Source organism: Notamacropus eugenii, chromosome 4, assembly GCF_028372415.1.
Source record: "Notamacropus eugenii isolate mMacEug1 chromosome 4, mMacEug1.pri_v2, whole genome shotgun sequence".
Taxonomy (NCBI): Eukaryota; Metazoa; Chordata; class Mammalia; order Diprotodontia; family Macropodidae; genus Notamacropus; species Notamacropus eugenii.
This window is the reverse complement of record NC_092875.1, coordinates 455,305,152-455,377,240: the sequence shown is the minus strand read 5'-3', so window position 1 is coordinate 455,377,240 and position 72,089 is coordinate 455,305,152. Positions and strand designations below refer to the sequence as shown.

At 34.1% G+C, this 72,089-nt stretch overlaps 1 long non-coding RNA gene and 1 pseudogene across 1 annotated transcript; one reads left to right on the top strand and one right to left on the bottom strand.

Annotated features, from left to right (window-relative positions):
- Positions 1–12,131: 12,131 nt before the first annotated feature.
- On the bottom strand, positions 12,132–60,837 carry LOC140498656 (uncharacterized). The gene is made up of 3 exons (XR_011965168.1): positions 60,752–60,837; positions 46,889–46,960; positions 12,132–12,262 (listed from the first exon to the last, which is right to left on the bottom strand). It is a non-coding gene; the product is annotated as an uncharacterized lncRNA (long non-coding RNA).
- Positions 48,502–53,510, top strand: LOC140498782 (cathepsin Z pseudogene; annotated as a pseudogene).
- Positions 60,838–72,089: the final 11,252 nt, after the last annotated feature.

Sequence of the window (72,089 nt, the reverse complement as noted above, 5' to 3'; positions counted from 1 at the left end):
CTTACAAAAGCACTTGCCTTAATGAAGTTCTTTTCTACTATTTAAGCTTAAACATTTTGCACCAAAATATCCTAAACAAAATTCTTATTCATTATCCGCATAAAACCAGTACCTAATAGTTGAATCTTAGATATGAAGATTAGCTAACTTTCCTAGTACTGAAATTCAGTAGTTGAGGAAGTATTAAAATGTCAGTAATAATACTAGTGCAATAAAAATCCAAGAGCTCTTCTAATCTAGAATACTTTATTCGAAAGACAGAAAATTGAACTTTTACAGGAAAGTTTTCAAATCAGAGATTCCAATAACATCCTTTAATTTTCTTATATTCAGTACTGGTCCCATCAAAGAGCACAGGGGTAACCAGCTGCACAACGTGCTTAAGAAAGTCATGCTGGGGCTGAAATCTAATGTTTCATAATTGACAGTAGTTTTGTCAATGAAATTAGTTGCAAGATTAAAGCAGGCGTAATTGACAGAAAGATATCTGAACTTTGTAATCATTACATGTAATATAGTATTTGATTATTTGGCGTCTCTGATGAAATATCAGCATGTTAAGAAAACAGAAAAAAGTTTTACTTTTTTCCTGAAAAAGCACTGAAAATTATACTATCCCCCCCAAAGAAATGATTCAATGTTATCTAGAGTCTTTTTGTATATAGAATCATGCATTTGATACTTTCACTTTTTTCCTTTTTTTCCTGAAATTTATTAATTTATTTGTTTTCAGTTTTCAACAATCACTTCCATAAGTTCAAAATTTTCTCCCCCTTTTCTCTCAAAGATAACACAATCTTATATAGGTTCTACATGTGCATTCCTATTAAACATATTTTCACATTACTCATGTTGCATACAAGAATTAAAATGAAAGGGAGAAACCATAAGGAAATCAGGAAAAACAAAACATAACAGGAGAAAATAGTCTCCTTTCTGAGTTATTACTCCACAGTTCTTTCTCTGGATGAGGATGATATTTTGTATCATGAGGACTTTGGAAAGTTTTTAGGTTTTTGCATTGCTGAAAAGGTCTAAGTCTATCAAAAACAGCTCTCACATACTGTGGCTGTTACTGTGTATATAATAATCTCTTGGTTCTGCTAACTTCACTCTGCATCACTTCTTATAACTTTCCAGGTTTTTCTGAAGTCCATCTGTTCATCACTTCTTATAGCATATGGGTATTTCATTACATTCATATACCACAGTTTGTTCAGCTATTCCCCAATTGATGGGCATCCCCTCAATTTTCACTCATTGACCACAACAAAAAGAGCTGCTAAAATATTTTTGTACAAGTTTCTTTTTTTTCCCAATTTTTATGATTTCTCTGGGATACAGTCCTAGAAGCAGTGTTGCTAAGTCAAAGGGTATGCATGTTTTATAGCTCTTTGGGCCTGGATTCAATTTGCTCTTCAGAATGGTTGGATCAGCTCACAACTCCACCAACAATGAATTGGTATTCTAACTCTTCCACATCTTCTCAAATATGTGTCATTTTCCTATTTTGTCATGTTAGCCAATCCAACATTTGTGATGTGGTACCTCAGCATTGTTGTGATTTGAGTTTTTCTAATCAATAGTGATTTAGAGAACTTTTTTAAAATATATTTAACTTTTAACATTCATTTTCACAAAATTTTGGGTTCCAAATTTTCTGCCCTTTTGTCCCCTCCCCCCACCCCAAAACACCGAACATTCTAATTGCCCCTATCACCAATCTGCCTTCTCTTCTGTCATCCCTCCCTTCCCTTGTCCCCATCTTCTCTTTTGTCCTATAGGGCCAGATAACTTTCTATACCCCATTACCTGTATTTCTTACTTCCTAGTAGCAAGAACAGAACTCGACAGTTGTTCCTAAAACTTTGAGTTACAACTTCTCTTCATCCCTCCCTCCCCACCCATTGCCTTTGGGAAGTCAAGCAATTCAATATAGGTCATATCTGTGTAATTTTGCAGATGACTTCCATGATAGTCGTGTTGTGTAACACTAACTATATTTCCCTCCATCTTATCCTGCCCCCCATTGCTTCTATTCTGTCTTTTGATCCTGTTCCTCCTCAAGAGTGTTGACTTCATATTGCTCCCTCTTCCCATTGCCCTCCCTTCCATCATCCCCCCCACCCTGCTTATCCCCTTCTCCCCCACTTTCCTGTTTGTAAGATAGGTTTTCATACCAAAATGAGTGTGCACTTTATTCCTTCCTTTAGTGGAATATGATGAGAGTAAACTTCATGTTTTTCTCTTACCTCCCCTCTTTTTCCCTCCACTAAATAAATCTCCTTAGCCAATGTGAACTGGGTAAATATTTTTAAAGGTTGGATTCCAAACATATAATGACATCAGAAATTATTTTTCTTCTACAAAGTTATGAAAATGGGTTATATTTTCTTTTGTGTAGAGAGCAGACAAGTTGTCCACAAAACTAAAATGTTTGGTTCTTAAACCTTAAACATTTCTTAGGAAAGCCTGATATTTAAACTATATTTGTTCATTCATTCAGTAGTCATTTTCGAAGCACTATAGGTAAAGCACATAATGGCAAAACTTTATTGTCATTTGGCTAATAGGGCAATGTCCTATTTTCATAGCATAATAGGGCATAACTGTTGCCATAAAGTTTTCTGATGCACTACATTAAATATTTAAAAGCTTTTCATTACACATTGTTTATATTTGAAGTATGAGTGCTGCATGAGAGGAAATCATTTTTTCTGGAAATCAAAGCACACTTTTTCATGACTTAACTTCATGAAAACCTATTCTTGTTGATAAGATTATAATCAGATTTCTCTCAGGCTGCTGTCTTGAAACGTATTTTTTTCAAGCACCATAGTCATATTCTTACAATTTAAAAATGATAAGTTTGTAACAAATGCTCAGAAATTATCATGGATATATCCCTTCTTTCTTTCTTTGTGCTCTTCCAATCTTCTTCCTCCGTGAATGAAACTTTTGCATTTGTAACACAGGAATTGGACACTGATGGCTTTTTATTTACGGCATGCTCACATTTGTTCTTCCTGATGTATTATATAAAACTCAGTCAAATATCCTTGCCTAAACTCAATTCTAGATAGAAGTTTAGTGTACCTACTTTCACCAACAAGTTATTGGAGGGCTGGTACTATGTGAGGATGAAGTATCTTCTACTTGGCTAAGGAGCTGGAAGGACTGATAACTCATTAAGCCGCTGAGCCAGAACTGAATGGGTTTACAAAAATTGTAATCTGCTCTTTCGTTGTCCCTTTTCCCCTTTCTTTTCTTTTCTGATAATGAAAAAAACATATGTAGGTTGGGAAAGCATGGTTACTTTGTTTCATTGTAGCGACTATGTGTCTGTGAAAAACAATTTTCTCCGTTTCTTTAGTGTTTATTCTTTCATGATCTTATTGAATGAGTATTCCAAAAAGTGAGTGGTCAAGTGACAGAAATATTCATTGGTGTAAAATATCCAACAGCAAACAAGAGATCGTAAGAAAGTACACCTGAGTAGTATTGAGGAATGACAGAAGAACATGTAGAAGAATTTATGCGTGTGTTCATTCTTTGTTGCCAAAGAAGACCAGGCTGTCAGAGAAATAATGGCATGACTTGCACTTGACTTTGTTTTGAGTGAGGAAGGGCTGTTCAGGTCACCAGCCTCACTTCTCCTCCAGAGCCATCTGAATCCAGTGACCAGATATTCATCAGGATGACTGAAGATGACCCAGGATGAGGCAATTGGGGTTAAGTGACTTGCCCAAGGTCACACAACTAGTGAGTGTTAAGTGTCTGAGGTGAGATTTGAACTCAGGTCCTCCTGACTCCTGCACTGGTGCTCTATCCACTGCACTATCTAGTTGCCCCATATAGAACAATAGTCTTCCAAGAACAGAAAAGTAGAGAGCTGGGGTATCTATAGGGGTGGATCATAACCCCTTCTGATGAAGAATATAGCTTCCAGCAACCCTTCAGTGCTCAGACCTTGGCCTAGAACTCTCCTGAGATGGAAATTTTTGTCTATCTCACAAATGAGACAATGGATTTCTAATTTTGAGATATTTCTCCATTGTGAGTGTTCTCTACATGGGTTTTTCAGTACCTAACCTCATAGGAAGAAAGCCAAGGCCTTATAAAACCTCCCAGTGCCCTAGGCTCTCCTCATATCTGAAGTTTTCTCTCACCTCCACTTCTTGAAATACCTAGTTTCCTTCAAGACTCAATTCACATGTCCCCTTCTGCAGGAAGTCTTCCTTGTCCCATCTGTCCTTCTCCCCCCACATATACCTTTCCATACAAGATTCCCTTGTATTTAATTTGTACACAATTCTGTATGTATAGCCTCCCCCACTAGAATATAAGCTTACGGAGTGCAGGGACAGTTTTGATTTTATCTTTTCATTCACCATGTTTGGTATGCTGCTTGGAATAAAAATTACAGAGTTATGGAGTTCAAGCTGAAAGAGGATTTGTAAGACACTGAATCAAGCCTTCTATTTTCACAGATGAAACATCTGAGGTAAAGAGAAAGGTGAAATATTCCGTCCAGGGTCATACAGATTATAAAAATCTAAAGTGGAATTTGTAACCACATCTTTATAACTATGAGTCCCATAAATTATTTTTGAATAAACGAGATCTAAACGTCTCTTCCATAAGTTGTTTTTTTGATTCTGTAAAAATGGGTCAAAATGATAATGTTTTCTTTTCTCTGGCTAGTGCATTTATTACATCTCTTCCCAAGAATTTTAAATCTCTGTAAGAGAAAATGAATTAAGGTAGGGGTTAGACTATGTGACTGATGAGATCCCTTCCAACTAAGATTCTGTGATTCTCAAATATCCTTTAACTCAAGCAGCTTAAGCCTATATTCTCTCTGTGTGAATGAATATATCATTTTGTATCTGATTAATTTGATCAAATACAAAGTTAACTTATTAAACAATTACTGTGTTCAAGACAAATTTGCTTGGTGCTTGAGATACCCCTTCCCCTTTCCTGAATTCACCCACCTTATTTCATTTAAAAAACAACATTCACTGAGAGTTCCCTCTTCACCCCTCCTCATTTGACATCCTTTTAACATAATCCTGCACTAGTCACTCCTTCACTCCAAAATCTGAAGATGAAGCAGCCTTTAACTTCTTTAAAGTCCAATCCCTCTATTTACCCTTGATCTCATTTTCTCAAATATTGATTACAGATCCCCCCCTCCATTATCATCACTATTTACTCTCTAAAATTCAGTCCCCCCCAACTATCTACTGTTCCTCCCTCTTGCCTACAAACACCACCACCAAGTCTCCTCTATTCTTAAAATTATTAGATCATAATATGTCAAGCAGCTGCCATACTATATTTCTCCTCTCTTCAGCTAAATTTCTTGACAAAGCCATTGGCAATCAGTGTTTCCCCTTTCTCTACTCTGATTCTCTTTCAAACCCTCTGGAGCCTAGCTTCTGACTATATCATTTGACTAAAACTACTCTCTTCAAAGACACTATTGAACTTTTGCTTGCCAAATCAAATGACCTCTTCTTGATTCTCATTCCTCTTGACATTTCAGCCGCATTTGACATCAATGACCACTTTCTCCAGTATAGTATCTTTTCTAGGTTTACGTCATTCAGCTCTCTCTCTCTCTCTCTCTCTCTCTCTCTCTCTCTCTCTCTCTCTCTCTCTCTCTCTCTCTCTCTCCTTCTCTCTTTCTCTCTCTCTCAGTTTTCTTCCAACATATATGATTTTTCCTTACTCTTGCTTGCCAGATCTTCATTCATGCCATGTTTCATTCACTCCATATTCACAAACTGTAGTTGTTCTATAAGACTCTTTTTCTGGGATATTTTTTACTTGTTTTCTGTACACACTTGGTTAGTTCATCAGATCCCATAGCTTCAATTAAGGGCAATTAGGTGACACAGGGAATAGAGTGCCAGTCTTGGAGTCAGGAAGACATAGCTTCCTGAGTTCAAATCTGGCCTCAGGTATTTACTACTGATATGAACCTGGACAAGTCACTTAAACCAATTTGACTCAGTTTCGTCATTTGTAACGACATGGAGAAGAAAACGGGAAACAGATCCAGCATATTTGCCAAGAAAACCCCAGACAGGGTCCCAAAGAGTTGCATGTGACTGAAAAACAACTCGAACAACAACAACATAATTTTAATTATCATCTCAGATATGATACAATTCTAAGATATGTACAATTGGGTTTAATTTTCTTCCTGAGGTTCAATCTAACATCTGCAGTAGCATAGGAATCTTGAACTAGATGTCCCAGGTACATCTTAATTTCTTATGTCCAAATTCAAATCTATTACATTTTCCCCATAGTCCACTTCTCTTACAAACTTCCCAGTTATTACTAAGGTCACGACCATTCTTCCAGGTACTCAGTTCCATTAGCAGATAATCATCTTTTGAGCATATAATCCTCTTTTTCTCATTCCACATATCTAGTCCCTCGCACACATACTCAACAGATTCCAATAGTTCCCTCTTAGTTCCAGGATCTAATATGAACTCCTGTGATTGGTTTTTAATCTCTTCACAAATTGATCCCTTCCTGCCTTTCGAGAATTCTTAGACATTATTCTCCTCCACACATAAGATACATTCCAACCATCTGGGAACACATACCATTACTTATACAGAGAATTCCATCATTTGTCTCTGTTCCTTTGCATTTCCTATCTCCCTTGAATGAAATGTTCTCTTCCTCTCTTCTCTTACAGGTGTGAGAATGGGGGGAGGAGGTTAGGAATCAAATGGGAGAGAGTGTTCAACATCTGATGGAAATTGAATCTAGGATGGAGAAGAATCACCCAAAACGCCTGTCTCCAGAAGGAAGTACTGGAATATGGGCAGGGGAAGACTTAGGGAAAAAGAAGTCAACTCCCTTTACTACTTATTCCTGTTGGACTGTCAGACATTTTTGCACATGGAAAGGAATTCATCTTCTTTTCTATATTTATGCATGTGTGCACATGTACTTTCAAATCTGATAAAAACAAATATGGTACAAATCCTAAATACATGATATTTATTGCGTGGTGTGCAGACTGAAGAGTTCATAAGACAGTCAGAGGGGTGAGAATATTAGGATAAAGGTGTGTGAGGAACAGGAGTACCAGAAAGAGGGCCTGTAATAAGCTTTATCCCCTTCCCTGTTTTATGAAAGGCAGGATATATTAAGATTCGATACTGGAAGGAAAAGATCTCAGAATCTTGCAAGAACATGAGGAAAGAAATGAATTAAATCTTTTGATTTATATCTGTCAGATGAAACTATATCATTTAAACATTGCTGAAGCTCAATTCTGATTTTATTTTTAAAGAATTATTTGAAGGCAGCATTGCAAAAGAAGACTGATTGCAATCTTGTTAGAAAAAAAAGGTTACCTTCCACAAAAAGTGAAACCCCTGGAAAAATCTGCTTTTATGTCCAAGAAAATTTGATTTTATCTCCCATAAAATTCATAATTAAAATATGAAAATGATAATATATGCTTAACTAAAGGCATAATTCAATATCAGAAAACTATACTTCAATGTTTCTACCATCATTTTATGTTATTAAAAACATATATATGAAATATAAATGCTTTAATTCTAAAATATATCAGTATATGCATGCATTTTTTTTCTTATTCCCTCAGCAATATTTAACATGAATTTTACTCCTCTCCTCCCCCCAAAAAAGCATTGTAGACTGGGAGCCTACCTTGTCATGGGCCAAAAATGAAGTAGAAGCTGCCTTACAGGAGTATACAATTTAGTCCATCCATTCCTTCCCAGCATGTATAATATTCATCCATAGGCTCTAGTAAATCTGCTACAAAAGTTTCATCTGACCTGGAGAAGACCTTTCTCTAGACCTCTTGGAATTGAATAAATATAAGGGAAATATGAAGCTGCTGTCCTTCATTTACTTGTATTATACAACTATGCAGCCCTTTTTCTGGTCATAAATCAGTGAGAGGTGGAGTATATTGCTGAAGAGTGGAAAGTTGAGGAAGATTATCACAAAATTGCTGTTTCCATATATTTTGGTATACATGAATTTTCCTTCCCTTTGCCTTGCATTTCAAAGTATCTGATATTTTAACATGCATGAGAAATGTAAAACATTGTCATTTACTGAGAGACTCTGGGGAAGACAGGTCTTTTTTCAAAGAAAAATATCATTGTTGACATTAGAAATATAATTAGGACCCTGAGAAGATATTTTACACACTGAGATTAATTTTCTTTGCTGAAGACATGTATCTAGGTTGTATGTACACACATACATACACATATATGTATATGTTCATAACCATTATGTTAAAAGGGTAATCTTATTCAGATTAGTAAGTTCTAACACTTTTTTCCTATCTGTATTAAAGTCTGTTATTGCCTATCTTATAAATTCATGACAATCAGTTTTATGAAGTATTGAGCAAAAGGCCCTCAAAATATTAACCTATTCATTTTACCTATATATAGCATGCTTTACACTAGAGTCTAGAATCTGATGTGGAAGGGAACATTTAAATAAGAAATGCAAACCATGGCCAAACTTTTGTAGCTTTTTGTATATATGAACTTATCACACATTCTTAGAAAAGAGTTTTTCTAAAGTCCAATCAAATCATAAAGAGTAGCCTTCTGTCTTAGCCAGTCAGTCAAATTAGCATTTGTTAAGCATTTCTTATGTTCCAGTACTGTCGTAAGCAAAAGGGAGAGCAAAGAAAGGCAGAAGATAGTCCCTGCTCTCGAGTTCACAGACTATGGCCCAAAGCCAGACATATGTCAATCTCTCTCCTTTCATTTTTATTTCTTTTTTGCCCCATCAACTGATTGCAATGTTCAAAAAAAATTACAAGATGTAAATACAAAAGAAAAAACATATAATTGCAAGTATAGAGATATAATATACACTTTATATACATATATATGATATATACATCATATAATGTATACATACATACAAGTATTATCCAAATACAGTGTCTCCTTCGGAGAATTAGTGTAATGTAATGGATAAAGGGTTGGACTAGGAGTCATCAAGACCTGGACTTAGTTCCTACCTCTGACACATACTGGCTACGTGACTATGAAGAAGTTATTTAACCTTTAAGAGTTCTGGGCAATTGATGCTATTATAGCAGACTTGCAGATGTGCATCAGAAGTGGGATCTTTCACGCAGCACATAATGTAGTTCCCTATGCATATGAAAGTGTAGATCTAAACCAAAACTTTACCATATACACCAGTATTTTGAAATTGGCACATGTTGAAAAACACTGAGTTAATAACTATATTAAAGGAATAGTAATAAATTCTAAAAAATGAAGTTTGTTTATTCTGTCATCAAATTTATTTTATTTGTAGCATTTTGTATTTACCCAGAAGCTTTTATTGAAAAAAAAAATTATTTCCAGTCAAAGCAAAACTTTGAAGTTGGAGGCAACTTATGATGCAAAGCCCTTAGACAAGAACACTTCTTATATTTCCTGCCAGTTGTTGAAGTATTCAGGTAACTTAGAAGTATATTTTATTCTTCAGGAGAAATAAACCTTAAATCTTACACATAATTATCAGCAGTTTTGCTACTAAACTGAAGAAAAAGGAAATAAAGGGCTATTTCACAAATCCAGAGCGCACACACATTCCCTGATCTCTGAAAATCCTGGAATATTTTCTGTTCTCTTCTGCATCTAACCATCCCAGAAATAAAGTATCAGTAAAAATTAATGACTGTAATGGCTCTCCAAAAGCAGGATTTGTTGAACTCTTTTCCCTCAAAAGGTCAACAAAATTTATGAGATGAAAAGTTGTTTCTAAAAACATACATTTTATAAATAAGGCCTCCTGAGAATGTTTGTAATAGTTTTGTACCTTCTGTCTCATTCTCCATCTTTAAATTAATTAAGCACACTCTAGCAATAACAGATCCATCATCAGCTTGTTAAAATTTATCACCGTTTTGGATAGAGCTTTCTATTTTCATATTTTTAATTAACTTTGATGCCACTATCTGATTTAGAAGGGTTTATTCTATACAATCTCATCTGAGACTCTAATTCATGGCAAGCCCTCCCACACAGACAGGTTGTCTCCTTTACAGGATTATAAAAACATTTAAAAAATAGGAACAAGGAAAGGTCATTTACCTTATTACTCTTCATTTTTTATAGTGTTTTCCAAGCACAGGAATGGACTGCTCTTTAAATAACACCAGCTAATGGCCCCTAAAACCTTTGCCTTTTAGGAGACTTTAAGACCACTGCCTGGTATTCCATGAAAATGAACTTTGGCCTTTCTGGACTGAACCCAGAAGACATTTGTAGCCCTTGACTTCTCAACATTTTCGTAGTGTGACTCTTACCCTCTTCTTAGATTTAGCAGTGGAATTCCTGACCTAATGAAATTAGTTTCCTTCTTTTGTATAAGTCTTTCCCTGTAGCATCTATACTTCAAAATGACAAGTATAGTTTTGAAATATGACTTCACCTTAGGACCAAAATAATGAAAAGAATAGTAATACGAATAAACCTACGAACACTTTTTTCAATCTCTTCTGCCCTTTTATCTACCAGACTTTGTGATTGTCAGTTACCCTTTGGGTGGGCAAAGCTAATGGGACTCAAGGTCAACAATATCTCAGATGGGTTTCTTTTGACTCTGGTCCTGTTGGTCTCCACTGTCTCCACTATACTTGTACTTAAAAGGTCCAAGAAGGGATCTGTAAGTGTATTTCCCACTGTGGAGAAAAAATTCTTCTATTTAGGTTGAATTTCAATGACTTCCTTCAGAAGTGTACTTAAATAAACGTCCTCCATGCATTGCTGACTTTCCAAAGGTCAACACTGGTTCTTTATTTTCACTCAATCCCTTTAAGTGTTTTAATTTTCTGTTTTTACATTTTTTTCTTGATAGCATTTCTTTTATTTCTTCTATGCCATCATTTGAGACAAATGATAAACTCACAGTACTTTATCTCCAAAATTCATTTTTGCTTTTCAGATTACCTTTTAAATTCATTGACTATCCACTGTGCAATATATTTTAGATCTGGGCATTTAATATAGATGGCAATGTTAAGTCATAGTATTAAAAGATACTATGCTAATGGATTTGTTTTTGTTTTGTATGGCAAGATGCTATGCCTATATATATATATATATGTATATATATGTACACATACATATACATATATACACATGTACATATATGTATATACATGCATGTGTATATACATATGTACATATGCATACATGTGCATACATATGCACATATACATGTGTTCTTATGTATATACATGTGTGCATGTGTGTGGGCATGCATGTATGTGTTGTATGTATGCATATGTGTATATACACAATGTGTGCATTGTGTGTATGTGTATTATGTATATGTGTGTGTTCATTCTTCTATTCCTTTGGGGAGCTAAACTTCTCATCTCTGAACTTCCTGGTACCATGCACACTCATCTTTACTTAGACCATATAGCTGCGCCAAAGTGGATCTCCACAGATTGAACTCAGTAGGAGCTCAACTATTCACTTCTGAACTATTCATGAGTTTATGGGATTATGTATCATCATCTTCACCCAGGCCATTTTCCATTATGTTGTCTGATGTATCATTTTCCTTTCTGTAACTTGCTCTAACTATAACCTTCTCCTTTAGAGTAACCAGGATAAATAGATTTTATTATAAAACCTAAAAGAGAGTATGATGTTCCTAAATTGGCAATAATTCATGAGTGATAGGTAAGTGTTAAATTTTAAAATATCAAGATATTGTTTCTCACATTTGTAACCCCATAGTCCAGAACATTAGCTCTGGGCTCTCATGAATCAGCATCAATAGTGAAGGATTCCCAATAATTACTTCATGGCTCATAGAATTTGTCCACACCAAGGGAAAACATGGCAACATATGAATTTGGATTGTTTCTTCTCCTTTAACAGGGAATTCCCACCCCCCTCTCCAGGACTACCAATAAGCATTTTAACACAAAAATTTTAATAAGTTAGTTTATCTGTTACTAACTAGCTGTTAACTAAATTTAGCTGTTAACCAAGCCCAGTTACCAAATAGGTATATTCCATTTTCTGGAGAGTATCATTTTATTGCTCACCTACCTCCACATGAAGAAGTTCAATTATAATTCCCATAAAACTACCAGCATGACTCTATTAAATCTTGGCTTCTTGCCCTTCTAAAACCAGTTCGCTCTTAGCTGCCCTCCTCTTTTCAAAGGTCTGTCCTCTTTTATACCCTAGAACAGAGGTGTCAAATTTACAGCCCATTAGTCAATTGCAGTAATTAAAATTTAATTGGGAAATGTTTAACAACAAAAAATGAAAATACCATACAGCAGAGATAATGTTAATTTAAAGTATTAGAAGTCACTCTGTAGCCAATTTTTCACCACTTACTGTCCTAGAATAAATATTACTTTTATTTCAGCTCCTAACCATTACCGCTAGACCTCCAGATATTGTCATATGTCTATATGGGTTTCAATATGTTCAGCTTGATTCTATGAACTCATCCACAGTAACTCTGGAAACCCCTGCTATGATGGAGGCAGGTTTCCCTACTTCATGACGAATAGAATGACTTAGACATCTTTTTCCTATTTCTCCTCTTATTGCAATGTCTTTTTGACTACACAAAAATTGGCCATGGCTATAAGGGAGAAGACACTCAAAGCCCTTGGAGCCACTTGCGTGCTTTTGCTCTCAAGTCCACTGAATCATGGGGAAAATTGATTGCCCTTCTTTGGAGGCTACTTTCTATATGTGTTAATAGAAGGTCAAATATAAAGTGACCTCAGGGCAAACAGCTTATGATCAATGGCGTGGTCAAGTCCATTACAAATGTAATTGAAGTAATCTGAAGTGCAGTGAAGTGGGAAGATGGGGAATTGTTCTTCACAAATTATTCCATGGAAAGCAATGTTGAATTTTTTTCTATGAGAGACTGAAAAGATCTTATCAGAATGAAAAGTATTAATTGATGTTGACAAAGTATCAGCAGAGAAACCCCTTGATGCATTCATCCTGTCTCCCATCCTTGGAATGCTCTCCCTCTCCTCATTTCTCTCTTTCAGTTTCACTGATTTTTGTCAAGATTCAGAATAAATATGATCTTATTCAAGAAAACTATTGCTAGACCTCACCCCAAAATTAACTCCAATCTATATTGCATATAACTCATATGAACATAATTATTGCAAATTGTCTCTAATAAACCCCTTTCAAAGTTATTTTAAATTTCAGGAATAAAACAAACATTTTCATAACATATTAAATTTTAAAAGACAGTTGTACATGAAACTGCAGATCTACTACATACAATGTGCTATTCCTTTCAAATAAGCAATACAATTATTGTCAGATTTTTTCTTTGTTTTGCTTCCCTCCCCCACCACCCTGGAGATAGCTACCTTTAGAGACAATTAAGCAGATAAACAGATAAAGATAGATAGCTATATGTGCGTATGTATGTTTATGTGTATATATGTATATATAGATGTAAAAATCATCCTATATATACTTCTATTTATCAGTTCTTTCTCTTGATACAGATTGCATCTTTCTTCACATGTCCTTTATAGTTAACTTGTGTATTTATAATAGCTCTACCGAATTTTAATAAATCAAGTATTATTATTGGAGTACTTTCTCCTTGCTTGGCCTTGGACCAGGTATTTGCGATACAAGTGTGAAAAGTGAAAGAATCCCTAAGTGTAATGTGCTTATGTTCTGATGGGGGAAGATAAGCGAACAATTAGGCAAATATATGTGTGTATGAATGCATATATATGCATATATATATATATATGTGTGTGTGTGTGTGTGTGTGTGTGTGTGCCTGTATCCATATATGCATATATCTATGCAGCTAGCTGGCACAGGGGATAGAGTGCCAGGTTTAGAATCAGGAAGGCTTCTCTTCCTGAGTTGAAATCTGACCTCAAATACTTACTAGCTGTGTGCTGCTGGGCAAGTCATTTCAACATGTTTGTCTTCATCTCCTCATCTATAAGATGAACTAGAGGAGGAAATGGCAAACCACTCAAGTATCTGTGCTGAGAAAACGCTAAATGGAATCATGAAAATTCAGACAAGTGAAAAATGACTGAAGAACAAAGAAACAAATAAATATGAGTCTACACAGAATGCATGCATGTACATATATGTACACATATGTCTGTATACACATAGACACGCATACACATTATATGCATGTATTGCATATATATGTGTGGATATATTTATAAGTCTATCTTTACATAGATGCCTAGACAGATAGATAGAAATCCATGCAGCTAAGGACAAAGTATTTTGACAGGGAAGACGCTAGAATTCAGAGGTATTGGGAAAGGATGATGTCGAAGGTGGCACCTCAGCATCATCTTAAAGGAAAAAGGGTCTCAAGGAATTAAAGGCAAGCAGGAACTGCATTCCAGATATAGTGAAGAGCCAGAGAAAAGGCGTGGTATGGGTGATAGAATACTTTAAGAGGCAATGAGAAGACTGGTTTCAATGGGCCACGGCGTACAAAAGAGGAAATAAAGTCCAATAAGTCCACAAAGTAGATTGGGTCTGCATTGTATGGGTATTGAAAAGCTCCAAGAGAAGAATTCTTTTATTTTCTTCTAGAGTTAAGCAAAGACAACGGAGTTGGGTGAGTAGGAAATGATTTAGAGCAAGACATTTTGTACTTAGCTTTTGTTCTCTTCTGTATGTTATCTGTGCCTACAATACTCTGTGCTCAGTATGTGTGAAAAGAAAAGCTAAGCTACACAGAACAATATTTTGTTAGTATTTGCAAAGAGAGCACTGAGTCAGTAAAAGGACAAATATCTTCCAAAGCAAAGATGACCAGGATTCTTTGCATCATGGGGATACAAAAGTTATACAGCACAAATGTTATACAAGTATTGTGAGGTTTGTGCTATCAGAGAAAGTACGTTGTGTCCTTCAGTGAATCAGGACATCCCATTCTCCACCATGTTGGATTATTAAGGTACCACATGCAAAAAACGATAAAGCTTTACTACAAACAAACATGTAAGCGGTGATGACTGCCACTGGTGTGGAATATCCAAAAATGCAAGATAGTATAAGGGCTGAAAACTGAAAATCAGAACTGAAAAGTATATATAGCCAATTATACCATCTTTTATCTCAGAATCATTACCAGTAACCACTTTTACAGAGCAATTTTTCCAGATTAGAATGGCCAAAGCACAACTCCTGAGTAGATTGGATGGCAGTAGAAACAGTTTTATACTGTTCAATATTTTTAATAGATATACATGCATCAAAAGCAATACTGGAGACAGCACTTGGGGAATAAGATGGTGTGATTTAATCTTTTCTTTTATGTATTAAACCACTAGGAGATCCTGGCTTTTAAAATGATCAAAATACACTTTCTTTTAGTTCTATAAACTACTCTCTGTGTCTACTTCAACTTGGCAGAGATAATTACCACCAATGGCTTCTTATTTGGAAGGTTATTTTGTTCTGAGTTTAGATGTTAATTTTTCCTGCGATTTCTTTTGCTTCATGCTTTAATGAAAACTATGCATCACTGCATTAAATGAAGTCGGGCAGTGGGTAAAATAGAGCACTGCTATTAACCTCTCACATTAGTGTGGAGAGAGGCAGAGAGGAGTTTAATAACTCAGGAGTAAAATCCCTAGAGTAATTACCTAAGGCAGGTTTAACCCAGAATATTAATACAGTGTAATAAACAGACATCTATTTTAGAAAGGAATGAAATTGCATTCAATAATCAATTGCATGCATTTGATGGCATATTAAATGATTGATCTTTTCAAATAGGGTCTTCAGCTAGTTAGTGTTTGACTTACGTAAAATAGTATTGAGTTTCACTTTATTGATACATAAAGCTAATAAAATGTTCTCAGATCAACTTGGGCACAGTGGAACTTAAAGTAAAATTTTAGGCTGAGGGAAAACATGAAGTCATTCTCTTTAGAAGTTTATTTTCACCCTAGTTTGCATAAAAATGTGAAAAAGCTTTAAAATAAGATGAAAGTTACTGCATTTGTTGAATCGACCTGTGTTTGTTAGAATCTCATTTCAATTGTTTAATCTGTGATTCATTCAATGATAATAAAAAGGAAAAAAATTTATTAAGGTGTGTAATTAAAGTGTGTAATAAATTATGTAAAATTACATAATTTTTATGACTCCCCCAATATCTTTAAGCAATTAATCTTCTGGCAAAAGTTTGAAAAAATAACCAGATATTGATCGGATAAGACTAACATAAATTATGTCAGGTTCAACTGATATGTAAAGATTTTAAGTACCAAATGGAAAGCAATTGCCTGCTAGTGCTAAGTACAAGTCAAACCATTAAAATATTCACCACCACCAATGAGTTGGACAGTAGGCGATGAAATATTTTGCCATAGTACCCAATACTTCGAGTTTTCCAATGAATCTGTGTTCCCTTTAATAGTGATGTTCTATTAAACTGTGTATTAAATCATAGCCCATCTTTGACTTCCTAATCCCCATAATTTGCCTGTTATCACATAAATTCACTTAAGTTTTGACTTAGCATTGTTTAGGCCCTTCTCTATCTCTCTTTACAGTGTGAAGATAGGAATGAGCCATGTGGGATATATTTTGCTTCTGATATATGTCCTTTTTTGATTGATGTTTCCCCAATAATGTCCTTCACATGAATTTTGTTCATAATTTCAAGTTTTGTAATGTATTGTTGTGGGCTGTGAATACCATGTGCCTCTGTATGATCCTCTACTTGAATTGTTTAGAGTCTACAGTGTTCCATGACTTTCAGTCCTGCTATAACCACAAAACCATATTAGTTTTAAAAAATAGGTCCTTATTTCAATGAAAAGTTGGACACCCATTAAAAGAACTAAAGAATTTTTCAGTTCAAACCATTTAATCTACTCCTTTCCTCTGGGCCCAATTCATTGCCTCATTACAGTAATATAAGGCATATTATGTATTTTAGCTCAGATTAATATGGCATTTCTTCTATTATACACACACATACACACATATACGTATTACAAATATCAACTCTCTATATCTTTAAGTGAACTTGTACTATCATGATGTGGATACCATCTTAAATGATGCAAATTACAACCCATTCTCGTTATCCTGTGTGGCTCATGTTCAGAGCTACCTAAAAATCTTCTACCAGGGGTCTACCTAATATGTTCTTGACTTTACATAATTCTTGTTCTTATTTCTTTTTACACTACAACTCTGTACATGATATGTAACTAGTGAAAAAACAGAGTTTCAATGTACAATAATTCCTAACTGGAAATATCTATCACTATCCCATCCAATAGCTAATTCCCATGGGTTATGTAGGTTGTAAAGAATTTGGAAGTAAAAGGGACTTTTTTAGAGATTACCTTGTTCAATCATTTTCTTTTGCACATTTTCTTTTCTTTTCTAGTCATCTTCTAGATGAAAATAAGGTTCTCTGGCCTCTTTCTTCCTCCCTCAGTTGTTTGTTTTCAAATAAGACTAAAAGAAGAAACTAAAATGTAGGAGAAAGGCATTCTGGATCCTGGGGCAGGAATGTGGACCAGGCAAAGTTAGGGTAACTGGACACTTTGAGGAACATTGGCCCTAAAAAATTTAACTCTAAAAACTTTCTAATAAGGTTCTAAATTTTTCAACTCTCCACACAGACAATAGAAAATAAAATATTATCTTCTGTAATTTTATATATGTAATTACCAGAAACTACTTAGTTGGATGAAATATATACATGAATCAAAAGCAATAATGGGGAAAGCACTTGGGGAATAAGGAAATGTGATTTAATTTTTTCTTTTATGTATTAAAAGCAGTAGGAGAGATTGGCTTTTTAAAGGATCAAAATGGGATAGACATAGGCTTATGGGAGGGAAATATTTGGCACTGTAGAAAGATAGAATATGGCAAAGAAGCAGAATAAGGAACATTCCAGCAATATTAGTTGACACAATTAATTTTTGTGATTATCGCCTTACATAGACAGAGAAACTTTGATAGGTTCTATCATCTTCGGGTAAGAAATGTCAGCAGAAATATCCCTGTACAAAAAACTTCAGATACTAAAGATTAAGTACCATTTAAAAAAGTGATTTATACTCACCCAATTTGTTGGCTGCTATGATGGAGTAGATAGAGTGCAGTGTCTAAGTTGACATGTATGATCTGTGGTCAGTGAGATCCTCCAGATGTTCTTTGTAGATGATGTAAAATTGCTTGCATCAATCCCAGAATATTACAGAGCGTCCTAGAAGGGGTTTGTTACCCTCAAAAGAGTTACCCTGCCTGGCACATGTAACAAATAGGTAATTTTGAAGAAAGGGGTTGAAGAATATCATTAGGGATGTGTATGATAGTGAGAGAAAGTAAATTAGTTATGTGGTGAAGGTGAGGGATGGCAGTTGAGCAACTCAGCTACCCCTCTGACATCCTTCAGATGTCAAAAGAAAGGGACAATGGTCTTTAACATATTGGATGAGGTCTCATTGATGAAGATACATCTGGGCAATGTAGTCAGTGTTACAGATATGGGTGGGTTTCAATTCTCATTACTGAAGAGGGAAAACTCAGAAATATTTTTCTGAGAACCTGTATCATAAAATTGCAGTGCATAATAATGGTTTGCTGTTTTAAGTATCCAGTTTAGCACAATCAATACCAGCACCATTTGATGATATAAAACAAGACAGATAATTATCAGGAAATAAAATCATTCATTCAGAAAGGGAAGCATTAATGCTTAGAATTCTAAAATAGGACAGTCCAAATCAATTAAATTATTCAATTAAGTTTAAAATGGATTTATGAGTATTTAAGAGAAAAAACCAAAATATGACCTTTAAAAGGTAAGTTGTGCTTTTATATTTAAAAAAAATAGACAAAAATGTAGAGTGCCTAAGGCATGAATACTTATTTTGCTGGATTCCTGATTTCAGTGACACATGCACTAATCCAGTTTTTGACCCCTTTACAGATAAAAAGATGGAAATAGCTTAAAAAGATCAAATAACCTAAATTTAAATTAAAATTGTAAGTAGAAATTTAAAATGACACTATCATTCTCTATATAAAGGATTTTGTAAATGGAAAAAAGGCATATATCATTTAAGCATACATGCATTAGTGTTTTCATCTCACTTGGCAAGGAATAATATGAAAAGAATTCTTATTACACAGAGACAGTGCTAGAGTATTAAAAATTCACTGTGATTCAAAGCAAAATCTCAAGATTATTCTCCATTTTCATAATTTCATGTCATGTTTTAGCAGTTTCAATATGAGTGAGCAGTGGGATGAGTTGCTTGAAAAAGGGAATAGCTACCAGGAATAGAGAGATGAAAATCCCACTGTACTCTTCTCTTATTGGGAGAATCGGGACAGACATAACAGTTTAAGAATATCAATAAATGAAAGAGCACATGGAAAAAGGTAATCATACTATATGACCATTCATATGAAAAGGGGTTGAAGGAACTGGACATGTTTTACCTGTAAAAGTAAAAGTTGGGTGAGGAGAGGTGGTTTGGGGAAGGCATGATAGCTGTTTTTAAGAATTTAAAGGTCTATAACTTGGAGAATATTTTTTTTTCTTTTTTTCACCTCAGAAGGCACAAATAGGACAAATGTCAGAAGCTATTAAGAGTCTAGCTATTAAAAGTGAGACAGAAATAAGAGAGTTGTCTAAAAGTAAAATCAACTTTCTTGAAAAGTGGTCAGTTCCCTTTTCTCGAAATTCTCAAGCTTAAGCTAGATGACCACTTGTTAGGTATAGTAAAGACTTCATTTTTCTGTGAGTCAGATGAGATAGCTGTTGAGGTCACTTCCTCTTCTTGAATTGGGTGATTCTATGTTCTCTACTAAAAATTTGGACTGCCTTTTCAACTGAGCAGAATGGATAGCATACCTAGAACTTAATAACATTAAGAAGTTCATGTAGCCAAAATCAGACTAAATTAGAGGTGCTGTGACAGAATTTAAGAGGACCTGGCTTCCAAATTCACCCCTAAGCAGTGGATTATGAGAATTATAACCTTATACATTTCATTTCTTTACTATTGATACTCATCAAATTTAATGTCCATCTTAAGCTTACTGGGAATAAAACATATGAGTATGTTTAGTGAAGAGATATAGGTAGATGCTATGACAGGAGAAACTAGGTGTCTACCAGGAAGAGGTGGGGTGGGGGAATTATCGTAAAGGACATAATAGAAAGCAAATGGAATATGTGGAATTAGGAGAGTGACAGAAGATAAACCTAATTCAAAATTTTATTTTTTGTGGACTTTCAAGTGCCTTGTCAAATTGAATCTGACCAATCTTCTTAGCCTAAATTCATGGATAAAAATATAGATAGAAAAGTTTAGCTTTGACAGCAGTGGTGATGTCTATTAATAAAACTTTTTATAAACGAAAAAGTGAAGTCATGAATCACTGAAAACAAAATCCCAAAACTTCATCATATATGTGTTTATGAATGTGTGTATATGATACAGATATTAGAAATGCTATAAACCTTGTGCAGATTGTACGGTTATGATAGGGAGAGAGAAGGGTGATAAGAGTATATACATACTCCTCTTTACAGGGCCTAGTCTCTAGGGAAACTGGCATTTTTTCCAAAAACCCTTCAGTGTCCCACAACTGCACACTATTTTACCATTTGTAGTGTTTGACATACCCCATGCTTCCACTTTTTCCTGTTAAAGGGCATGTTCATTTTTGGTCTTTCTGGCAATCCTCTCTACCTCCACCCCCTATCTGCCTTCCTTAGCTCTCTCAAAGGATGATGCTTTGTCTACTAGAGATGTGGGATGGTGTTGTTTATCTCATATTGGGCATCTTGCAATGTCTTGCTCAACACAGAAACTTGCCTTCTTCTATAACGTCATGAAGATGGCAGGCAAAATGTGACTCCCTAACTTTCCATTTTTAGAAAGAAAATTCCCATCTCTGATGTGTGACAATGATGTCTAAATTAGTATTTCTTATTTCCTGGGGATTGGGTCCTGGAGCACTAATTAATGGAGAGACAAAGTTATTTGTTACTTTTGCTAAGTTACAACATCTACACATTCTGGGCTCTTGTGTATTATAATTGTGGAGGGAAAAGAAAAATTTAAGAAAGTGGGGATAAGATCTGCCTCATCCCATCGCTGCTTTTGGAAAGACTTTTGAGCCTGCTTCCACTCCCTTGGCTAGATTCTGAGAAATTTCTCTAAGAATCCCAAACCCCACTCCTACACACAGACCCCTATAGCTATATAGATTTAGGTGTGTGTGTGTGTGTGTGTGTGTGTGTGTGTATGTGTGTATGTGTGTATTTGTCCTACATTGCCAAAGAACACCATGTCAGCAGAGAAATAATGACATGATTTGCACTTGATTTTATTTAGAGTGAGAGAGAGATGTTCAGGTCACCAGTCTCACTTCTCCTCTAGAACTAGCTGAATCTAGATGAATCTATTCATCATGATGATTGGAGATGACCCAGGATGAGGCAATTGGGGTTAAGTGACTTGCTCACACAAGTTAGCGAGTGTCAAGTGTCTGAGGTAAGATTTGAACTCAGGTCCTCCGGACTCCTGCACTGGTGCTCTATCCATTGCACCACCTAGCTGCCCTTCATCTAGACATAGGATTTCATGGATCAAGAACCATAAGTTCTTGACAAAATAAAAGGGTCATTAAGTTTGATCATGACTTGCATTTCTGACTTTATGCTCCTGAACCAGTTTCTATATTCCAAAATATGTCTTCTATAAAGATGTAGTAAACAGTCTTACATAACACAGAGCTGTTCATTATTGCAAGTATTCAAATGTGTCAATGATTTAGATCAGGGAAGTACTAGTGGTCAGATTAGTTCTCTGAAACAGGTGCTTATGCATTGTGTGATTAGTTATACGTGGGTGTGTACCCACAAGAAGGAAAGCAAAATGAAACTGAGTGTGTTTCTTCTTCCATTTTCACTAAACACCTAGTAACGGAGGTATAATAGGGCAATCTTAACATCCAATGGAACTTGAAAGGAATCTTTGTTTGCACTGACAACAGGTACAGTAGATGCATAGGTAGTGGGAGCAGGATGAAAAAATGCAATTATTCAAGTGATAGCTACTGAAGAATGGTGCCAATGTTCTCTCTTCTATAATATAGATTCCAGGGCAAGCCAACTGCTCTTATCAATCATGGAGTGGACCAGAGTAAGTTGGTGTATGGAAGGTGTGAAGGAAGAATGCCCAAAATAATGTAGGTGCATAGATAGCATAGATAGATAGATAGATAGATAGATAGATAGATAGATAGATAGATAGATAGATAGATAGATAGATAGACAGACAGACAGACAGACAGACAGACAGACAGATAGATAGATAGATAGATAGATAGACAGACAGATAGATAGATAGATAGATAGATGATAGACAGATAGATATAGAACATTAAATTTCTAAAATTTTTCTGATTAGTGTGATCAAATATGAATATTTCGCTAAACAAAGAAAAATAGAAAAAGATTACATATGTATCATAAATCACTACAACATATGTTTGTGTTTTTCTGCCTTTCAAGGGGGGATATTTCAAATTTAACAAGTAATACCCCTCACTTTCTTCCTTTTCTATGTTCCTTTTCTGTCCCCTACTGTTTTGTTCGTAATTCATTGGCACTCCCTTCTTTTTTACTTTTTTACGTAGTATCACTATAACTCTTCCCTCCCTCTTATCTGCATCCCCTGCAAGAAAGAAAAAGAAAAAGTACATGCTTGTAATAAACAAATATAGTTCTCACACACAAACCCACACATTTTCCATGTTTGAAAATGCATGGCTTGAACTGAGCATTTGATTCATCACCACTCTGCCAATAGATGGGACTGAAGAGGTATCATCAGACTTGCTTGGTCAATGTATTGATTCTAGATCTTAACTCACTTCTTTTTTTTTTTTTTGCTTATTATAATCTTAGTATAAATGGTTCTTCTGATTCTTCTGACTTCACTATGAATCAATTCAAATAAGGTAACCTAAGTTTTTTCTTAATCTATTCTATTAATCATTTCTGCAGCAATTAATGCAGTAATGAATTTTCATTAATTTTCATTCACATTTATTCAATCAATGTAGTTTCATTATATTAATATAGCAACATTGTTTGGCCATTCCTCCATTAATGGGTATTTGTTTCATTTGTAGCTCTTAACTACAACAAAAAGTGTCACTAAGGATATTTTTGTATTCTTTCTCTCTTTCTTTCTTTTTTTTTTTTTTGGAAGGGGATTTAAGCTTAGCAAAAATAATTCAGTGATGTTTGGAATATAGTTCCAATTGTTTTCCCAAAATAATTGTTCCACTTCAGAACAACACTGTCACTAAATTGGCATGCCTGTCATCTCACATGTCCTTTAAATACTATTACTCTACTTTTAAAAAAAAAATGCTCATCTGATAAATGTGAGGTAGAATTGTAGAGTTCTTTAAATTTACATTTCTGTTATGATTGGGAATTTTTAACATCTTTTTTTAAAAATATGGATATTAATAATTTGTCTTTTTTCCCCCAGAATGACCTGTCCATATTCTTTGACTTTTTCTAATGTGGTAATGACTCTTATTCTTATGTACTTGAATAAATTCCCAAGGGAGTTTGAATATCAGACCTCTAACAGAGATATTCACTACATGTACTTTTCAGGTACTTTCTTCTAACGTTAATTGATTTGATTTTGTTCATGAAAAAGATATTTAGTTTTATGTAATCAAAAAATGTCTAATTAATGTCTTGTCATCCTACTCATCTAATTTGTTTATGTTGTGACCATTCATATTTCAATCACAAATATATTTAGAATTTATTCTGATTTATGGTGAATTTTGATCTAAACCCAATTTCTCATTGATAAATTTCTAGATTTCTTAGTTATTTTTTATTGAATTGTGAGTTCTTACTTCATAGTTTAGAGTCTTGGATTTGCTGCACTCTTTATCACTATGTTCAATAATTATTCTGTTCCAATGGATTTTTCTTTAATGTCCATTCATTAGTGTATTAATTCACATATCTATCTGTTGATTTGTTTATTTGACTTTATTAGTACAAATAGTTTTGCTTTTTACTGTTTTGTGATCAAGTTTGTGACCTGATACTTCTAAGTGACCATGCTTTCCACTTTTCTTTCAGTATTTTCCTGTTGATTTTTTTTCCTTTTCTTCATGCACAGTAATATTGTTTTTATTCCTTCTAATTTTATAAGTAATCCTTTGCTATTTTGGTTGTTATGGTTTGGAATCTGTAAATTAACTTCCATAGTATTGACTTTTCAGCCTGGGACAAGTAATAGGCTTTTATTTCTAGAATCCTATTTTTCATTTCTGTAAATTAGGTTTCATGATCATATCAACATAATTTCTAAGTGTGTCTCCATAACTAGACTTCCAGATGTTTTTTTTTGTATTCGGTGGTTACTTAAATGGATATTTTACTCATTTACACAAATTGATCACATATTTGGCATCAAAAACATTCAGATTAGCAGAAATATTGCCTAAATGCATTAGCAAATACAGCACAATCCTATCTGAAATTCCCCTTTTCTATATGAAGCCTTTCCTGAACCCTCATTCATGCTGGTGCCTTCCCTCTGTTGTTTTTATTTTTTTTTCAACTAATTCTGTGTATGCCTTGCTTTTACATTTATGCTTCCTTATTATCTCCCCAGTAGATTATAAATCCTTTAAGAGTGAATTTCTTTGATTCCAGGTGCTTAGTGCAGTCCCTGGAAGATGGTAAATACTTAATTAATCCCATGTCCATTACACCTTTTTTATCCCCTAAATATAGGAAAAATGGATGAATAAATTGGACATTATATAAATTAAAAACCTCCAAACATATCCAATCATAAAGTCCAGATTCTGAAAATGAAAGTAGAAAGTCAGAAAGAAAACACTTTTGAGGAGGGACAGGGTGAAAAAGAGAGAGAATATAATAAATGGAGGGGGAATAGGATGGAGTGAAGTAGTTAGTGATAGTAACCGAAAAATACTGTTATATGAGATATTTCATATCATTTTTTCCCACTGTTGATGTCCTTCCTTCTCACATAAATTTATTTTGTATTGTGGGACTTAACCCAAGAAGTACTTCATTGTCCACTGCTAAAACGAGCCGTAGTTAAATTTAGGAGCCATCTTGAAGCCTCCAAGAGCATTTGGAGGAGAGGGAAAAGATCCTCTCTGAATGACTTACAGAAAAGATGGATACAAAGAAAGAATAACTGGGAAAGGACAAAAAGTCAAAACAACTGCTATTACCATTCATATTGATAAACTCATACATCTATGAAAAATAAACTTAATTTGATGTATATACCCTCCATCAAATATTAAAATCATGTTAATAAATCAATATTTCATAACATCCTACAAATATTTTCATGAAAATTCTCTATGGAAAAATTACTGTGTGTATGAACAGATGACATTATTGAAGTTTGAGGGCAGCCAAAGAATCATATTTGCATGATTCTTATTTCCTCAAATAATCAGAAAAGTAAACAGCATCATTAATGATATTTAACTTAACCATCATTCATATGGACCACTCTTGATATACTTGGATATTAACTGGACTCAGACCCTGGACGAAAGAGATCTAGGTCAAGAATTAATTAATTGTTTCCCTCCAATTGGAGTGATATTGATGAACATCTACCAAAATCACTTATTCCTGAGGAATTGAAGGTATTGAGATCTCATTCTCTCAATAAATAGGTCATTTAGCCACAGAGAATCTGAAGCTTAATACCAAAAGTGCAAATAATAAACTAAACAATGGTAATCACCTTTACATGTATGCTCCACAGTTATTCTCGTTCATGTAAAAATAGAGACTGATGCTCAACCTTTGTCCATCTTTGAAACTGGTGACATTTTATTTCAATGATCATTGTTTCATTCACAGGTGGACTATACAAACTGAAGAGTATGATGCAAAATTATCTAATAAAAAAGCATGTTATTGATTTTGTTTACCAAAGATTATGTTGGTTCAATTATAAAGCTATTTTCTGCATAATAACATCCTTTAAAAACCACTGAACCAAAGACAGTGAAACATGGAATACTACCTTCCCTGTAATGAAGGAGAATTAATTACTTGAATGAAGCTAGTAAGTTCAATTTATTTTTAAATAAATGAAAGAATTAAAGATATTCACTTTCTATATGATGCCATAGGGGCTATGTTGGATATATAACACCTTAAGAACTCCAACTCCTTGGTGCAAAAGCTGAAATATATATACATGCACACTCACATATGCATATACACATACATACACACAAAAAAGTGTGTGTGTGTGTGTGTGTGTGTGTGTGTGTATGTCTGTGTGTAAACTGAAGGCTTAAACCCCTTTTGGATCACTCCTATTCATCACAAAACAATGACACTTTATATAAAGTTATTTATCAAACAACTTTTTCTTCTCCTTCAAGAGAATATCTACTCCACCTTTCATTGCTCATAGTTCTCCTCTCTTATTGTGGTGATCTGTTTGCATCAAGAATTATCAGGTGTTATATCTTGAGGCTGTCTATCTTATCTTTCCCCAGTATTCATATTGTACAATTATGCTTATTATTAATGCTCATATCAGTATACTGCATGTATCAGTATGCTGGATGAGCACTCTCAGGAAGCTAAAATTCTCTATCCTTTATTTGCTTGTTCCATTTCTGTTATCAGACATTAATGCTTTCATCAGTGGAAAAATTCTACTTTTGAAAGGAGACTCATTATAAATATACCCTCATGCTCTAGTCATCCCACTTAGTCGTTTCCATAAGACCAAAGTACAGGCAAAAATGATTATGTGTAGCCTTTCAAAAGCCATAAAAGATCATCTCAGTAACTAAGTAATTTTTCAATAACTGAACTGGAACCATCACAGACATTTAATGTAACCATTAAAAGTGCCTGGGAAAAGAAAGTACTAACCACAGTCATATATAACCAGAAACTAAGAGTTCCACTACTTCTTCAAGTACTGAATAGGAGAAATTTATTACAGGAAAAAAATGATCTGAACAGCTCATCAGGCAAATAGAAAAGGGAACATTTCAAAATTATATTGTGCATCATTTTCAGCTAGTAGGTCATTAATAAAATGAAAAGGTTTTTTTCTGCTTTAAGGTTTGGGAGACTGGTTGTATTAACAAAATTCTTTAGATTTCTTTAACTCAGAAATTCCTTTCACTGTATTATCTCATATCAAATGAAATATTAAAAATTATCAAACATTGAAATTGTATTACTGAAGTTCATTTCGTAAACATTTGTAAACCATATATTAATATATTCAATCATTATTTAAATTAGCTATTTCAAATGTCTCAAAGTAAAGCTGATGCTTTAAGGTATACTAACTTTGATCCTGAACTTTTATTACTAAATATGAGGTAAAATTTCCATTCCTAAATTGTCAAAATGAAGGATATGTTTTTTAAGGAAATTTTACAGCAATTTCTATTATAGAATTTTGGAGCTTTTCATTACACGCTAGGTAATCATTACAGTTGCAGTCCCTTTAAATATTATCCAGCTCTCATGAGAAGTGGAGATATCCCTCTGAAACTTCGCCCTGGAAACTGTTCTATGACTTTAAAATATTTTGAGCCCTCTTGTCATGGAGATCATAAAAAAATGCTTGTTCCGATACCTACATCACTGATATTATGTAATCTTTCATAGTGTTTCAAAGTATATCTTAAAATTTAGTACGAATTATAGATGCTAATACATGCAATATATGTGCAATGATTATTTTTGTTTTAAATGAGGCCTATGATTCCACTGGTATGGAGGACTACCCAATTTACAATCCTAGATAGTTGTATGATGGATTTAGAGGCTCTCTAACTTGTCCAAGGTGATATATTCAGTATGTATCACAAACAAAACTTGAACTCATATCTTTCTCAAATAAAGACTAGCTCTCTATCCACAATGTCATGTAGTCATATTTCCTGAATGAAAAATGTGAAGATAAGATAAACAATAATATAATCTGCTTTTAAGAACTCTTTAAAAATTATTTTCTTGAAATCAGTTCCAGAAAGTTGTTCTCCAAGATTTCTAAAGGTCTTGCCCTACTATATTCAAGTTTTATAAAAGGGAAAGAGTAATTTTTTTTAAAAATTAATGTTTCTCTCCTACGTATCCACCTTCACCCAACTCCCATCTATGGCTCCAAGAAGTTTCAACATGCACAGTAGCCACACTGTGGTAAACCTCTGCAGTCAGGCTAATCAAGGTTTACTATAGACTAGGGGTCTCAAATCCATTTCGGAGTTAGAGAGATTGTGATACTTTCCCCAGTGAAATGAGTAGTTGAGAACAATTTATTCCAATCACCCATGAAGGTGTTAAAAGCAGACGCTGTGGAACTGTAGATCTTGCTGTAGATCTTGGTCGGGAATTGAAGATATCAGTCATGCCCTGTAACCTGGGCTATTTCCAGTCATTTTGACTTTCGTCCTGTTAATGGACTTAAGTGATTCTGGAAGAGATTAAATCTCATAACTTTATCCTACTCAGCCTCACAAATTCAATTCATGCACAAGGCAAGGCATCATCCATGATATCATTGGTCCTCTTAGAAAACAAAGTACAAACAGCAACATTTTCCTCAAAACTTAAAAAAAAAAAAAAGAGTTGTGCACCTGGCAGATGATTAATGAAGGTTTGTTAAAATGAATGACACCAAGCAAAACATGACAAACCAAGAACCACATAGGATCTCAATGCAACTTTCCTATTCTAATTTAATCTTTATGTACAGCCTCTCAATCTCATGTTTAATGGTATCCTATGAATTGCAGAAAAGGAAGGGTGAGATAACTTGCTTATTAGAAAGAAGAGCAAACATGTTAGTTCTGGGACATATTGTATGAAGACGTGGTCCAAGGTGATGAAAATTTGTTATAATTTTCTTTGGACTGGAATCCAGTTAATTCTCCTCATTGGTAATGTGTATGGTTTAAAAAGAAACTAGTTTCTTTCAGTAGTTTTGGACACACAAATATTTTTATAAAATAATCTTTTGGTCTAGATTCCTAACTGCCAGTTGTTGTTTTTTCCTTCTCCTTCTTTAATTACCCTGCAAGATGCATGAAAAAGAATGCATTACAAATTGGATTTCTGTTACACTGAAGTCTAGTACTGTTGCTATGGGTGACGATTACCATAACATAATGTGTGTAGGAGTAACATGCATCATCAACAAGACAAAATTTAAATCTAATAGGAATTATAATTAGGAAATTTTTGCACGACAGAAATTAGTCATTCAAAATTTTTTTTAATTCCTCATTTTGTCCAAATGCTTATCTTCCTTATTCATACTAAATCTTTACCAGAAGGGACCAAAAAAGAGACACACTAAAAGGTAAAGATAACTACTTCTCTATACTTTTATAGCAAAAACTCAAAGTTTGACCATTAAAAAAAAATACCATAGTGAAAATACAAGTTTCCTGAGTCCAGATGTTTCCCCCTTTTACAAAGATGGAAATATATTTGGAAATTTTACTTTCATAACTGTAGCACTCCTAGTATTAAGAATTTGTGAATATGAAAGGAGTATTAGGAGTAGCTCCTTCTATCAGGGAATGAGAAAGGCATCATTTCTGGGCTCAGAAGATCCCAGAAGTTCCAGTTCAAATTCCACCTCTGACACTTATTTCAGTATGACCTTAGAAAAGTCCCTTAAAATTAATAGACCTAAATTTCTTAATTTGCAAAATGAAGTATGATCAAATACTTTTTCAGGTATTTAAATCTGTCTTTATCTCTGTAAAAAGTATTCTGTAATTATGTTCACATAGCCACTAGATGTACCATGAAGTGTAGGCTCCAAGGTATTTTATGTTGTCTGTAGTTATTTTGAACAAAAATTCACTTCTCTCTTTCTACTATTCGTTAATATGTAAAAACGATAATGATTTCTATGGGTTTACTTTATATCCCATAACTTCGCTAAAGTTGATACTTCTTTCAACTATTTTTAATCTATTTTTTCCTCATCCCTATTTAGTATGCCTATTTTTACTTTTCTTTTGTCTGAGATCATGACCAATATTTCTGTCTTTTGTTTTTTTCCTTCCACTGAAGCAAAATAAATTCCGTAACAAAGCCTTACTTTAATTCTGTGTGTTTCTCTCTGTTTAAGGTCTGTTTCTTGTGAACAACATATTTTTGGACAATAGTTTCTAGTTCATCCTGATATTGGCTTCTGTTTTATGAGTGAGTTCAATAGCTTCACATTCAGTTATGACTATTAACTGTTCATTGCTTCCTTCCTATTTTCTTCTGTTCATCCTTCCCCCTCCCTTTTAATCTTGTTTCTCCCATAAAGTCTGTCTTTCTTCTGACCACTGCCTTCTTTTATTTACTCTAATTTTTATCATCCCTTTTCCCTTTTCCCCTTTCTATTCTACTTGCCTGTTGGATAGCATAGTTCTCTATTATCAACTGAAGGTGTGTATGTATATGTATATGTATGTACATATGTATGTATGTATGTATGTAAGTATGTGTGTGTGGATCCTCTTTGAACCAGTTTAGCTCAGAGTGAAGTTAAAGTGTTGCATGCACCCTATTTCTTCTTCCACTATAAAATCTCTTCCTTGTGCATCTTCTTGATGTGAGACAGGTTTCTGCTTTTTTCCCTCTCCCCTCTCCTTTCTCTCAAGGCACATGTCTTTCTCACCTATCCATTTTCTTAGCATCATCCCGCCATAAGGGATTCAGTCCTGCACCCTCTTTGTATGTAGAAACCTTTAAACTCTTTTAATAACGATAAATTTTTTAGACATTACATATATCATCTTCCCATATAGAAATGCAAATAATTTAACCATATTATATCCCTTATGATTTTTCCTTTGATATTTACCTTAAAAATTTCTTTTTAGTTTTGGATTTGGAAGACATATTTTCTATTTAGTTCCAGTCTTTCCTTCAGGAATGCTTGAAAGTCCCCTATTTCATTAAGTATCCTTTTTTCTTCTCTTGAAGGATTGTACTCAGTTTTGTTGTGCAGGCTATTCTTGGGTGTAATTGTGTTCTTTTGCCTTCTAGAAAATTATATTGCAAGCAGTTCACTCCTTTAAAGAGATAGCTGCAAACTCTTGTGTGATACTGACTGAGGTTCCCTAGTATTTGTATGGCTTCTTTTGGATACTTCTAGTATTTTCTCTTTGACCTAGAGCTCTGTAATTTGGCTATTATATTCCAGATCATTTTGGAATCTCAGCTAGTGAACAGTAGATTATTTCAATGCCTGTTTTACTCTCTGTTTCTAGGATATTTGGACAATTTTCCTGGATAGTTTCTTTTTTTGGAAACTATTTTTAATTTTAATAGTATTCTATTTGTTTCACACTTACACATCAAAAAAATTATTAGCATTCACTTTTACAAAATTTTGAATTCCAAATTTTTCTCCCTCTCTACCTCTGTTCTCCTCTTCCTAAAATGGTAGGTAATTTAATCTAGTTTATATATGTATTATCAAGTAAAAATATTTCCATATTAGTCACAATTGTGAAGGAAACAGATCAAAAGAAAAAAATACAAATGAATAAAGGAAGTGACATCAGTATGCTTTGATATTCATTCAGAGTCCATCAATTCTTTTTTTGAATATGGATAGAATTTTTTTGTGTGTATGAGTCCTTTGTACTTGTCTTAGATCATTGTGTTGCTGACAAGAGGTGAGTCATTCACAGTAATAATATCAGACAGTATTGCTGGGTACAATTTTTTTTCTAGTTTGACTCATTCAATTTTGCATCATTTTCTATAAGTCTTTTCAGGATTTTCTGAAATCTCCCTATTCATTGTTTCTTATTGCCCAATTGCATTCCATAAAATTCATATACAACATCTTGTTCAGTCATTACCCAATAGATGGGCATTCCCTCAATTTCCAATATTTTGCCCACATGAAAAGGATTGCTATAAATATTTTGCACATGTAGGTCCTTTTCAATTTTTTATGGTTCCTTAGGGATACAGATCTAGTAATGGTATTTCTGGATCAAAGGGTATGCACAGTTTGGTTCTACTTTGGTCAGAGTTACAAATTGCTCTTCATAATGGTTGGATCAGTTCACAATTCCACCAATAGTACAATGCTGTCCCATTTTTTTCATATCTTCTCCAACATTTATCATTTTCCTATTTTTGTCATACTAACCAACCTGATAGGTGTGAGGTGTTTTAATTTGCATTTCTACAATCAAAAGTTATTTAGAGAACTTTTTCACATGTCTATATATAGCATTGATTTCTTCTTCTGAAAAGTGCTTGTTCATATCCTTTCACTAATTATCAATTGGGGAATGGCTTGCATTCCTGTAAATTTGAATCAGTTTTTTTATATATTTGAGAAATATCCCCTTTATCAGAGATACTTGCTTTAAAGACTGTATCTTAGGTTTCTGCTTTCCCTCTAATCTTAGTTGCACTACTTTTCTTTTTACAAAAGCTTTTAAATGTAGTGATAATTATCTATTTTAAATTTTGTAATGCTCTCTATCTCTGTCAATTTTTTCTACTCCTCATATATCTGATGGGTAGATAAATTGTTGCTCTTCTCATTTGTTTATTATTTCATATCAAAATCATACACCACTTTTTGGCCTTATCTTATTAGTTTGTGTGAGATGTTGGTCTATACCTAGTTTGTGTCAATTGTTTTTCAAGTTTCCCAGCAGTTTTTGTGAAATGGTGAGTTTTTATCCCAAAGGCTGGAATCTTTGGGTATCAAACATTGGGTTTCTAAGGCCATTGATTTCTGTGTCTTGTACTGAATCCATTCAATTGATCCACCACTCCATGCCTTAGCCAATAAGATTTTTGATGATTACTGCTTTATAATGTAGATTGAGATCTGCTATTGCTCAACCACCATTCTTTTTATATTTGTATTAATTCCCTTGATATTTTGGATCATTTGTTATTCAGGAGGAATTCTGCTGTTATGTTTTCTAGGTGTACTAACTAATTTTTTGTAGTCTGATGTGGGGCTTGATAAGTAAAGTAATTTAATTAGAATTATCATTATTTATTATATTAACTCAGACTATGCATAAGCAACTGATATTTTCCCACATGTTTAGATCTGTTTTTATTTGTGTGAAAAACATTTTCTGTGTTCATATATTTCCTGTTTGTCTTGGCAGGTAGACTTCTAAGCATTTTATATTGTTTACAAATACTTTAAATAGAATTGCCCTTTCTCTTGATGTTATGATTTATTGGTGATATAAAGAAATGCTGATGATTTATATGGGTTCATCTTATGCACTGTAGCTTTGCTAAATTTGTTAATCATTCCAATTTGTAGTGAATTTTTAAGAATCTCTAAGTATACCATTATATCATCTGCACAGAGGGATAGTTTTGTTTCCTCATTGCATGTTCTCATTCCTGCAATTTCTTTTTCTTCTCTTCTTGCTATAGTTAACATTCCCAGTTTTATATTGAATAACAATGGTGATCACAGGCATCCTTGCTTCATCCTTGGTCTTACTGGGAAGGCGTCTAGCTTATCCTCATTACAGATAATGCTTCTTGATGATTTTGGATAGATACTATTTATCATTTTAAAGAATATTCCTTTTATTCCTATGATCTGTAGTGTATTTTTTAATAGGAAATGGTACTGTATTTTGTCAAGAGGTTTTTCAGCATTTATTTAGATGATTCTATGATTTCTGTTTTGTCTTTGTTAATACAGTCAACTATGTTGATATTTTTCCTAATATCGAACCAAGTCTGCATTCCTAGTATAAATTGTGCCTAGTCATAGTGTAAAATCCTTGTGACATAATTCTGTAAATGATTTGTGAGTATATTTTTCAAAGCTTTTGCATCAATATTGACTAGGCTATTTTGACTATAATTTTATTTGTTTTAAGCTCTTCCTGGTTTAAGTATCAGCACCATATTTGTGTCATAAATGGAGTGGGGCACTTTTTCTTTTAAATTTCCAAATACCTTATAAAGTGTTATAATTAATATTCTTTTAATTATTCTATAATTAATAAATTATAATTAATTTTCTTTAAATGTTTGGTAGAATTCAATCAGGAAACCATTTGGCACCGCGATATTTTTTTTTTTTTTTACTACACAGTTCATTAATAGCTTATTCAATTTTCTTTTCTTAGATGGTGTTATTTAGGCATTAAATTTCCTTATCTATTAATATAACTAATTTATATTTTCATAAATATTCATAAACTTCACTCAAACTGTCAGATGTATTACCTTATAATTGTGCAAAATATTTCCTAACGATTTCTTTAATTACTTCTTCATTGGTGATGATATCATGCTTTTCATTTTTGATACTGATTATTTGTTTTCTTCTTTTTTTCCCATCAGATTAATCAATTGCTTATACTTCTGTTTTTTTTTCCTTTCATAAAGCCAGCCCCTATATTTATTTCTTAACTAAATAGTTTTATTTATTTGTGTATTTTACTTTCAATCTTCTTAATCTCACCCTTGATTCTCAGCATTTACAATTCGAGGTCAGTTAAGGATTCTGAATGCTCTTTTATTTTAGGTTTTTAGTTACATGCCCAATTCATTGAATTGTTCTTTTTCCATTTTGTTGATATAAGAATTTGGAGAAATAAAATTTCCCCCAATTACTGCTTTTGCTGCATCCTATAAATTTTGGTATGTGGTCTCATTGTTGTAATTCTCTTTAATGAAATTTTTAGCTATTTTTATGCTTTGTTCATAGATGAACATATTCTTTAGGAGGTGAATAAGAGACTGGCTAAGATAGATATGATAAATCTCTGTTGAAAATTGAATGGGGATAGCAGTACATGGCACATATACAAAAACTGACTATAAACTAGTGCTTAAAAACCTACCATTCCAGAGCAGAAAGACAGAGATAGTCAATGCATCCTTCTCAGATCATAATGCAATAAAAATATATGTAATAAAAAGCCATGGAAAGAAAGAATAAAAATTAATTGGAAACTAAATAATCTAATCATGACAAAAGAATGGGTTAAACAACAAATCATAGAAACTATCAACAACTTCATTTAAGATAATGACAATAATGAGACAACCTATCAAATCTTATGGGATACTGCAAAAGCAGTTCTTAGGGAAAGCTTTATATCTTTGAATGCCTACATGAATAAAATAGAGAAGGAGCAGATCAATGAACTGGGCATGCAGGTGAAAAAACCAGAAAATGAACAAATTGAAAATCCCCAAGTAAATACCAAATTAGAAATACTGAAAACCAAAGTAGAGACTAATAAAATTGCAATTAAGAACACTATTGAACTAATAAATAAAACTGAGTTGGTTTTATGAAAAAAAACAATAAAATTCATAAAACTTTGGTCATTTGATTTAAAAAATGAAAGAAGAAATTCAGATTACCAATATCAAAAAGGAAAAGGGTGAATTCACCTCTAATCGGTAGGAAATTAAAACAATTATTAGAAATTACTTTGCCCAACTTTACGTCCATAAATTTGACAATCAAAATGAGATGGACAATTATTTTAACAAATATAAATTGCCCAGATTAACAGAAGAGGAAGTTGAATACTTAACTAACCCCATCGCCAAAAGAGAAATAGAACAAGCCATCAACGAACTCCCGAGGAAAAATCGCCAGGGCTGGATGGATTTACAAGTGAATTCTATCAAACATTTAAACAACAGTTAATTCTAATATTATATATATTATCTGGGAAAACTGAGGAAGAAGGAATCCTCCCAAATTATTTTTTTTGATGAAAATATGGTTTTGACACCTAAACCAGGAAGAGCCAAAACAGAGAAAGAAAATTATAGACCAATTTCTCTAATGTATAGATGCAAAAATTTTAAACAAGATTTTAGCAAAAAGAATACAGCAAATAATCATGAGGGTAATACAAAATTTATCTGGAAGAAAAAAGCATCCAAATTATCAAGGAAAATAATGAGAAAAAAATGCTAGAGAACGTGGTCTTGTGCTACCAGATCTCAAATTGTATTATAAAGCAACAATTAACAAAACACTTGGTACTGGCTAAGAAACAGAAAGGTAAATCAGTGGAATATGTTAGGCACTCAAGTCACAGTAGTCAATGAATATAGCAATCTATTGTTTGATAAACCCAAGGACCCCAGCTTCTGGATAAGACCTCCCTAGTTGAAAAAAAAAATTACAGTAAAAACTAGATACAGTGTGGGGCAAACTAGACATAGACCAATGCTTGACAATGTACACAAGAATGAAGTCAAATGAGTACATGATCCAGGTAAAAAGATTGATAGTATAAACAAATTAGTGGAGCAAGCAATAGTGTATTTTTCAGATTTATGGAGAAGGGAAGTATTTTTGATTAAACAAGAGAGAGAAAGCATTATGTAATGCAAAATGGATAATTTTGACTACATTAAACTGAAAAGTTTTTGCACAACCAAACCCAATGCAACCAAGATTAGGAGGGAAGCAGAAAACTGGAAAAGCATTTTTGCAACTAATGTCTGTGATAAAGTCCTCATTTCTAAAATATATAGAGAATTGAGTCAAATGCACAAAAACACAAGTCATTCCCCAATTGATAAATGGTAAAAGGATATGAACAGGCAGTTTTCATAGGAATAAATTAAAGCTATCTACAGTCATGTGAAAAAATGCTCTAAATCACTATTGATTAGAGAGATGCAAATCAAAACAACTCTTCAATACCACATCACACCTATCAGATTGGCTAACATGACAAAAAAAGGAAGCTGATAAATGGTTGAAAAGATGTGGGAGAGTTGGAACACTAATTCATTGTTGGTAGAACTGTGTGCTGATCCCACCATTCTGGAGAGCAATTTGGAACTATGCCCAAAGGGCTACAAAAACAGGCATACCCTTTTACCCAGCAATAACACTTACAGGACTGTATTCTCAAGAGATCATAAAAATGGAAAAGGGTTCCACATGTACAAAAATACTTATAGACACACTCTTTGTAGTGGCCAAAAACTGGAAATCAAGGGGATGTCCATCAACTGAGGAATGGCTGAATAAATTGTGGCCTATGAATGCAATGGAATACTATTGTGATGTAAGAAATGAGGAACAGGAAGACTTTAGAGAGGCCTGGAAAGTCTTATATGAACTGATGCTGAGTGAAAGGAGTAGAACCACGAGAACTTTGTATGCAGAAACAACCACATTGTGGGATGAATTTTTCTGGTAGACTTAGTACTTCACTGCAATGCAAGGACTTATATAATTCCCAGTGGTCTCTTAAGGTAAAATGCATTCCACATCCAGGGAAAGAACTAAGGAATTCAATCACAGAATGAAGCAGATCATTCTCTTTTGTATTACATTTTGGTTTGTTTTATGATTTCTCCCATTCATTTTAATTCTTCTATGTAGCATGACTAAGGTGAAAATGTATTTAATGGGAGTGTATGTGTAGAATCTCTATAAAACTGTTTTCCATATCAGGGAGGTAGTGGGGAGGTAGAGGAGAAGGGGAGAGGCAGGGGAAAAAACTAAAATATATTGAAGTGATTGTAGAACACTGTAAACAAACAAGATAAGAAGTGCTTGAAAAAAAGAGAAGAAAAGTTCGTCTCAAGTTCTTCCTTCTTCTTGATTGCTAAATGTAGATGACCTTGATTTCTGCTTTCTTGGGAAAAATTAAGTCATCACATAACAAATCTCCTCAGCCTTTTCTCTAATTGTCTCACCTTCAGGTATTTAAAAATAAGTTGTCCCTTTGGTCTCAGGGGAAGAAATCATCCAATACCCTTGTTAAACTAGCCCATTCTTTTTTTTTTTTTTTTTTTTTTTTTTTTTACCCTTAATTCCACTTTAACCTATCTATTTTGTATCCTATTTTCACAGTCATTGTTTTTTCTACCTTAAAATTTTCACTGGCTGTTGAATTCTGCATGGCCAATAAAAATACTTATAGATCCCTTGACTTAAAACCAAAACAAAATTTCTTTGACCCTGTTGCTCATTCTTCAATATATTGCATCATCTCTCTTTTATCAAACTTCTATAAAGAATGGACAATATTCCCTAAATCTCTGAGACACTTGGTTCCATGATGGATAGAGTGTTGGGTCTTGAGTCAGGAAGACCTGAGTTCAAATCCAGGCTCAGATACTTAAATTGTGTGACCATGGACAAAACACTTAACCTATTTTCTCAATTGTAGAAATGAGAAATTCTCATTGTAAGAATTATCTGTGAAAGTCCTTAGCATAATGTCTGGCACAGAGAATATCCTATATAAATATTTACTCCCTATACCCACAACCATGTCCTCATCATACATTCACTCCTCATCTTCAGTATATATTTCTTTTCCTCCTTGAATTCTATTGAAATAGCTCTATCACTGAATACCATCTAACTAATAGTCTCTCTTCCGTACTAATCTTTCTTATCCTTTCTTTGGTATTTGACACTCACTGCTAACCATCTCTTTATATTCCAGTAGGACATGGAGTTGGATAATTTTGGGGAATATTCCACTCTACTCATCTCTTTAAATGGAAAAAGACCAAAGAAATGATTAGTAAAGTGACTTGTTCAAGATCATACAACTAATAAATGACAGGGCCAGAATTCAAATTTTTTTTTTTTGCCTCAAAAGTACAAACTTTCACCTGTACGTTATCATAAGTTCTACAATACTGCCCTTTCTAATCATTCTTCCCTTCATCTCTTTACTATTCTGCTGGATTTTTGACTGATTTCACAAAACAATGATAAACAAGAACAATTCACAAAGTATTTTTTTTTTTTACTTTCTGGACTTTAAAACCATCTCCACTTTACCTGATTCAGCCTTTCAGTTCCCTTTTATTTGTTGTCCTTTTCTATTCAGATGTAAGATCCTTGAGGACAGGGATTGTACTTATTTTAGCTTTAATTTGTAATCCTGGTGCTTACTGCAGTTCCTAGGACATAATACAACCATAATAAATGCTTGTGATTTCCTAATACTAGCTAATATTGGTATATTGTATATTAATAAATAATATATACTGTTGGTAAAGCATTAGTATAATGCATCATTAGTATAATAATAGTATTGTGGCTTCACATACTTTTTTATTGCTTATAATATTCTTATCAATTAAATGTGAATGTTCTGGAAGACAATCTCTTAGGTGGTATTTTCTCATGTTTCCTCATCATCTCTAGTGATTTCAGCTATTCCACTGGCTTAGTTATTACTTTCATACACATAGAAGTCAGTGACATCACTAGCTATAGTTTTGACTTCTCAAAATTAGCATAGTCATATATTTCCAGCTTCCTGCTACATATCTCTGCTTGGATATCTTCATTTATATCTTACAACTCAATATATCTAAAATTGAACTTCTTTACATCTTTTAAAGCTAAAATTATTTTAGAGTGTGCCTGGATAATAAACTTGGAATGGCCTCAGGATCTTTCCTTCTACTCATCCCACACAATCCACATATCATTCTGTTTCTAAGTTTTAAAATTTCTTTTTTTATTAATTAATTAATTTTATTTATTTTCAGTGTTCTACTATAACTACCATGTAATTTAGATTATTTTCCCCCTCTGTCCCCAAGACTGCCTACAATTTTGTATAGGTTTTACACATACATTCCTATTAAATACATTTTCACTATGTTGATGTTGTATTGAAGAATTAAAATGAGTGGGAGAAATCATCTAACAAACTAAAATGCAATACACATACACACACACACACACACACACAAATAATCTGCTGCATTCTGCAACTGAATTGCATAGATCTTTCTCTGGATGTGGAAGGCATTTTTGTCTTGGAACACCACTGGGAATTTTTTTTTTTGAGTCTGTGCATTGCAATGAAGTTTCAAGTCTACCAGAAAAACCTGTATCACACTGTGGTCATTGCCGTGCACAAAATTCTCCTGGTTCTGCTCCTTTCACTCAATATCCGATCATATAAGTCTTGCCAGGCCTCTCTGAAGTCTTCCTGTCCATCATTTCTTATAGCACAATAGTATTCCATTACATTCACATACCACAATATATTCAGCCATTTCCCAATTGATGAGCATCCCCTTTATTTCCAGTTTTTGGCAACCACAAAGAGTTATAAATATTTTTGTACATGTGGAACCCTTTCCAATTTTTATGATCTCTTGGGAATACAGTCTTAGAGACTCTATTGCTGAGTCAAAGGGTATGCATATTTTTGTAGTCCTTTCGGCATAGTTCCAAATTGCTCTCCTAAATGGCTGGATCAGATCACAGCTCCACCAACAGTGTATTAGTGTTCCAACTCTCCCACATTCTCACCAACATTTATCATCTTCCTGTTCTGTCATGTTTGTCACTCTGATAGATGTGATGTGATACCTCAGAGTTGTTTTCATTTGCATCTCTCCAATAAAAAGTGATTTAGAGCATTTTTTCATATGATTATAGATATCTTTAATTTCTTCCTCTGAAAATTGCCTGTTCATATATTTTGACCATCTATCAATCGGGGAATGATTTATGTGTTTGTATATTTGATTCACTTCTCTATATATTCTAGAAATGAGTCCTTTTTCACTGACATTAGCTGTAAAAATTCATTCCCAGTATTCTCCATCCCTCCAAATTTTAGTTGCATTGGGTTTGGTTGGGCAAAAACCTCTCAGTTTAATATAATCAAAATTGTCCATCTTGCACTTCATAATGCTTTTTCTCTCTTCTTTAGTCAAAGATTCTTCCCTTTTCCATAAATCTGATAAATACACTATTCCTTGCTCCACCAATTTGTCCATATTATTAATCTTTATTCTTAGATCATATACCCATTTGGACTTTATTCTTGTGTACGGTGTCAGACAATGGCCTATGCCTGGTTTCTGCCACACTTTTATCCAGTTTTCCCAGGAATTTTTGTCGAACAGTGAGTTTTTATCCCAGAAGTTGGGGTCCTTGGGTTTATCAAACAGTAGATTGTAATATTCATTGTCTACTATGTCTTGAGTACCTAGAATATTCCGCTTGTCTACCCTTCTGTTTCTTAGCCAGTAACAAGTGGTTTTCCGCAACTGTTGAGATGATCAGGTGGTTTCTGTTAGTTTTGTTGTTGATATGATCAATAATGCTAATAGGTTTCCTAATATTGAAGCAGCCCTGCATTCTTGGTATAAATCCTCCCTGATCGTAATGTATTATTCTTATTATAAGTTGCTATATTCATTTTGGTAAAATCTTATTTAAAATTTTTGCAACTATATTCATTAGAGAAATTGGTCTATAATTTTTTTTTTTTTTTTTGCGGCTTTGTCTCTTCCTGGTTTAGGTATCAAAACATTATTTGTATCACAAAAAGAATTTGGGAGGACTCCTCCAATTTTCACAAATCATTAGTATAGTATTGGAATTAACTATTCTTTAAATGTTTGATAGAATTCACTTGCAAATCCATCCAGCCGTGCAGATTTTTTCCTAGGGAGTTCATTGATTGTTTGTTCAATTTATTTTTCTGAGATGGGGTTGTTTAAGTATTCAACTTCCTCTTCTGTTAATCTGGCCAATTTGTATTTTTTAAAATACTCATCCTTCTCACTTAGATTGTCGAATTTATGGACATAAAGTTGGGCAAAGTTATTTCTAATTATTATTTTAATTTCCTCCTCATTGGAGGTGAGTTCACCCTTTTAGTTTTTGATATTAGTAACTTGGTTTTCTTCTTTCTTTTTTTAAATTAGATCGACCAAAGTATTATCAATATTATTAGTTTTTTTATTAAACCAACTCTTCACTTTGTTTATTAATTCAATAAATTTCTTAATTTCAATTTTATTAAACTCTTCTTTGGTTTGCAGTATTTCTAATTTGGTATTTACTTGGGGATTTTCAATTTTTTCTTTCCCTAGCTTTTTCAGGTGCATGCCCAAGTCACTTGATCTCCTCCTTCTCTATTTTATTCATGTAGGCATTCAAAGATATAAAACTTCCCCTAAGAACTGCTTTTGCAGTATCCCATTAGATTTGGTAGGTAGTCTCATTATTGTCATTCTCCTGAATAAAGTTGTTGATTATTTCTATGATTTCTTGTTTAACACGCTCCTTCTCTAGCATTACATTATTTAGTTTCCAATGAATTTCTGGTTTATCTTTCTATTGAATTTTATTACATATAATTTTTATTACATTATGATTTGAGAAGGATGCATTGACTATCTCTGCCTTTATGCACTTGATTGTGAGATTTTTATGCCCTTGTTTATGTTCAATTTTTGTATATGTGCCATGGACCACTGAGAAAAAGGTATATTCCTTTCTATTTCAATTCAGTTTTCTCCAGAGATCTATCATATCTACCTTATCCAGAGTTTTACTTACCTCCTTAACCTCTGTCTTGTTTATTTTGAGATTAGGTTTATCAAGTTCAGAGAAGGGGAGGTTGAGGTCCCCTACTAATATAGTTTTGCTGTCTATTTCTTCCTTCAACTCCCCCAACCTCTCCTCTAAGAATTTGGATACTATATCACTTGTAGCATACAAGTTTAGTAATGATATTGCTTCATTGTTTATTGTGATTTTTAACAGGATTTAGTTTCTTTATCTCTTTTGATTAGATCTATTTCTACTTTTACTTTGTCTGACATTAGGATTGCTACTCCTGCTTTTCTTACATCAGCTGTGGAACAATATATTCTGCTCCAACCTTTTACCTTTACCCTGTGTGTATCCCCCATTTGAAATGTGTTTCTTGTAAACAATATATTGTTGGGTTATGGCTTTTAATCCATTCTGCTCTCCATCTCTGTTTTATGGGAGAGTTCATTCCATTCACATTCACAGTTATTATTACAATCTGTGTCTTCCCCTCCATCCTCTTTCCCATCATTTGTGCTTTTAGTTTCCCATCTCCCTTCCCCTCCTCAATAGATTTTTTACTTTTCACCAGTTTTAATACTTCTACCTGAGCAATATATGTCATATTCAACTTCTCCTGTCTATTTTTCTCACAACAACCCTAGTTCACAATTGAATCTCTTTTTAATCCTAGACTATTGCAATAGCTGCCTAACTGCTTTTTTACTTCCAATCTTCTTCCCAAAGCATTATTCATACAATTGCTAGTAATCTACCTTTTGTCATATTTCTACCTATCATCATTAAGCCAAATTTTATTACTCTCCACTTTCCATTCTATCCTAAGCTTTTTCTTCTCCATGTCCCTGAAAACACTCTCCACTATATCTGTTGAGGTTCTTCTATTCTCCCATAATTCATCTAGAGGCAGCTACATGACAATATGGATAAAGTGCTATACCTAGAGTCAGGAAAATGTGAATTTAAATTTGACCTTAATCAATAGTTTGTGATGCTGGGAAAGTCACTTAACCTCTATTTGTCTCAGTTTCTTCAACTATAGCATGGGTATAATAGTAGAACCTAAATCCTAAGGTTATATGAGAATAAATTGAGATATTATTTGAAAAATGCTTAACGCATAGCAGGTCATAAGAAATGCATCTTTTCTGACCTATTCTCATGCTTCCAAATCTGAGGCTATATTATCTATGTAACCTTCCCTTGAAGTTCAGGTAAAATTCATTCTTTTTTTCTCAAATTTCTCATTATGCTTCATCTCACCTTAATACTTAGCCCATTACCTTTTGTTTAATTGGCAATTACATATTTGTTTCTCTAAACCAAATGTAATGTAAAGTCTTTGAACACAATCCTGTCTTATGTATTTTTAGTTGCTCATAGTAGTTGGTCAATAACTGTTTTTTTTTTTATTTAGGTATGACTTTTTAAGGATAATAATAACAATAATATTGACAATTTTTAACAGCTACATTTAAGATTAGTATTTATATTTTGCTTATATGTGCTAGATGCTGTAGAGAATGTTTTCTCATTTCCTAATTCCTAGTTCCCAATAGCAGTATATTATGGGTTGAGGAGTGAATGCATGGTGAGAACATGGATAGGGGTGGGAGGAGAAAATCCTTCTTTCCCCCTATACCGTTGCTCATTGTTTATCCATTGTCTTTTTTCATTACTCCAAGTGAAATTCCTGGTATTTCCACTCTGCTACCCCCTCACCCACTCCCCCCCCCCCACATACTACAGAGAATTAAATCCATTCATTTTCATTTCCAAAAGTACTAATGAAATATTCTAACTCTGAAGCCTCTGAAAGAATAAATCTTAGGGTGTGACAGAATTATTGACCTAATGATACTTCAGACCATTCCAAATCTTGGCCCACTGAATATTTACCCACTTATTCTCCTCTTTTTTCTTCTCCTTCTGAAATTACTCTGTGTAATATATCTTTAGAGATCTGAACAACGTCCTAAAATGAAGGACTTAATAATTATTTAAGAAGTGCAACAATTCAATAAATTCACCTGGTGTTTAGAGATCTGTTAATATAATGTAAAGACAGCCTAGCAAAAGAAGATATCCTTTCCCTTTACAAGATCATTTTAGCTGAGAGGGTAAAAGAGAGTTGACACATATGTCAAGGGAGCTCTGTGCTCCTATTTGCATTTGGGTTCTTTTAAAGTTTCTATGATCATTTTTTGCAGGGATATTTTAGAGCTCCATAATCCCAGAATCATTTTTGCAACAATAAAGGACTGTCACCTTGAGAATATCCTTGTTCCTTGTCTGCTTCTCAGGATTCTTTATCTTATCATACTTCTAGAAGATTTTATATGAATCTCCAGGGAATATAGAAACTGAAGCTTGCTTTTGGGAAGTATATTTTTAGTTATAACTGCAGTTCATCTAATCATTTTGAGTGAGCTACTGATATGCCACTATCAGGAAAGGTACTTTAAAATTAAGATAGTAATTTTGTACTGTTAGAATATTCAGATCTTAAATTAGCAAAAAAAGAAAAAAACAGTAATTACTGGGAGGTAGGACAAGCCACATTGCTAGTTAGACCCTCTCTGACAGTGACAGTGGAGAAAAGAAATAAAGTAAAAAATATCCTTTGTGAGGAAAATGACTTAGATTCTAGTCCCAGTTCTATCATTAACCTAACTCTGTAACCTTGTGTAAATCATAAGATTTTTCTGTGTTTCGGTCTCCTCATCCATAGGATCAATTTAAGAGAAAGATTTCTAAGAAGAAATAAAAGGAAACATACCTAAACTCAATCTATTATAGAGCAAAAGCTCATCTTTTATTCCTTTTACCCCATCTTTTGACTTTGTCCTTCCTTTTCTAAAGATTTTTTTCTTAAATATAGTAGAACACATGTTCTTACCTATGCCTGCACAACATGCAGTGAGCATATCATTTGCAGCCCACCAAAGGATTTCAGATGGCTGCCAAAAATGTAGAAGTTATAAAAGAAAGTGAAGATGCAATAAATGCTTTGCATATGCACTAGATAATCCACCTTCCACTAGTCACTGTTGTGTCCATCATGTAACTTGGTGAGAGAGTTGCCACTGTGTACTCTTTCATATTTGTTACATGACCTGCAGCAATCAATAATTGTCAATCTCTCTCTAGTCTGAGAGGAGTGAGAATCATATCTTTTTATCATTTTTGGTCATTACTTAATTTAAGCAGTAAGAAAACCTGAAAAATACATTGCAATTTATACCTCTTAGCCAAACAAATTTTAACGTTAATATGATTTCATGATGAATAAAATTTTAAGTAATGAGTGTAATTAATTGATTTTAATTGAAATTTCTCTTTTTTAACATGGTTTATTTTCAAAATAGTTTAATCATTAATTATACCTTTACTTGTAAAATGAGATGCTAAATGCCAATCTGTGAGCTACAAAAGTTAATTTTGGCCCCTACCTAACTTCCGAGTTCTGCAGGTCTCTTCTTACCTTTGGGCCTCAGAAGGTTTGTTTCCAACAACTTTCAGCTTTTGATACTGGTAAGATATACATCTTAGTCATATAGACCAATTTCTTCAGTTGCACAGATGAAGAAACTAAGGTCCAGAAAGATTAAGTGAAGGCAGCACAGACAAGAAGAATAAAGCAAGCATTTGAACTCAGGAATTCCTATTCTGAATCTATTATATCCTGCTGCTTTATAACATGTTATTAAATATAATTTTTACCGTTTCAAAAATTCCAATTTATTTCACCACAACACTCCAGGGAAATGTGATTTCTTTAAAAAAATTATGAGGGCAACGACAACTTTATGATATTTGGTGTATGCATTTGGGATCAAACTCAAGAAATAAAGAGGTGTGAAAAATGCCTGTTCTCCCTATGTGCCTGGGCCATAAGTATTTTCACCACAGTCACTAATTGGTTGTCTTTAAAAAGTTAAGTTGGTTTTTTTTTTTTTTTTTTTTTTTTTTTTTTTTTTTTTATGCATTCGAGGAGGACCACAAAGTATTAGGAGTCAGAGTAGCAACTGACACCAGGTGAAGGAGTGGTCTTTGTCACTTGGAGTCATCAGGAAGACAATGAGCCCCTGGTCTCCCTGGCAAGCCTGTGTCTAGGATGACCAGACCTATCCTATCTGTCTTCTTTACTTTGGTACAGGACTGTTTCAGAAACTTGAAAGGTCAGGAGTCCATACCAAAATATAAAAGCAGTTCATAAACAAAGCTTCAGGAATGATATGTGGGAGTTGGTCCAGTAGTGGCTCATCCACCAGCTAGGCTACATCCAAAAGTGAACTTTGAGAGGGGAAATACTCTGTAGCAACTGCTTTAAGTATAAGCTTAGTCCTCTAGGGGATCAACAAGCTAAAACTACAGAGAGTGTACCTGCAAGCTGGGAATATGCTTTATAATGTCTGTTGTGTGCATGTCTTCTCAGGAAATGCATCTCTGGATAACCTAAAAAAAAGAAAGAAAAATAAATATCCCAGAATCTTTATAAATCTTTTTTTCTTAATAGTTTTGATTTCTCCTTTTATTTTTTAAATGAATACTTGTATCTCACTAGAACAAATTAATTTAACAAATTGTTTGCATTGCTCCTGTTTCTTAAAGCAAGAATTTCAAGTATTTTCACAAATTTTAAAATATATTTTTTCACACTCATCATTTCTCAGATTGTAAAAAATAAATATTTGCACAATTGCACACACCTACATTGGAAAATAACAGGAGACTTAATATAAAGAATAACAGATTACTTAAACAAATATTGCAGTCTGTATTCATTGTCATACATAGGTGTCTTGTAGAATTCAGGTGTGATAATACATTGTTCTTCTGAACACAATTATATCCCTTGATACCAAAGGATTTATAGCTTGGTCATCTTCAGACAAACAAATTGTTACTGCTGGTTTGTATTAATAGGCAAATTTGTTTTTCTCAGCAAAAAATGCACTGCTACTGACAGAGAAAACATGTCTAAGGAACACAAACGTGGGGAAAAATTAGAAAAAAGAAATATTTTTCTATGAGTAAGAGATTCTCAATTCCTATTTTTAAAGAAATATTAATGTAGTACAATGGAGATAATTTTCTCTCTTTTTATTTCTCTACTCTCTATTTGAGCTACCTCAGGACTAAATTCATGTTGTGCAGATAATGGATATATATCAAATTTAAAAAAAAATTTCTATGATTATTCAGTTTTAAAAGATGGTGGACATATCTTTCCTATTATTGCTAAGTATTTTCAATACACTAGACATGCTGAATATAACATATAGAAAAAAAAACAACCTTGATAGAACATAAGTAAATCTGATAAATAGGTACTGGTCCCACTGCTCCATAGTCAGTCACTCAAAAGATGATATCAAAAATAAAATAAAATAACATTGACTGTGAAATGAACAGGTGTCATATCAGCATCACACACATATACACATATCTTTATTTGTATACATTTGTATATATGTGTGTGTATGTGTATATAGATCTATTCATCTATCTATCTATTTATCTATCTAATTTTAAGGTCTGCAAAGCATTTTTAAAATGTCATTTTATTTGATTATCACAACAACCTTGGAATATATGTGAGATTATTATCCTTATTTTACATATGAGAGAAGAAAGGCAGATGTTAAATGACATTCTCAGGCTCACACAGCTAAGTGCCTTAGGTCAGTTTTGCACTTAGCTCCCAAATTCCTCATCCACTGCTTGATCAAAGTGCCACTTAGAAGTCCTTAGATGGATGAGTATAAAGGGATGAGCAGAGTTTGCCATGGTAAATAGTACTGGTAAAGAACATTTTTTGTAGAAAAAAACAACAGTCATTTAGAAATCATGAAAATGGCACTGATAAACAACTAGCTGCTTCCTAGGTACAAAGTAATTATTTCTCCCACCTCTCCCTCTCTCTCTCTCTCTGTCTCTGTCTCTGTCTCTCTCTCCAATAGTCAGGTGGGAAATGTTCCTTTCCAAAAGAACAAATGGGGAAAGTAAGTCAGAAGGATCCCATCCTAGATGGAGACTAAGATTATCTTCACAGCTTTTCCCCAAATTTCCACTGGTTAACAGTATGGTATTCCATCCCCTCTGAGAGTCTTGTGGCATTTATTGGCACCAGCCATGCTTCTGGAGTCTATGAAACCACTTTCATAGCCTTATTCACATATCCCATCTGTGAACTTCTTTAATCTGGCCTGGGTCCATTCCTCCATGTCCTGGGTAAAGAGGGGAAGCGAGGTCTGGGCACCCAGAGGAAGCACAAGATAACTCCTCTTTAGGGGCTGTTGCTGCCATAGCTAATACCACTTCTGCAACTACTCTTGGACAGCTAGAGCCCAGATTACATGGGCATCTACTACCTGGAGGGCCAGAGTTGCTACCAGTTGTTTCTGGGGGACCCACCCCAGGGACACAGCATCTACCTCTGGCTCCACAAGTACTTGCTCCCTCTGAGCTGTCCGAAGTCTGGGACTAGAGCAATGTAAAAGGGGTCAACTGTATCAGCATCACCCAGAATTAGTACATCCCCCAGTACTGAGGTTCCTGCTGGGCCCATGGCAGCACCAACACCCTGGCATATTGAATCAACATTAAGTGAAAGGGAGCCTGGTCATCTACACTCTTGTCTGTGCAACATGTGATTGACTGAGGCAACCCTGGGTCCTGTGAAAGGAGGAATGATCTCTTTGTGCGGATATATGCTAACAAGCATTGCACTCTTGATGAGACTTGCACATCTACCAGGCCAAAGACTAGGAATGTGACAAGTTTAACAGTTGCCAAGGAGACAGTGAGGCTGGTGACCTTGCCCAGCTATCCCCTTGCTCAAAACAAAGTCAAGTACAAGTCATGTCATCATTTCTCTGAGGTTATGGTCTTCTTCAGAAACGAAGGATGAACACAATAACAACAACCTTATAGCAACCTTTTCTGCTACCACTTGATACTTTCTAGTTTGCTTTACTAAAGGAGAGTTCTGACAATGTAGCAGAGAAAACTTCTTATGTAATTCAGCAAACTTCTTTTCCACCTGAACATTTTCCTCCAGCAATTTGTCTCTACCCCTGCCATTTCTTTCCCCATTTCTATTGGTATGTATTACTTGTAAATATCATTCTAAGTCTATGGGTTCTGAATTCTGCAGCCTCAGTTCCCAGTTTTCACATATCCCTGTGCTTTTAGTACATTCTCTTGCCAAGGAGGAATAAGGAAAATTTTCCCATCCATGATATTCATTTCCTTCCCTAAAGCCTTCTAGAGTCGGTATCAAACAGGAAGCAGCTAGATGGCTCAGTGGATAGAGCACTGGATCTGGAGTCAGAAAAATGTGACTTAAAATATGACCTCAGACACTTGCTAGCAGTAAAACCATAGGTGAGCCTCTGTTTGCCTTAATCCATCGGAGAAGGAAATGGCAAAGCACTTTAGCATCTTTGCCAGGAAAAGTATGAGCCTTAGAGGTTAGATACAAACTGCCGTTTTCTTCTTGTTTTATTTACAAAGAGAATGTCAGGAACTGTAATTAATATAATTTCTTTCCTGATAATTACATGGCTAGTTTATTGGCTGCTGGACAAATATCTCACATTTAAAGTACCAACTGTTAAGTTAATGTTTATAGGCAGTCTAAAATTGTGATTCTTAGCATTCTCTCTGATCTCTTTTCTGTCACTGCCAACATCACAGCAGAAGCTGAAGAGAGTCATGTGGAAATGAGGTGCATGTTATATTTTTCTCTATTTCATACAAAAAATGGTCACTGATTGCAAAGCTTATATGCAAAGGCACATTTCAACTGCTAGACTAGACTTCATAAAGCAGTCATCAACTGTCATGTGGTATAATAGAAAGAATACTGTCTCTGAAACCAGAGAACCTGGATTTTACTCCTACTTGTGTGTCCAGACAATGTACATTACCTTCTAGGGTTCCAGTATCCTTATTTATGAAATGAATGGGATTGACTAAATGCATTCTGGTGTCCTTTTTAGAAAACAAAATCATGAGGCTATAATTCTATGATGGGGCTAAGACTTGAAGCGTTCCCAGGAGGAGAGATAGAACTTGCCAAAGTTCATACACTGCAGTCATTGCTTTTGAAAGGTCAGGATTGCCTCCACACTAATAAGAGAAACTAGAAAATACGTACAGATGCATGTTTGTGTGCACCCATATACACTCAAACATATGCATATATACGTATGTACATAGTTATTTGTATAGCTTTCTCTTAATTCCCTACTATATTCACGATATTGCCTGTTTTATTCAAATTTAGAAGGAATTTGAAATAATTTGGATGGTTCTGGTTATTTGAAAAAATTTCTAGGGAACTGTTGACTTAGAATCAGAAGTTATTGTCATTAATTGTTTCAGTTTTGTCCAACTTTTCACAAACTAGGCAAGAGTTTTCTTGGAACGTATTTTGGAATAGAGAGTCAAGATGAAAAAGTAAGGCAGGAATTCCTCTGAATTCCCATAAATCATTCACCTCCAGACAACTACAGAATAATACCTCAAAGCAAATTCTGGAACTCAGAACCAAAAATAATAATAATAAGGATCAAACAATCTTCAAGCCCAATGCAACTGAGAAAAATAATATACAGGGAATGGGGTATAGAAATCTATCTTGCTCTACAAGAAAAAAGATAGGGATAAGGGAAGAAAGGGGTGTGATAGAAGGGAGGGCAGATTGGGAGAAGTGTATTCAGAATACACAGTGTCTTGAGGTCAGGGGAGGGGAAAGATGGGGAGAAAATTTGGAACTCAAAATCTTTTGGAAATGAATGTTGAAAACTAAAAAGAATTAATTAAAAAGAACTACAGACTTGAACTGTGTCTATAATTGTCCAACTATATATAAGGGGGTAAAGGTACTGTTCACTCAGTTTGAGCAACATGAACTACACTTGATGAAGAAAGGTCTATCCTCCCTTCTCTTTTTTAGGTCCTATGGCTCCCTGAATCAGGTTTATAGTTTGCGTCTGTTTTGTTTTTGGTTTTCAACTCTAGGTTCAGGAAATAGAAACTTTAGATATGGGAGGTTGAACCATGGTGACGTTGGAGATAGTATTTGGATTCTAACCTAGATGTTGTTGTCAGGCCAGTGAGGAAGGCCTCAGAAATCAGGGTTCTGGGATGGAAACGCAGAGGAGCTTTGAACTTGCAATTTAGTGGGGGTCATGCTTTTAGGGAAGTGAATTAAGTTTTAACTCTAATCCACTTCCTTTCCCCACAGTCTGATGTGTTGTCAAAGGGGATAATGCTTCCCCCAGCAAGGATTAGAATGGGGGATATTTGTGTGTCTGTCTTTGCTGTACCTTTGAAACAAACCTTCCTTTGTAAAAGTTAATCTAAGTAGTCGAAGGAAATGAAGGTTCCAATGACCCCCAAAATGAGGGGAACATAATATATGGGCATTTGAGTCAATGACAGAGAAACTAAACACTCTCACCCCCTTAGTGGTACTGACAAACCTGAAGGACAAGTGAAATATAACAGAACTGATCTTTAGGTAGTAGTGGATCAAAGTAGTCACTGTTTCAATAATCTAGGTTTTCTTAATATAAAACTGCATTTGTGTAAGAAGTTATATCCCTTATGTGGACACCATAAAAAAGACTAGGAAGATTACTAGTAATCAGACCAGTCATGCAATGGTCCTAGTTAATGGAACAGTGAGACAATAGCTTTGCCTCATTAACTCTTCTACTATTGAAAATAAAGACTTAAAGATAGAGGTCAGGAAAAGCAATTGTCAAGAACAAGTGAACAATTTGCCATTAAGAGTACAAATTTGTTTAAGTTTCCAAGCTCAAGTATAGGCATTGTCACTCTCCTATTCTCTGTCCTTCAGGCGTTATCATTTATATAAAGATATAATGCGTTGAAACATCAGGGAGCAAGCCTTGACTTTCCAAAACAACTTGTGCAAGGAAGAGATTCCCTAGAAATATAGTAGTTTTTTAATAACACTCAAATTAAGAGAAATGTAGCAGAGAATACAGAAAAGAAGCTATTGAAAGGGAGCGTGCAATATTAACCTTGTTACCATTTGACCAGGTAGCAATTTTCAATGAAATCCAAATATTTGGGGAAATTAAATGATTCCTCTTGCTTATCACAGTTAAAATCCAGAAAAAAAAATCAATTCAATAGCTATGCTACTCCTTCCCAAAACTGATCAATCTTAGTGATTGTGCAGCTGTACCTGATAACACTTTGGGTACAGATAAAACTGTTGGCTTGAAGTGAAAAACAAGAGACGCAAAAAAATTTATTATAACAGATATAGTCTAGGTAAGCTATATTAATCTGTCAGATAGGACTACAAAAAGTAAATTTTTAATGAGAAATGCAATGAAAAAAAAACAAATTTTCTATATTCAGCAACATAATCATCTACTAAAGTTGAAGTGAGGGTACAGATAGGAAAGTGAGTAATTTACTCTTTCTTAAGGATAATTTACTATGTTCACATAGTAGTAAGTAATGCTATTATCACAAGAGCTGTTCTATGTTCTGCCAAATAGTATGCACAGGTTGCTTGCCATCACCTTGTTCTTGCTCTGTTTTTTTTTTTTTCCTTTTAAATGTCTTCAAGGCCATACTTGATAATATATTTTTGACATGGCAGCATTAATACATGAGCTATTATAACTCTGTGTACCCTAACATTAATTCCTTTGGAGTCATACCCATTAGTCTGTTTTCCCGAAGCATAGCACTGCCATATACATAAACATTACCAAGGAGAAAGGCATTTTCACCTGCCATTGAAAGGACTTTTTTGGAAAGCATATTGCAAAATTTGAAATTATTCAAAAAAACAGACCTACAAAAACCATATTTTTATAATTTATGTTATATTTATATTTGTATAGTATTAGGAACATGTCAACTCTCAAAAGTTTCAGAATCAAGAAAGTCTTATTTTTGGAAATACTATTCTTTTTTTTCTTTGTTCTAGATTGCAAGAACACAGTAAAAATAGTTGACCAATAAAAACAGAGCTAAATAAGAGTCTCAAAAAAGATTATGAAGATGGAAGAGTAAGAGCAACTACTCACCTAAACTATAAGACAAATTCTTTCAGATACCTCTAAAAAGAGAATCTGAACAGATTGTAGAGGGGCAGAATCCAATAGGAGACAGACTGTGGCAGATTTCCTGCGCAGGACAGACTGGAAAGTCTACCGAAAGGATCTGTTGCACAGGGCTGAAGGAGTGCACAGCGTTTAAGCTGTACCAGCACAGACCCCACCATGGCAGAGCCAAGCAGGAAGCACCATGTGTTCTGAGGCAACACTGAGAAATCTTGGGCATATCAATCTAGGATCAAGGTCCAGTGAAAGTGGATGAGAGAGAGTCATGGAGACCCAGACAACTGCAGGAGCTGCTCATGAGACTATCAACCCCCATCTTAAATGTCTGTAAGTCACTTACTTGAAATTTCACGAACCAAGATGTCAAGAGTGATTGGCAAATGCTCCACCCTTCCCTTTATTGAGGTTGAAAAACACATAAAATATTTTCCCAGGAAAAATCCTGGAACATTGGGTCACCCAAAGGGACTAACAGTCTCTTAGCTGTGAGGCAAGAAAAATTACAAGGAGGGGTGTCCCACTTGCTGTGGCTGAAGGGGACCAATTCAGGACCAGAGCTGTCCCAGGCAGCCCCACCTCAGTGAACCAGGAGGAGATCCTGAGACACAGGTTGGTGGAACTCTCAATTATAAACACCAGGACCCCTGATGTGCCTCAGCACAACCAGAGTAATATGGAAGACACTAGTGCAAACACTAGTTCACCAACCACTGAGTCTGGGAGAAGAGAGAGTTAAAATAATAAAGAGGGGGAAAGGAATGATGGAAAAGACACAGATAATAATCATAACTGTGAATGTGAATGTGATGAACTCTCCCATAAAATGCTGATGGATAGCAGAATGGATTGAAAACCACAATCCAACAATATTTTCTTTACAAGAATCACATTTGAAATGGGGGATACACACATATTAAAGATAAAAGATTGGAGCAGAATATATTGTGCTTCAGCTGACATAAAAAAAGCAGGGGTAGCAATCCTAATCTCAGACAAAGCAAAAGCAGAAATAGATCTAATCAAAAAAGATAAAGAACAAAACTATATCCTACTAAAAGGCACCATAGACAATGAAGAAATATCATTACTAAACATATATCTCCACTATTCAAATACTTAAAGGAGAAGTTAAGAGAGTTACAGGAAGAAATAGACAGCAAAGCTATACTCATGGGGAACCTTAATCTCCCCCTCTCTGAACTTGATAAATCTAACCTAAATAAGCAAGAAAGAAGTTAAGGAGGTGAATAAAACTCCAGATAAGGCAGATAAGATAGATCTCTGGAGAAAATTGAATGGAGATAGAAAGGAATATACCTTTTTCTCAGCATGGCACATATACAAAAATTGACCATGTACTAGGATACAAAAACCTATAGTTTTAGGAGATAGTTAAAGCAACCTTATCAGATCATAATGAAATAAAAATTATATATAATTAAAGGCCATGGAAAGATAAATCAAACATTTAACAATTTCATGCTAAAGAATGAGTGGGTTAAACAAGAAACCTTAGATAAAAACAGTAACTTCATTCAAGAGAATAACAATAATAAGAAAACCTACCATACCTTATGGGATACTGCAAAAGCAGTTCTTACAAGGAAGTTTTATGTCTTTGAATGCCTACTTAAATAAAATAGAGAAAGAGAAAATCAATGAATTGGGCACGCAGTTGAAAAAGCTAGAAAAAGAACAAACTGAAAATCCCAAATATACATAATTAGAAATATTGGATACCAAAGTAAAGATGAATAAAATTGAATTTGAGAATACTTTTGAAATAGTTAATAAAACTAAGATGTGGTTTTATGAAAAAAATAAAATTGATAAAACTTTGGTCAATTTGATTAAAAGAAAAGAAAGAAGAAAACGAATTTGCAAGATGAAAAATGAAAATGGTGAACTAATCTCCAATAAGGAGGAAATTAGAACAATAATTAGAAATTACTTTGCCCAACTGTATACCGATAAATTCAACAATCTAAATGAGATGGATGATTATTTTAAAAAAATTAAGTTGCCAAAATTAACAGAAGAGGAGGTAATATACTTAAATAACTTCATCTCAGAAAATGAAATTGAACTAACTATCAATGAACTCCCAAGGTAAAATTTTCCAGGGCCAGATGGATTTACAAGTGAATTCTATCAAGCATTTAAAGAACACTTAATTCCAATACTATATAGACTATTTGGGAAAATTGGGGAAGAAGTAGTCCTACCAAATTCTTTTCAGGTACAAATACTTTGCTGATACCTAAACCAGGAAGAGCTAAGACAGGGAAAGAAAATTACAGACCAATTTCTCTAATGAATATGAATACAAAAATTTTAAATAAGACTTTAGCAAAAAGAATACAGGAACTTATCACAAGAATAATACATTATAATCATGTAGGATTTATAAAAGGAATGCAGGGCTGGTTCAAAATTATGAAAACTATTAGTATTATTAATCACATCAACAACAAAACTAATAGAAAACTACAGGATTATCTCAATAGATGCAGAAAAAAGCTTTTGACAAAATAAAACACCCATTCCTAATGAAAACATAATGGAATAAATGGAACTTTCCATAAAATAATAAGCAGTATCCATCTAAAACCATCAGCAAGGATTATATGCAGTGAGGATAAGCTAGATGCATTTCTCTTCAATAGATCCAATAAAATCAGGGTTGACACAAGGATATCCATTATCACCACTGTTATTCAATATGGTACTAGAAATGTTAGCTGCTGAAATAAGAGAAGAAAAAGAAATTGAAGGGATTAGAATAGACAAAAAGGAAAATAAGTTATCACTCTTCGCAGATGATATGGTGATATACTTAGAGAATCCCAGAGAATCAAGTGAAAAACTACTTGAAATAATAAAGAACTTTAACAAAATTGCAGTTACAAAGTAATCCCACATAAATCATTTGCATTTCTATATATTAGTAACAAAGCCCAACAGCAAGAGAAAGAAAGAGAAATACCATTTAAAGCTATGGCAGACAATATAAAATATGGGGAAGTCTACCTGCCAAGACAAATCCAGGGACTGTATGAATACAATTACAAAACCCTTTTTGCACAAATAAAGTCAGATCTAAGTAAATGGAAAAACTTCAGTTGCTCTTGGGTAGGCTGAACCAATATAATAAAAATGACAATTTGACCTAAATTAATTTACTTATTCAGTGCCATATCAATCAAACTACCAGATAATTATTTTCCAGAGCAAGAAAAATTATTAACAAAATTCATTTGAAAGAACAAAAGGTGCAGAATATCAAGGGACCTAATGAAAAGAAATGCTAAAGAAGGTGGCCTAGCCTTACCCGATCTCAAATTGTATTTACAAAGCAGTAATCATCAAAATCACTTGGGACTGGCTAAGAAATAGATGGATAGACCAGTGGAATAGGTTAAATACTCCAAACACAGTAGCTAATGAATATGGCAATCTATTGCTTCATAAACTCTAGGACCCCAGCTTTTGGGATAAGAATTCACTGTTTGACAAAATTTGCTGGGAAACTGGGTAACAGTGTGGCAGAAAATGGATATAGACCAATGCCTGGCACAGTACACAAGAATAAAGTCCAAATGGATACATAATCTAGGCATAAAGATTGACAATATAAACAAACAAGGGGAGCAAGCAGTAGTGTATTTGTTATATTTATGGAGAATACAGAAATTTTTGACCAAATAAGAGATGGAGAACATTGAAAACTGGATAATTTTGGTTACATTAAATTGAAAAATTTTGGTGCAAACAAACTCATAGCAACGAAGATTAGGAGGGAAGCAGAAAACTGGGAAAGAAATTTTGAAACTAGTGTCTGTGATAAAGGCCTCATTTCTAAAATATGTAGAGAAATGGGTCAAATGAGCAAGAATATACCAATTGATAAATGGGCAAAAGATATGAGCAGGCACTTTTCAGAGGAGGAAATTGTAACTATCTATGGTCATATGAAAAAATGCTCTAAATCACTGTTGATTAGAGAGAGGCAAATCAAAACGACTCTGAGATACTGCATCACACTTATCAGTTTGCTAACATGACAAACAGCAAGATAATAAATGTTGGAGAATATGTGGGACAGTTTGAACACTAATTAATTCATTGCTGGTGGAGCTGTGAGCTCTGAAACAGAGAGAAGTATAAATGGGGGAAATAGGATAGGAGAAATACACAGAAATCATAACTTTGAAGAATAATTCATAGCAACTTTCTCTGACAAAGACCTTATTTCTCAAATATATAGAAAACAACATAAAATGTATAGAAATAAGAGGCATTTACAGCTGGTAAATGGTCACAGGATATGAACAAGCAGTTTTCAGATGAAGTCATAAAAGCTATCTACAATCATGAAAAAAATGCTGTAAATCACTGATGATAAGAGAAACGCAAATTAAATAGTTGAGCTACCTCCAGCATTTATTAGATTGGCTAATTTGACAGCAAAGGAAAATGACAAATGTTGGAGGGAATGTGGAAAAATTAACACACTAATACACTCTTGGTGAAGTTGCATACTGATTCAATCATTCCAGAGAGCAATTTGGAACTGTGACTAAAGGGATATAAAACCATGCGTATCCCTTGATCAAGGAATACCACCAAAAGGTCTATATGCTGAAGAGATAAAAAAACAAATAAGGAAAAATGCGTATGTACCAAAATGTGCATAGCAGCTATTTTAGTGGTGGCAAAGTATTTGGAATTGGGGGGATATCCATCAATTGGGGAATGGCTGAACAAGTTGTATTATATGATTGTGATGGAAAGCTATTGTGCTGTATGAAATGATGACCAGGATACTCTCAGAAAAACCTGAAAGAACTTATATGAACTGACGTAAAGTTCAAGGAGCAGAACAAGGAGAACATTATACACATTACACAGCAATATTGTGATTTTCAATTGTGAATAACTTAGCTGTTCTCAATACAATGATCCAATACATTTCTAAAGGACTTAGGATAAAAAATGCAATCCATCTACAGAAAAACAACTGATAGAGTCTGAAGGAAGATCTAAGCACACTTTTTCTTTACATTATTTTTCCTGGGCTTTTTTTGTCCGCTTTCATAGCATGACTTACATGGAAAAATGTTTTGGATGATTATACATGTAAAGCCTGTCTCAATTTGCTTGCCTTCTCAATGAGGGGGTTAGAGTAGAGCGAAGAAGGAGGAGAATTTGAACTCAAAATTTGGAACAAAAGTTAAAATTTTTACCCATAATGATGGCACTACAAAACATTATTTAAAAAAAAAAGTATTGGGGAAAGGTTTCCTGAAGACAGTATAATTTTAGATGAAACTTTTAAAAAGCCAAGGAAACTAAAAGGCAAAGATGAGGGGAGAGAAAGCATTCCAAACATAAGGAGCAGCCAGAGAAAATCTCCAAAGCCTAGAGCAACGTCTTTGTAGGGGAACAACAAGCAAGTCTCTGTCACTGGATCACAGAGGTGTATAATTACTGGAAATGTGGAGGTATTTAGGGTTAGGTTATCAAAGACTTTGAACATCAAACAAAGGACTTTATATTTAATCCTGGAGATGACTGGATTTCATTGATTGGGAGTTGAAGCGGATTGTGATATGTGCAACCCTGCTCTTTAGGAAATCACTTTGGTGGCTGAGTGGAGGATGAACTGGAGTGGAGAAATATTTGTATCAGTCAGAGAAACCAGCAGACTGTTGCAGTGGTCCAGGCATGAGGGGTGGAGGATCCAAACAAAAGGGGGTAGAAATAAAATACTGAAATAAAAACAGGAAAAAAGGTGATCCTATAGCTCTCTCTCAGCATTAGCTTTCTACTATCTCCCTTCCATAGGGATTATGTTCCCAAATTCAGACTAAATGAAAGAGAAGAAATGGAAACTACAATAGAAATAATATTGCCACAACCGACAAAAGGGTCAACACTTTGACCTTCAAATATATACGAGGACTGCTTTAAAAGAAAAGTGAGAGAGAGAAAAAGAAAGGAAGAAAGTGAGGAAAAGTTAGATGGGGAGAGCAAAGAGAAAAAACTAGAAAGACAATTAAATGGAGCTGAGAAAAAGTCATGTTGTGTCATGATGAGAGTGAAACAGTCTTTCTGGTTTGACAGAAAGCCTGAGTTCAGTAATTATTATAATGCCTTAGGTTTATATAGATCTTCTTAGCTTTAATAGTGTTATTGCATTAATTATCTTATTTGAGCTACACTACTTCTAAATAAAATTATGTTTGAAAGTCAAGAAAGAAGAAAAAACATTGGGAGAAAAGAGAAAAGGAAGATTTTCTGCTCTTCAAGTTCCTTCTGTAGTGGTGCCAGTAAAAAGAAAGAAAGAAATAAAATTAAAAGAATGAATGAAAAGCATTCTCATGTATTATTCCCACTGAATAAAGAAATCACTATTTAATTAATTGTCTAATCATCAAGGGCAATGTCTTTGCTGGCTAAGGACTTAGGAGATGACATATTTGTTTAATTAAAGCTACATGTTTTCTCATTTTTTTCTTTAAGAAATGAAGTTAATAGCTTTGAAAAGAGGGCAAAGGAGATTTATTGAAATCCTGAACAGACTCTGGAATTGCAATAATGGTACAGAATAGGCCAGATAATCAGAGATTGATCATGGCATCAAATTTGTGTTTGTCTCTGTCCTTCCTTTAGTACAACATTGTTGCTTTTTCTGTACTATTATTTAACAAGATTTCAATTGCAACTGTAAAGCTTCTTTTAATTAAAATATAATGACCTTATCATTCAAAAAAAAAGGGTTGTACTATGATGTTGCAGAGCAATGGTATTTTAAAACTTATACATGAAAAATAACAGAAACCTACTTATTTCTTTAGATTCTGGCAAAGGAAAAATATTTTAGGTCAGTAACTCTTTTATGATGTGAAATTTTAGCTTTCCCTTTATTGAAAAAAGTTATTTAGAAGCCACATTAAGAATGTTTTGTTTCTGTCTACCATCAAAATGAAACTGGCAACCAGAATTTTAAAATTAACTAACTTTTGTAGATAATGCCTCTCAAAACTAGATATGTTAAAAAAATAAGGTCCAGACCCTATGAAATTCATTTGTAACTCAGTCATAGTCATAAGTATCTTACTTGGTAAATAAAATGCATTTCACATTTTCTCCTATGAAGTTAGATTTCTGAGCATTCATCATCCATTCTTTCAAAGGATTTCTGGGTGCTACCTGCTAGAACAGAGATCAACACTTTTGTTAAAAGATGGAACCTTTACTTTATGATGTAATCAAGAGTTTTGGAACCTAATACTTTAACATTTGAAAAATCTAACCGTCACTAGGAAAATACCTCGTTAAAATACAAAACCTATAATTTTGTCAAAAATGGCACTAAAATATTTCTTACTTAAGAAAACCCCCCTCTATATTACAGTTCTCCTTATGAATGGTTTCAAACTGCCTTATATTGTCTATCTACAGCCTGACTTGAAAAATGAACTAACAATTTGGGAGGCTCAGGTGAATATTTTTCCAAGAAATTATGCTGGAAATCTTATAGTTACTATTTCCTAACCTAAATTTTATTTAAACTATTATGTGAATATTGTAAATTCTAGTAATTATTAATGTTACTGCTTTTGATTCACAAAAAAATCAATAAAAATTGATAAGAATATTTGAAGCTCAAAATTCTAAATGTTATTCACAAATTCTTCTTACCCAAACATATTCAGCTCTCCTAGAGACTTCTTGTATTCTTAAGAACATACATATTTATTTTCCAATACACTCTCATCAGTTTCATACAACTTCACCACAGTATAAGGTGACCATCATTGTTTGAGGGTCCTGTCTAGGAAGCACAAGTTCCAGAAGGACCTACATAGATGAAAAAATACTAGATATTGTCCTTGGAGCAGATAATATCCCTACCGTCAAGAATAGCGAAGTCAGTCTCAAATCAAAATGGATCCTTATGGTCTACATATTACCATAAATTGACAAAGTAACATTATCTATGTCTCATTATATTTTATTTATTTGGCAAACATATTTTCCCAATTATATTTTAGTCTTACCCCTCCACACGTTCACTTGATAATGTTGTGAGTTACATGGGTCTGGACTTTGACATTTCTGGTTTGGAGCATAGCCTAAGTCACTGTGAAAAGGCACATGACCAAAAATTTGGCCATCAAATGATGACTTGTTTTGGTGATAAGAAGTCATTAATCATTTGACAAGTAGTTATTATGCATTAATTTTGTGACAATGTGCCAGGTATTGTGCTAAGTATTGGTGATGCAAATTAAAAAATAAAAATAAATAATCCATATCCTCAAGGAGTAGGATCAAGCATCAGTGCCAATATTTAAATGATGGAAAATATGTAAATCAAACATAACATTATATATGAAGTAGATGGAAGATGGTCTTATAGGAGATATAGCCACAGAAGCTATGAAATCCAGAAGACACCTCTTGGAGGGAATTGAACTTGAGCTGAATCTTTAAGAAAAGCAAGAATCCTAATATTTGAGAGAGAACCTTCCAGGGATGAAGAACAGACAGTGCAAAGATGCAGAACCAAGAAATGAAATAAAAGAGTCTCAAATGCAAAGAATAGCAAGTTGGCCAATTTGTTTGGACCACGGAGTAGGTGGATGGGAGTAGAATGCAAGAAAATTGGAACGGTAGGAATGATCCAGGCTCTGATGAGGTTTTATTGCCAAATAAAGGGCTCTATATTTGATCTGGAGGTGATAGGAAGTGACTGGTATTTATTAAGTAAAAGGGTGAAATTATGACATTTACACTTCAGGAAAATCACTTTGATAAATGACTGGAAGATAAATTAGGATGGGATGAAATGAAGAAGAAAGATCCATTTAAAAAGCCTGTTTCAGTAATTCAGATGAAATTCAATGAGGACAGTAACTATGGGTATGGATAGAAGGGGAAATATGTGAAAGATATTGTAGCCAAAGAAATTATAAGATTTTCCAAACGGTTGAATATGTGAAATAGATAAGAAAGAGGAGCTGAGTCTCACATGAAGGTTTGAAACCTGGTTACTAAACAGCAGTTTCTTGAATAATAAGGAAATGCAGAAGAGATTTCTTGTGAGGAATGAGTTCTACCATGGGTATGGTGAATTTCTTATGCTTACAGGACATTCAGTTAATGTTGTACAACAGGTATTTGATGAGGTGGGACTGAAAAAGAGACTTCAGATGGAAAACAGATCCAGGAATAATCTTCTTAAATGTGATAATTAAATTTTAAATATGATAATTAAATTGAGCAATGTTCCCAAGTCTAAAGGTATACAAGTATTTCCATCACTAACATTTTGCTGCTTTGTATTCCAGCCCAGTTCACATCTGTGATACAATCTGTGCTGAGTCACGTAGGCTTTCATACCTTTTGGCACTGAGCCAATTAGGCACTGAATCACATGGACTGTGATGTCTCCTGGCTCTGAGCCTATTAGTTGAAAACTATATATATTGAGAGGTTGGTATGTTACTTTGGGGCTCACTCAAGGGAAGAATGTTTCTTTGTGATTTGGCCAGATGAGGTTCTGGGTAGCTGTTGTTAAGCTTTCCCCCAGTTTTTTGAACGCAGATGTTGGTGCTCCCTGGTCTGGTGATTATGTAATGATTACATTGTTTAGACAGTTGGAGACCTGCCTATCAGATTCTTTCTTGGATACTCTCTTCTCTCTACTTATATTGTCATTGTTTAATTAAAATAAGATTGCTAATCCCTTTGAACCTATCTTTTCTTTAGAAAAGCAAATCAAGAACCTGTGTTAGCAGCCCTCCTGCATGTTGGTGCTATTGGTCTTATACCTCCAGAGCAGCTGCTAGTAGCATTCCTGCTACAGACAGTCATAGTGAAAAGGCATAACATAAATAAAGATCCAATAAAAGAAACAATGAAATAATAGTAAGAAAGGTAGGGAGAGAATCAAGAGAAGTATCATTTAAAAAAACAGAGGAAAAGAAATTTATGAGGTGATCAATAGTTTCAGATGACAGATTCCAAGAAGGCTGAGAATAAAAAAAATACTATTAGGTTCATTATTTAAAAGATCTTTGTTAACACTGGAAACAATTTCAGTTGAGTGATGGGTTTCATATGAGTGTTGAAGTCAAAATGAAGGAAGTTTCAAAAAGTAAGAGGAAAGGAAGTGGAAACATTTAGGACAGTTTTTTTTTTTCAAAGAATTTCTGAAAAGGGGAGTGGAGGCATAGGATGATACTTAATTGGTGAGTCAGTATCGAATGAGTTATTGCTTTAAGATTAAACCTACTTATCCTGCTTTAATTCATATTACTTTCATCTAATCACTCTACATTTGAGCTCAGTCGAAATATTACATAATTTTTAAAGTTTTTATATGCACCTAGCTTGCTGAATTTATTTGAGCCATCTCTCATACCTGCACTCCATCTTCATTTCCACTCATTGAAATCCTTCTCTTCCTTCAAGATCTAACTCAAAAGTCATCCCTTCCATGAAACCTTCCCTTATACCTCAACTAAAAATGTCCTTTCCTGTCAATAATTTCAAAGCATTTTTTTCTGAAATTTGTTTCACTTTGTAGCATATCTCTTCATGTGTTATATTCTTCTTAGCAGAGTGCAAACTTCTTGACAAATCCTTTTTTTTTACCTTTGTATTCCAAAATTTTCCACATTACCATCTAGCTCTTAGATATTTCATGTTTTTGTACTGTTGAATATCTAACAAGAAAAATTTTGGTTCAAAGTTTCATGCTAACAAAGATGTAAATGTTTTACATGTGAATCTACTTAACATACTCATATTTAAAATTATAATGTATTTCTATTTGTTCATATTAAAAAGATATGAATAACAATACGATTCTTTTTGCATTTGTGTAAATCCACAGTAATTCATGTTCTCTTTTTTCCCACCCTCTCATCTTTAGTGGATCTAAGATAATGTTTTCTTAAACTGATTTCAGAGACAGAAGGATTACAACATAATTATCGCTTTGCAACTCAGAGGACCAGCAGATTACCAGTAAAGCAATTTGTTGTTTTTTTTTTTAAGTCATTAATTCAGTGAGTCTTGTGTTTAATTACGTTGTCAAATGAATAGGCATGTGAATGGACTCCAAGGGAAAGAAAAACCAGAGTCTGGTCTCATCTTTGCCTTAATTAAAAGCAGTGACACTTCATTCGTGTTCTCTGAAGGATGAACCTATTCAAGATTAAAGACAGTATATGGATACATTGAGTATAGCTAGTTTGATTTAGGTCTAATGTTAGTCTGGAGAAAAAAAATTCTATGGTAAAATTTCAGAATTTAATTTTGTTTTACCTTGAAAAAGATATTTTTGTAAATGCCTTAAGGAAATTTAGGAGAGGTGAGAGTCAACACATATATTTTAAAATGTGTTGAGTAAAATCTGTCCTAGACTTGTGGGTGTTTCTTTTAGTTTTTGTCTGGCAAAATGTAGAAATAACCTTAAAATGCTTCTAACATATTCTATTTTTTTTTCCTTCTGCTCATCCTCAGAGTTACAGCCCAAAGCACTCATCCCAGAAGCACACTCTTTTCCTCCTCCACTTTAACTATTGCCTTGAAGAGAATTTCTCTGTAAAAATTTCTCATTCAAATTAAGTTTAGAATGATTTGACTTTATGAGAACAAGTAGAGTTTGAAATTAGATTCACCTGATTCTCAAAAACAGAGGGGAAATAAAAGCTGACTTGAAATCATATTAACTAAGGAGAGCCCTATATTAGGAGAGGCTGCTGACAGGCAAGATCCCACCATATATAAATATAGCTAAACACCATAAACCAAACTAGATACCTTGGATGGCACAGATCATGAAAGGATCTGTTTTTACATGTTGCCCAGAATTAAAAATCAGATGAAGCAAATGGATTTTATTTGTAGATTTAAAACTAAGGTATAAATTCAGACATCAAATCAAGTCTGAGTCCCAACTGAAGTGTATAACATCCGGCAAAAATTTAAAAAATATGTACTATTCATAGGCATATGTAATTTTGGAAGAAAATGAAGAATTTGAAAAGAGTCTGCCAATAGTTTGTATGAATCACAAGGTTTGTTCCTAGTATACATTAGGAAATAGTCATAAGCAAATAGAAAGAAAAAAAACAAATAAAATTAAACTTTGCACAAGTTTGGAGAAACAAAATCATCTCATTCCTTGATGATTTTGAGTAATTAACATGAATGAATATGATACTTTATTAAACTTGTCTTTTTTCTACATCTATTGATAAAATAATAAGATCATATGATATAATCACAAAACCTGGGACTCCAACTCAAGTCTCCTTGGTTCTGAGGCCACCTGACAATCCATTACATCATACTCCCGTTCTTCACTCCTCTTACTTAGTCACCTCTCTCATTGTCTCTGAAATGCATGAGAGCACATGCACACACCCACACATACATAGTATCTTTTCATCCAAAGCATTTTTACTGCAGTTTTAAGTTTTATTAGTTTAGGATCTTTGGAATTCTGTATACATGCATACATATAGATATTTATGCATATACATGCACGTTTGTATGTATGTTTGTGTACATAAACATATACCTCTACATACACATGTTTATATACATATATATCAAATATATCAAGTAGAATTTATAACAGGAAGGTGGAAATTCAAGGATGGTTCAAGTTTTGCAATCAACATATTAAAGTACATTAATAACACAAGAATGAAATATTTTATTATGTAATTAGACTAAAATAACAATGAAATACAAGAAATATCTGAGATTCTGAATATCAAGACACTCAAGACATATACAAATGAAATAATAAACCACTTTTTCTTATGAAAAACATTAAAGAATGACAGAGAAATTCAGTATTAAGGATGAGGGTTATAAAAATAAAAATATTACCCAATTTAATGTTGACCCAACACTTTAAGAATAAAAATATTAGTGGAATACTTAATATAAATAAATAAAATGACAAAAGGAAGAATAAAGAGTAAATGGTCAAGAATATCAAGGGAGACAAAAACATAGAAGACTGTCATACTGCCTAGTTTAAAATTATGCAATAAATAGTAACCATGCAAATTTATTGGTACATGATAAAAATAGAAAAGTAGATTAGTAGAATTAATTAGATAAAAACAAAATTAGGCTCAAATCCATAAAGCAGCTTAGTACTTTACCTAAGAACTTCAATTACTGGGGAGTGAATAAAGTATTTACCAAAAAAAAAAAAAAATACGCCTGGGAAAATTATATAATAGTTTAGCAGAAAATGGAATCTAACCTTCAATTTACACTGTAACTTAAAATAATTTCTGCATGTATTAACACTCTAAAAACAAAGTCATAATATTACAAAAAGGAAAATTAAGAGTTTTATCTTTTAGGGTGGTGGATAGGATGCTTTTCTCAGCCACTCATAATGTAGAGGGACAAAGGTATAAATTAGATTGAGTCTGAAAAACAAATTGCAAAATTAGTAGAGACCTGACAGAGTATTAAATTTCTCACTGTTAAAATTTCTTAGTTTTTCTTCATAATATCAATTTTTCTTAAAATATATAGAAAATATCAAGAGATGATATTCTAAATTTGAATTTCATCAATAAAAAAGAAATGAATTTATGATATAAATATGATAGAAACTTGAGATTGACTACTTCTTCTTAGACTTCACAATTAATCATCTTCAGAAAATGGAATTTCATCTAATGTATCTTAAATTGGGGAAGTATGTATTTCAGAGAGTTTATAAAAATAGAGTTAAAACCACATGGCCTAAAATTCAGCAAGAGAAGTTAATCTAAAATGGATAGGAAGAATTTAAAATTTTCTGATCTTGTGCACAGTAAAGATTTCAATGAGGAAGATATGGGGAAGGTACTTAAGGAGAAAAATGAAAATGAAAAAGAAAATTTTAAAACAACTTACAGTTAAAAACTCAAGAACTATTAGATATTATCTGTGGAAATGATTTCACAATAAATGTATTCATCCCATATCTTTTTTCTGTAATTTGATTTCCAGTTGTCTAATGGCATCCACACTTGGGTGTCTCAAAATTAATACATGCAAAATGAGACTATTTTTCTTAATTCCTTCAACTGTCCCTATTTCTTGATTTTTTATTCAGTATTTTATATTTTCCAAACTGTACATAAAAAGACTATTTTAACATTCATTTTTAAAACTTTGAGTTCCAAATTCTCTCCCTTTCTCCTTCGCCCATCTTCCCCAATTGAAGAGGCAAACGGTTCACTGTAGATCATTTATGTATAGTCATGCAAAACATTTCCACAATAGTAATATTTTGCAAGAAAACGTATACCCCCAAAAAACCTTCAAGAAAAATAAAGAAAGACAAAAAAGTATTCTTCAGCTTGTATTCAGACACCATCAGTTATTTCTCTTGGGATGGATAGCAATTTTTATCTTAAGTCCTTGAAAATTGTCTTGGATCATTGTATTATTTAGAAGAGTTAAGTCATTCACAACTCATCATCTTACAATATTGCTGTTGGTTTGTAAATAGTACATTTCACTTTTCATCATCTCATGCAAGTTACTCTAGGCTTCTCCAAGAGCATCCCACTCATCATTTCACATTGCACAACTGTATTACATCACAGTCAATTACAACAACTTATTCAGACATTCCCCCATTGACGGGCATCCCCTAAATTTCCAGTTTTTGTCCTCAGAAAAGATATACTATTAGTACTTTTGCGCATATATGTTCTTTTCTTTTGTTTTTTTTTTCTCTCATGTTATATAGACTTAGTAGTGTTATTACTAGGTGAAAGGGTATGCATGACTTTATAGTCCTTTGGGGATAATTCCAAATTGTTCTAAAGAATGGTTGAGGGGGTGGAGCCAAGATGATGAAGTGACCTGCTCTAGCTCTCCTCACATAGCCCATAAAATACCTCTAAAAATGACTGAACAAATTCTAGAGCAGCAGAAGCCACAAAATGACAGAGAGAAAGAGATTTCCAACCCAAGACAGCCTGGGAGGCATTCAGGAAACATCTATCACACCAGGCTCAGAGCAGAGCTGCATGGACAGGACTGGGGCAGGATTCAGCTTGCAGAATCACAGGTATCAGCTAACGTTTCCAGATTTCTCAACCCACAAATGCCAAAGATAGCTTGAAAGGTCCGTGAGAAAGCTCTTTCAGATGGGTGAACCCTGGCCCCAGGGTGGCAGCAGTCAATATGGCAGGAGTCTGCACTTTTGGAGCCCTTGGCCTTTAGACTCTGGGGGAATCGAGAGGTAGATCTGGGTCTCAGTTCTGAGTGGCAGTCCTGAGGTGAGGAGGAGGACTGGCATGGTGGAGATGGTGGAGGGTCTGGAGAGGGAATCCTACTTGTAGATCCTGGGCAGAAAATAGTGCTCATGGTTCCTCACAAACCAGAGCACAGGACATGAAAGGAGTAAACTCCTCTTCTTTGATTGTGCCACCCTGGAGGAACTGAGAACTTACAGGTACCTAGAATATGCCCCCCACTTGACAAAGTACTCATAAGTCAAGTAACTGGCTGAGAAAATGATCCAAAAACTGGAAAAAATAAGATTATAGAAGGTCATATTCTTGGTGAAAAGGTATTTTCTTCCATCCTTTCAGATGAGGAAGGACAAAGTATACAATCAGAGGAAGACTCAGTAGCCAAGGCTTCTACATCTAAAACTTCCAAAAAGATATGCAATGATCTCAAGATTTTGAAAATCAAGTAAGAGAGATGGAGGAAAAATTGGGAAGATAAATGAGAGAGATGCAAGAAAATCATGAAAAGCAGGTCAACAGCTTGCTAAAGGAGACCCAAAAAAGGCTGAAGAAAATAACACCTTTAAAAACAGGCTAACTCAATTGGCAAAAGAGGTCCAAAAAGCCAATAAAGAGAAGAATGCTTTAAAAAGCAGAACTAGGCAAATTGAAAAGGAGGTTCAAAAGCTCACTGACAGAAATATTTCTTTAAAAATTAGAATGGAAACAGATGGAAGGTAATGACTTTATGAGAAATCAAGAAATTACAAAATAAAATCAAAAGAATGAAAAAATAGAAGATAATGTTAAATATCTCATTGGAAAAGCAATTGACATGGAAAATAAATCCTAGACAGAGAATTATGGGACTACCTGAAAGCCAGGATCAAAGAAAGAGCCTACACATCATCTTTCACGAAATTATCTAGGAAAACTGCCCTGATATTCTAGAACCAGAGGGCAAAATAAATCTTGAAAGAATCCACAGATCACCTCCTGAAAGAGATACAAAAAGAGAAACTCCTAGGAATATTGTAGCCAAATTTCAGAGTTCCCAGATCAAAAAGAAAAAAATTGCAAGCAGCTAGAAAGGAATAGTTTGAGTGTTGTGGAAATACAATCAGGATAACACAGGATCTGGCAGCTTCTACATTAAGGGGTCAAAGGGCTTGGAATAGGATAAACCAGAAATCAAAAGAACTGGAATTAAAACCAAGAATCACCTACCCAGAAAAACTGAGTATAATACTTCAGGTGATAAAATGGTCATTCAGTGGTATAGAGGACTTTCAAGCATTCTCAATGAAAAGATCAGAATTCAATAGAAAATTTGACTTTCAAACACAACAATCAAGGAAACATGAAAAAGGAAACAAGAAAGAGAAAACATGAAGGACTTTCTAAAGTTGAACTGTTTACATTCCTCCATGGAATGATAATATTTGTAACTCTTGAGACTCTTCTCAGTATTTTGGTAGTTGGAGGGATAATACACACACACATGCACACACACACACACACACACACACACATACATAGATTACACAGGCTGAGTTGAATAAGAAGGGATGATATCTAAAAAAATAAAATAGAATTGAGGGGTGAGAGAGGAATATACTGGGAAAAGAAAGGAAGAAATGGAATGGGGTAAATTTTCATGTATCAAGGAGGCAGTGGAGGAGAAAAGGGAGGATGTGAGAGGGAAAAAGGGAAGCTTACTCTCTTCACATTTGACTAGAGGGAATGACATACCCACTCAGTTTGGTATGAAAGTATATCTTGCACTATAGAAAGATAGAGGAGAAGGGGACAAGTAGAGTGAGGGGGATGATAGAAGGGGGAGGCAAATGGGAGAACCAAGTAATCAGAAGTAAACACTTCCAGGGAGGGACAAAAGAATAGAATAAGTAGAATAGAATAAACGGAGGTCAGGAGAGGAACACTACATGACTAATATGGAAGTCTTTTGAAAAACTACTGTTATACAGCCTATATTGAATTGCCTGCCTTCTCAGTGGGGATGGGTGGGGAGGGAGGGAGGGAGAGAAGTTGGAATTCAAAGTATTAGTAATGGTTGTTGAGAATTGTTTTTGCATACAACTGGGAAATAAGAAATACAGGTAATAGAGTATAGAAACCTATCTTACCCTACAAGAAAAGAGTGAAGAAGGGGATAAGGTAAGGGAGGGGTGTGATAGAAGGAAGGGTATATTGAAGGAGGGGGTAATCAGAATGCAAGACATTATGGGGTGGGAGGGATGGAGAGAAAATTTGGAATTCAAAATTTTGTGGAAATGAATATTGAAAATTAAAATTAAATAAATAAACATTGAAAGAAAAAAAGAAGACAATAAATTCTACTTTAGACATGTTTCATTTTAGAGTGCTATTAAATATCCACTTAACAGTATGTAACAGTTGACCTGGGACTGACTGGAGCTCAGGAAATGACTGAGCACAAGGATCCTATGGGAAATGGTGAGATCACTGAGAGAGAAGGCAAAGGGGGAGAAAATAACTTATGAGGGGGCAATGCAGTGATATATTCATAGTTCAGGGAAAGAACTTATATGATGATTAAAAAAAGAGGCAGAAAAGGAGCTGCCAGCAAAGTAAAAAGACAAACAAGGGAGAACCATGTTACAAACACCCAAAGCGGAAAGAATATACAGGAGAAAAAAAAAAGTTGTCAATGATATTAAATGCTTCAAATAAGTTATGAAAGGTGAGGACTGAGAAAAGATCATGACATTTGGTAATTAAAATTTGTACCAAAATAATTTTAGAGAGTAGTTTTAGTTTGATGATGAGACCAGCAGCTAGAATGCAAGGGATTGAGATAGCAGTGAACGAACATAACTGCCTACTATGTACTGAGTACTACAGTGCTAATCACTGGACATACAAAAAATGAAAGAGAAAGGAGAGAAAGAGAGAGAGAGAGAGAGAGAGAGAGAGAGAGAGAGAGAGAGAGAGAGAGAGAGACAGAGAGAGACAGAGAGAGACAGAGACAGAGAGAGAGACAGAGAGAGACAGAGAGACGGAGAGACAGAGACAGAGAGAGAGACAGAGAGAGAGAGAGAGAGAAGGAGGGAGGGAGGCAGGGAGGGGGAGAGAAAAGAAGAAGGAAGATGAAGAAGGAAGAGAAGGAGGAATAAGAGTAGGAGGAGAAGG